The sequence below is a fragment of the Eubalaena glacialis genome, chromosome 13, assembly GCF_028564815.1.
Source record: "Eubalaena glacialis isolate mEubGla1 chromosome 13, mEubGla1.1.hap2.+ XY, whole genome shotgun sequence".
NCBI lineage: Eukaryota > Metazoa > Chordata > Mammalia > Artiodactyla > Balaenidae > Eubalaena > Eubalaena glacialis.
The window spans coordinates 74823550-74895638 of record NC_083728.1 but is presented as its reverse complement, the minus strand read 5'-3'; the positions used below and the strand labels follow the sequence as shown (position 1 = coordinate 74895638).

Below are 72089 nucleotides of genomic sequence, written 5' to 3'. Positions count from 1 at the left end.
AGGAAAAGACATTTTACATACAGAGGAAACAGAGATAAGAATGAGAACAAAATTTTTGTTGGAAAAATGCAAGTGAGAAGACAGTAACAACATCTTCAAAGTACTGAAAGGAAAAAAATCAACTTAGAATTTTATACCCCCAAAAAATCTGTCAAAAATGAAATCATATTAAAAACATTTTAATTCATATGAAAGCTGAAAGAATTCATCAACAGCAGACCCACACCATAGGAATTGTTCAAGGAAATCCTTCAGACAGAGGGAAATATTTCTAGATGGAAATCTGGATCTACATAAAGGAATGATGAGCACAAGATATAGTAACTATGCAGGTAAATATAAAGACTCTGTGTCTTATTATTTAAATCTCTTTGAAAATAATGTTTAAAGCAAAAGTAATAACAACATACCGTGGGTATACAAAATAAATAGAAGTAAAATGGATGGTGAAAATAGCATAAAGATCAGGAGGGGGAGATGGAAATATACTGTTGTAAGGTTCTTATACTAACTATATGTGAAGTGAAATATCACTTGAAAGTAGAATGTGATAAGTTAAAGATGCATACTGTAAACCCTAAGGCAACCACTAAAATAACATAATTAAGAGTCATAGCTAATAAGCTAAGAGGAGCGCAACTGCATATAGATATGGATAAATCACTAAGGAGAAACAGATAAATCCACAATTATAGGCAGATATTTCAACATCTCTCTTTTAATAATTCATAGAAAAACTAGACAGGAAATAAGTATGGGTATAAAAGACCCAATATTTTAACCAACTTGACCTAGTTGACATTTATAGAACATTCCACATAACAGGAGCAGAGTACACATTCTTTTCCAGTGTACATAAAACATTTACCAGGATAAACCATGGTCTCTGTCATAAAACAGATCTCAAGAAAATGGATTAAAATTATATGAAGTACCTTCTCTGACCAAAATGGAATTAAATTGGAAATCAATAACAGAAATAAATCTGAAAAAGCCCCCAAGAGTTGGAAACTAAAAAACACACTTCTAGGGGCAGAGTCAAGATGGCGGACTAGGAAGATGAGGAATTCGTGTCTCTGCACAACGAGGGCACCTACCAGGCACTGGTGGGGGACCATGGACACCTAAGGGGATGGGAGGAACCCCCAGAAACTGGGTAGGATGTGGGGAGTAGTGAGGGGAGAGGAGAAGTGGAGGCTGGACTGGACCAGCGCCCCTGAGGGGCAGCTGGGGGAGGGAAAGGGATCCCATGCCCGGAGGGGAAATGGGGGGGACCATTGGGAGGGCAGAGGACCAAAAGGGAGAATGGCCAGCGTTTAGCCGGTCCACTTGGGCCCCCGGGAACCTGCTGAGATCCCAGGCCTGATCCTCTGCACACTGAGGCCCCCTCCAGCCACGCGGGTCCTGAGGGAGTGGGAGGGAGGGAAGGGAGAGCAAAAGTAAAGGCCGGACCTCTGGGACCGGCACCCCTGAGGAGTGGCTGGGGGAGGGGAGGAGTTCCTACACCTGGCGGGACCCACCCACAGTTAGGGGTCCAGAGGTGATGGAGGAGATTCTGGAGGGGAGGGCGTGGAGGAACGGAAGAGACCGCAGCCAGCATTTTCCCTGTCCACTTGGGCACCAGGGAGCCTGTTGGACTCCTGGGCCTAATCCTCTGCCCTTAGAGTCTCCCTCCTCCTGTGCAGAGCCTAAGCCCCGCCCCTACACTCCCACCCAGAGCCCTACCTCTACAGGTGGCACTCTGAGACCCCCTCCAACTGCCCTGGGCCTAAACTGCAACCACAAACCCTCACCCAGGGACTTACCTCCAAACTCCGGAACTCCACACTTCAGAGGCCCCCCTCTGGACGTGCCACTTCTCCCCTTCTGCACAGGTGCTAAGCCTAGGCCCCACTCTATGCTTAAACTGCACTCCCCAGCCTAGGCCCCACCCCACCCTAAGCCCAACCCCTGCCTAAGTTCCACACCCCCATCTAGGCTCTGCCCCCCCCCCCCCCACTCAAGGCCTTTTCGGGCCTTTTTTTTTTCTTTTTTCTTCTTTTAGGTTGGGCCTCTGTATTACCTTGTTGTTGTTGATTCACTTATATTTTTATTTTTTCTAATAAATCTTTTATTTTTCTAATTTTATTTTATTCTTTATACTTTATTATCGTTCTGCTCCTTTTGACTTGTTCCTTTTTTTTTTCCTTTTTTCTGCTGTGGTTTCCTTTTACCTTGTTGCAGTTGTTTCAATTATATTTTTATTTTTCCTAATATATTTCTTATCTTTCTAGTTTTATTTTTTATTATTTGTTATTGTACTGCTTCTTTTTTTCTTTTCTTTTGCCTCGCCACACGGCTTGCAGGATCTTGATTCCCAGGCTGGGGGTCAGGCCTGAGCTCCTGCAGTGGGAGCGCCAAGTCTAAACCACTGGACTAACAGAGAACCTCAGACCCCAGGGAATATTAACTGGAGTGAGGCCTCCCAGAGGTCCTCATCTTGGCACCAATACCTGGCTCTACCCAACTGCCTGCAAACTTCAGTGCTGGATGCCTCAGGCCAAACAACCAATAAGACAGGAATTCAGTCTTGCCCATCAAGAAAAAAAAAAAAAAAAAGAAACAACAAAAAATATGTTACAGATGAAGGAGCAAGGTAAAAACCCACAAGACCAAATAAGTGAAGATGAAACAGGCAAGCTACCTGAAAAAGAATTCAGAGTGACGACAGTAAAGATGATCCAAAATCTCAGAAACAGAATGGAGAAAATACAAGAAATGTTTAACAAGGACCTAGAAGAACTAAAGAGCAAACAAACAGTGATGAACAACACAATAACTGAAATTAAAAATACTCTAGAAGGAATAAATAGCAGAATAACTGACGCAGAAGAACGAATAAGTGAGCTGGAAGATAAAATGGTGGAAATAACTGCCACAGAGCAGAATAAAGAAAAAAGAATGAAAAGAATTAAAGACAGTCTCAGACACCTCTGGGACAACATTAAACACACCAACATTCGAATTATAGGGGTCCTAGAAGAAGAAGAGAAAGAGAAAGGGTCTGAGAAAATATCTGAAGGGATTATAGATGAAAACTTCCCTAACATGGGAAAGGAAATAACCACTCAAGTTCAGGAAGTGCAGAGAGTCCCATACAGGATAAACCCTAGGAGAAACACACCAAAGCACATATTAATCAAACTAACAAAAATTAAATTCAAAGAAAAAATATTAAAAGCAGCAAGGGAAAAGCAAAAAATAACATACAAGGGAATCCCCATAAGGTTATCAGCTGATTTCTCAGCAGAAACTCTACAGGCCAGAAAGGAGTGGCAGGATATATTTAAAGTGATGAAAGGGAAAAACCTACAACCAAGATTACTCTACCCAGCAAAGATCTCATTCAGATTCGACAGACAAATCAAAAGCTCTTTACAGACAAGCAAAAGCTACGAGAATTCAGCACCACCAAACCAGCTTTACAACAAATGCTAAAGGAACTTCTCTAAGCAGCAAGCACAGGAGAAAAAAAAGACCCATAAAAACAAACTCAAATCAATTAAGAAAACGGTAATAGGAATATACATATCGATAATCACCTCGAATATAAATGGATTAAATGCTCCAACCAAAAGACACAGGCTTGCTGAATGGATACATAAACAAGACCCTTATATATGCTGTCTACAAGAAACCCACTTCAGACCTAGGGACACATACAGACTGAAAGTGAGGGGATGGAAGAAGATATTCCATGCAAATGGAAATCAAAAGAAAGCCGGAGTAGCAATACTCATAACAGACAAAATAAACTTTAAAATAAAGACTGTTACAAGAGACAAGGAAGGACACTACATAATGATCAAGGGATAAATCCAAGAAGAAAACATAACAATTATAAATATTTATGCACCCAACATAGGAGCACCTCAATACATAAAGCAAACGCTAACAGCCATAAAAGGAGAAATCAACAGTACCACAATAACAGTGGGGGACTTCAACACCCCACTTACACTAATAGATCATCCAGACAGAAAATAAATAAGGAAACACAACTTTAAATGACACAACAGACCAGATAGACTTAATTGATATTTAGAGGACACTCCACCCAAAAGCAGAAGAATACATTTTCTTCTCAAGTGCACACAGAGAATTCTCCAGAACAGATCACATCTTGGGTCACGAATCAAGCCTTGGAAAATTTAAGAAAATTGAAGTCTTATCAAGCATCTTTTCCAACCACAATGCTATGAGATGAGAAATCAATTACAGGGGAAAAAAACTGTAAAAAACACAAATACATGGAGGCTAAACAGTGTGCTGCTAAATAACCAAGAGATCATTGAAGAAATCAAAGAAGATATTTTAAAAATACCTAGAAACAAATGACAATGAAAACATGATGATCCAAAACCTATGGGACACAGCAAAAGCAGTTCTAAGAGGGAAGTTTATAGCAATTCAAGCTCACCACTTTTGACAAAATTCAACACCAATTTACGATAAAAACTCTCCAGAAACTGGGCATAGAGGGAACCTACCTCAACATAATAAAAGCCAAGTACAGCAAAGCCACAGCAAACACCATTCTCAATGGTGAAAAACTGAAAGCATTTTCTCTAAGATCAGGAATGAGACAAGGATGTCCACTCTTGCCACTATTATTCAACATAGTTTTGGAAGTCCTAGCCACAGCAATCAGAGAAGAAAAAGAAATAAATGGAATACAAATTGGAAAAGAAGAAGTAAAAATGTCACTGTTTGCAGATGACATGATACTAGACATAGAAAATCCTAAAGATGCCACCAGAAAACTACTAGACTTAATCAATGAATTTGGTAAGGTTGCAGGATACAAAATTAATCCACAGAAATCTCTTGCATTCCTATACACTAATGATGAAAAATCAGAAAGAGAAATTAAGAAAACAATCCCATTTACCATTGCAACAAAAAGAATAAAATACCTAGGCGTAAACCTACCTAAGGAAGCAAAAGACCTGTAGTCAGAAAACTATAAAACACTGATGAGAGAAATCAAAGATGACATAAACAGATGGAGAGATATACCATGCTCCTGGATTGGAAGAATCAATATTGTGAAAATGACTATACTACCCAAAGCAATCTACAGATTCAATGCAATCCCTATCAAATTACCAATGGCATTTTTCACAGAACTAGAACAAGAAATTTTACAATTTGTAGGGAAACACAAAAGACCCCGAATAGCCAAAACAATCTTGAGAAAGAAAAATGGAGCTGGAGGAATCAGGATCCCTGACTTCAGATGATACTACAAAGCTATAGTCATCAAGACAGTATGGTACTGGCACAAAAACAGAAATATAGATCAATGGAACAGGATAGAAAGCCCAAAGGTAAACCCACGCACATATGGTCACCTTATCTTTGATAAAGGAGGCAAGAATATACAATGGAGAAAAGACAGCCTTTTCAATAAGTGGTGCTGGGAAAACTGGACAGCTACATGTAAAAGAATGAAATTAGAACACCCCCTAACACCATACACTAAAATAAACTCAAAATGGATTAAAGACCTAAAGGAAGGCCAGACACTATAAAACTCTTAGAGGAAAACATAGGCAGAACACTCTATGACATAAATCACAGTAAGATCCTTTTTGACCCACCTCCTAGAGTAATGGAAATAAAAACAAAAATAAACAAATGGGACCTAATGAAACTTAAAAGCTTTTGCACAGCAAAAGAAACCATAATCAAGATGAAAAGACAACCCTCAGAATGGGAGAAAATATTTGCAAACGAAGCAACTGACAAAGGATTAATCTCCAAAATATACAAGCAGCTCATGCAGCTCAATATCAAATAAACAAACAACCCAATCCAAAAATGGGCAGAAGACCTAAAAGACATTTCTCCAAAGAAGACATACAGATGGCCAAGAAGCACATGAAAAGCTGCTCAACATCACTAATCATTAGAGAAGTGCAAATCAAAACCACAGTGACGTATCACCTCACATTGGTCAGAACGGCCACCATCAAAAAATCTAGAAACAATAAATGCTGGCTGGACTTCCCTGGTGGCGCAGTGGTTAAGAATCCACCTGCCAATGCAGGGGACACGGGTTCGATCCCTGGTCTGCAAAGATCCCACATGTCGTGGAGCAACTAAGCCCATGCGGCACAACTACTGAGCCTGAACTCTAGAGCCCACGAGCCACAACTACTGAGCCTGCAGACCACAACTACTGAAGCCCGCACACCTAGAGCCCGTGCTCAGCAACAAGGGAAGCCACCACAATGAGAAGCCAGCGCACTGCAACAAAAAGTAGCCCCCGCTCGCTGCACCAGAAAAAGCCTGCGCACAGCAATGAAGACCCCATGCAGCCAAAAATAAATTAATTAATTAAATAAATTAATTTAATTTAAAAAAAAACAATAAATGCTGGAGAGGGTGTGGAGAAAAGGGAACCCTCCTGCATTGTTGGTGGGAATGTAAATTGATATAGCCACTATGGAGAACAGTATGGAGGTTCCTTAAAAAACTAAAAATAGAATTACCATATGACCCAGCAATCCCACTACTAGGCATATACCCTGAGAAAACCATAACTCAAAAAGATACATGCACCAGAATGTTCATTGCAGCATTATTTACAATAGCCAGGACATAGAAGCAACCAAATGTCCATCAACAGATGAATGGATAAAGAAGATGTGGCACATATATACAATGGAATATTACTCAGCCATAAAAATGAATGAAATTGAGTTATTTGTAATGAGGTGGATGAACCTAGAGTCTGTCATACAGAGTGAAGTAATTCAGAAAGAGAAAAACAAATACTGTATGCTAACGCATATATGTGGAATCTAAAAAAGTGGTACTGATGAACCTAGTGGCAGGGCAGGAATAAAGATACAGACATAGAGAATGGGCTTGAGGTCACAGTGGGGGAAGGGGAAGCTGGGATGAAGTGAGAGAGTAGCATTGACATATATACACTACCAAATGTAAAATGGATGGCTAGTGGGAAGCTGCTGCATAGCACAAGGTGATCAACTCAATGCTTTGTGACGACTTAGAGGGATGGGATATGGAGCGTGGAGGGAGGCCCAAGAGGCAGGGGACATGGGGATATATGTATGCATATAGCTGATTCAATTTGTTGTACAGCAGAAACAAACACAACATTGTAAAGCAATTATACTCCAATAAAGATGTGGAAAAAAATATTTAAAAACTCACTTCCAAATAACCCATGGGTGAAAGGAGAAATCAAAAAGGAAACTAGAAAGAATTTTGAACTGAATGAAAATGAAAACACAACATATAAAAATGTGTTGAATGCAACTAATGGAATATTTAAATGGAAACTTGTAATACTAAGTGAATATTTTAGAAAAGAAAGATCACAACTAAATAACTTTAGCTATTACCTTCAGAAACTAGAGAAAAAGGAGCAAAAGAAACACACAGTAAACAAAAGAAAGGAAATAATAAAGATTAGAACAGAAATCAATGAAATAGAAAACTGAAAATACAGACAAATCAATGAAAAAAACCCTGATATTTTCAAGATCAATAAAATTAATAAATTTCTAGCCATACTGATCAGGAAAAAAGAAAGAGAAGACACAAATTACCAATATCAGGAATGAGAGAGATGGCACTCCAGATTTATGGATATTAAAAAGGATAATGGAGAATATTACGATAACTTTATGTTGATAAATTTTACAGCTTAGATAAATTAGACAAATTCCTGGAAAGACAAAAATGATCAAAGCTCACTCAAGAATACTGTACTATACGAGATCAATATATAAAAATCTATTGTAGTTCTATACACTAATAATGAACAACCAAAAATCTAATTAAGAAGGCAATTCCATTTACAATAGCATGAAAAAACATACTTAGGAATACATTTAACCAAGGATGCACAAAACTTGTAACTGAAAACCACAAAACATTGCTGAAAGAAATTAAAGAAGATATAAATAAATGGAAAGATATCCACTGTTCATGGACTGGAAGACTTAATATTATCAAGATGGCAATACTATCAAGAGAGATCTACAGATTCAATGTAATCCCTATCAAAATTCCAACTGCCTTTTTTTTGCATAAATGGACAAACTAATCCTAAAATTCATATGGAAATGTCAGGGACTCAGAATAGCCAAAAAATTGTATTTTAAAAGAACTAAGTGGGAGGACTCACACTTCCCAATTTAAAAACTTACTATAATGTGGTTTTGGCTTAAGGATAAGCATATATTATCAATAGTATAGAGTTAAGAATCCAGATATAAACCTTCACATTTATGGGCAATTGATTTGGAGAATGTGTCAAGATTCAATGGGGAAAGAGTAGTCTTTCAACAAATGGTGCTAGGACAAGTGAACATCCAGATGCAAGAGAATGAATTTGGACCCCTACCTCCTTCCATAGGCCAAAATTAACTCAAAATGCATCATAGACCTCAGTGTAAGAGGTAAAATAATAAAATTCTTGGAAGAAAATGTAGGAGTAGATCTTCATGACCTTAGATTAAGCAAGTTTTCTTTGACGTGACACAAAAATTAACAAAAGAAAAAATAAGATAAATTGGACATCATCAAAATTTTAAACTTTTGTGCTTCAAAAGACACCATAGCAGAAATAAAAAGACAACACAAAGACTGGGAGAAAATATTTGCAAACTGTATATCTGATAAGGGACTTGGATCCAGACTATATAAAGAACTCTTACAACTTAACAGAGGAAAGACAAATAGCCCAAGAAAAAGTTGGGCAGGGAATCTGAATAGATATTTCTCCCAAAAAGATATGCAAATTGCCAATAAGCACATAAAAGATGCTTAATATCATCAGGAATGAGGGAAATGCAAATCCAAACCACAATGAAATATCAGTTTACATCCACCAGGATGGCTATAAACAAGAAGATGGACAATAACAAGTGCTGAGGAGAATGTAGAGAAATTGGAATTCTCACACACTGTTGGTGAGAACATAAAATGGTACAGCTGTTTTGGAAAACAATTTGGCATGTAACCCAGCAAATACACAAGGCTGAAAATTGAAAATATACATCCACCAAAAAACTTGCACATGAATGTTCAATAGCAGCATTATTCATACTAGCCAAAAAGGAGCAATAAGTCAAATGCCCATCAATTGATGGATCAACAGAAAGTGGTATAGCCAATGGGACCTAATCAAACTTAAAAGCTTTTGCACAGCAAATAACACCATTAGCAAAATGAAAAGACAGTCTACAGACTGGGAGAAAATATTTGCCAACAATGTGAACCAACAAGGGGCTAATGTCCAAAATGAAAAACAGCTCATACAAATCAGTATTAAAAAAAACCTGATAAAAAATGGACAAAGGACCTGAATAGACATTTTTCCAAAGAAGACATACAGATGGTCAAGAGGCAAATGAAAAGGTGCTCAACATCACTAATCAAGGAAATGTAAATCAAAACCACAATGAGATACTACCTCACATCTATCAGAATGTATATTATCAAAAAGACAAGAATAACAAGTATTGGTGAGGATGTGAAGAAAAGAGAACACTCATGCACTGTTGGTGGGAATGTAAACTGGTGCAGCCACTATAGAAAACAATATGGAAGTTCCTCAAAAAATTAAAAATAGAACTACCGCACGATCTGGCAATTCCACTTCTGGGTATTTATCTAAAGAAGGCAAAAACACTAGTTCAAGAAGATATATGTACCCCTACGTGCACTGCAGCTTTATTTACAACAGCCAAGATATGGAAGCAACCTAACTGCCCATCAATAGATGAATGGATAAAGAAGATGTGGTATATATATACAATGGAATAGTACTCAGTCATAAAAAAGAATGAAATCTTGCCAGTTGTGACAATATGGGTAGACACATGGAGGGTTATTATGCTAAGTGCAATAAGTCAGACAAAGAAAAATAAATGCCTTATGATTTCGCTTACATGTGGAATCTAAAAACCAAAACAGAAACAAACAAAAAAACCAAAAACAGACTCAGATACTGAGAAAAAAAATGATGGTTGCCAGGCAGGGGATGGGGGGAATGGACAAAATAGGTGAAGGGGATTAAGAGGTACAAATTTCCAGCTATAAGATAAATAAGTCATGGGGATGTAATGTACACATAGGCAATATAGTTAATAATATTGTAACAACTTTGCATGGTGACAGATGGTAACTGGTCTTACTGCAGTGATCATTTTATAATGTATAAAAATATTGAATCACTATGTCATACACCTGAAACTAATATACTTTATTATAACTCAATAAAAATTTTTAATTAAAAAACAAGCTCATGGAAAGGTATATGGAAGACAAATCCCTTAGCTATACCCTACAAAGAATCAGAGTTACCAAAAGAATAAAAGAGGTGGAGGAAGAGAAGAAGAAATAAGGAAACAGTGGAAGAAAAAGTTCCTGACCTAAAGGAAGAACTTAGGTTGATATAGTTGACCAAGGATTCTAGGCACAAATCTAGAATGGCCTTGAAAACATGAGCAGTCCAGAAATTTATAGAATCTTGGGGGAAACTTTGACATTTTACAGGCCCACGTTTTGCTAAGCTGGAGGACTTGGCAAGCTCCCAGCTGACATTGTTTAACAATATTATTGATGATAGAGAGTCAGATTGAGGGATTCCAGCTAAACATAGTGGACTGAATATATTTCCTTCTGATTCTTCCTGAAAATTCACTATAATGATAATAAAGGGAGAAAAGGGGCACAAATGAACAAGAACAAGACAAGGAGAAGAAATAATAGCAACACATTTTTGGAAGGTGAAATTCATATGGACGAGTAGAAAATGACCAGAAAATCAGAGGTCTAAATCAGTAGCCCAAAGTGAGGCTATTCATAACACAGAAGCCCAGGAAGAATCAGAATACATAGGTGACAGATACTACTGAAAGCAGCAATGCAGGTAGGGCCAGAAGGGTGAATACACAGCAGCTCATCCTGCAGAAGAATGGAGACTAGCTCAACGAGAGCAGTGGTTCCCAACCCTTGGCTGCACATTGGAATCCTCTGGGGAGATGTATTAAATCAGAAACTCTGGAGGGTAGCGTCCACCCAGTTTTCAGTATTTTTAAAGCCCCCCAGGTAATTTCAATATGCAGCCCTGTGAGAACCACTGAACAGAAAGCCTCTGGATGTGAGGACATCAAGGGTGCTGTAACGAGAATAGGAAGATCGACTCTAAGTCTATATACTGAATGAAGCCTACCTGGCTCCCCAAAAGTTCCTGGTAGCAAGCTTTGTAATTATATCGCACCTCCTCTATCCCATTCTGAAGAGTGGAAAATTCCTCTTTGGGGAAACTAGCCCAAGAAAAATGTCTGGGAGGTACTAGCAGCTGGGGCTCCCCTAATGAAATGATCCAAAAAGAACAATAGAACCCACTTGACAAACATCACACACAGTTTTTAATGCAAGGGACAAGAACCAAAAGAAAAAAAAAAAAACCCTCAAAACCTATCATCTCTCCACAAGTCCTATTATATCCATGAAAAAAGAACAAAATGTTACAAAAAGGGAATAAAACAAGAAAGAATTCTGAGAAATTAAAAATATGCTAGCAGAAATAAAAATTGGGAAATGTTGAGGAGTCTTCACCATAAAAAACATAGATAGAAAATAAGAGAAAAGGGGTAAGAAAATTAGGTAATCAGTCCAGGAAATCTAACATCTAAATAATAAGTCCCAGGAGAAAAATGGAATGGGGGGATATTGTCCCATAAGTAATAAAAGAATGTTTTCTAGAACTGAAAGACATGAATTTCCAGATTGAAAGGGCTCATAGAGCACTCAGCAAAATAAATTAAAAAAACTCACATCAATGTACATCACTGGGCTGTTTAATGCACCCAGGATAGGAGAAAGTTCCCAAAAGTTTCCTGGGAGAGGGAAAAAAAAAAAAAAAAAAAAAAAAATATATATATATATATATATATATATATATAAAAATGGATTAGAAGTCAGAATGGATTTGAACTCCTTATCAGCAATGCCAAGCTGTATCATGAGAAAGGCCTCCAAGTACGAGTGAAAATAATTTCCAACCTAGAATTCTATGCCTTGTCAAGCCATAAATCAAATGTGGGGTGGAGTAAAAACACTTTTTAATATTATAGGAGCTCAAAAAATTTACCTCTCAGGAATTTACTAGAGCACATGCCCTCCACCCCAAATGACATGCCCTCCACCCCAAATGAGGAAACAAACCTAGAAAGAGCCACACAGGATGGAAAACACAAAGATAAAGTGCAGGTGAGAGGCTGAGGAAAATTCCCAGGATAGTAAAATAAGCTTGCGGGATCAGAGCTGTGCAGCAGGCCTAGAAGAGAACCCATTTTTAAAAATAGGAATAGATATAAAGAAGGTTCTAGAATTATCACAAGAAAAAAGAAAAAACTGAAGGAACAAGATTTATTTGAATATGCCAAGAGGTTGTTTACAATTTTGGTAATCCATAGGAAACAAAACACTTTTTAAAATGAGCCAGTTATTAATTCCAGGAAAAACAAAATGTTATAAGAAATCCTAATATACCAAATGACTTGATTCTGAATATATCATAATGTACACACCATTCGATTAGCCCAAACAGTGAAACTTTTATTTGGAGGATGGGAGAGGATGTATATGTGGTGGGGCAGGGGCAGGTGGGGACAAGGAAGAGCTAAAATAATAGTTAATACTTGAAACTGGAAAATCAAGAAATAGGATTATGCTCTATTTTTGGGTTTTGGGTTTTGCTTTTGTTTTTAAAGAAAGAACTAGCAGAGTTGAAATTGCCTCTGAAGAATTGGAGTCAGGGTGCAATGCGTTAGGGCAGGAGACTGAATGTTAAGTCTTGAGGCAATTTGTGACTTTTAAACTATGCACAACTTTGTTAAAAACAAAATTTAAAAGGCTTCCAATTGAGAATGTGTAAATCATGATCTGGGTGAACTTCATGAAAAAACTAACCATCATAGACAAATCCTGGTGGAAATGTCAAGGTGGGGGGGAGAAGGGAGAATCAGGTTGGCTTTGGCCTTGTAATTCTAAACACCTGAGGGCAATGGAACTTTGTTTTATTGGAATTTTATTATCAGTGACATCTTTTTCAGATGTTAATTGGCCATTTGTATTACTGAGTAATAGTTGAGTTTGTAATTTTTAAAAGTTGTAGAGGGAAAAAAAGTTGCTATTTTAAAGAACAAACTAGCTTCTTCTGCCCCCTAATGGCATAATTCATCACAGGAGAATTGTTTCTTGGTTCAGAAAAATAACTTAATGATTAATTTCAGTTTAAAAGATGAAGAGCCTATGGTATAGGACTGAAAAGAAGGATGATGCTGTACATAGAAAAACGAGAGGAAAATTTATTCTAGGAGAAATGTCATAAAACTTATGAAGACTGAGACCCTAGTGAGATTAGAAGAGAAAAATCAGCACCAAGAAGAGACATCAGGAAATCAAAAAGGGGTAAACCAAGATAAACCAGATCTCAACAAGTACCATCAGAAATAATGAGGAAGGACCTGGGTTTCCAATTGACTGTCTGATTTGAAAAATAAAGACCTAAACTAGTAAAGAAAAGGTGATTCTACAAGGCTGGAGGAAAACTGATCAACACTTGAGTTATGCAATAAAACAAAATTTTGGATAAAAAATATTTAATCTGTCTAGAATTTTAAGACGTGAAAAAAAGCTACTTTAAATGGCTATCCAGTTCTCTCAAACTACTTACTGAAAAATCTATCCTTCTCACATTTATTTATGCTGAAGCTGTTACTACTCTTATACTTGGATCAATTTCTGGAATTTTATTCAATTCCACTTAATTGTCTGCCCTTGCTAGTACCAATACCATAATGATTTGAAAATTATATATCTTTAAGTGTTTTTTCCCCTTACCTGTAACAGCAAGGGGAATGAGGCCTGTGTGGCCTAGTCTTCTTCCTGGCAATGAGACCAGGTATAGCAATCTATTTTTGGATAAAATTGTCCCCTTTACCAATCAACACTGTAGCCTAAGATCCAGGTTAAGGAACTCTGAAGTGCAATTTCCATCATATCAAAAGTGGACTCAAAGGGAATATTCCTCATGTGCTCCACAACCTAGCCTGTCCCTCCAACTTACAAGGTGTTCATAATGCCTGTGATGATCTATTTGTACTTCTCAAGAGGCCATCTGCTTTCTCAAGGAAAAGAATTAAAGGTGTTTATTTTACTTTTTTTTTTATAGCCAACAATACTGTATTATAAACTTCAAAGTTGCTAACAGACTACATCCTAATTGTTCTCACCACAAAAATAAATAATAATTACATGACGTGATAGAGATGTTGGCTAACACAACGCTGGCAATCATATTGCAATATATAAATCTATCAAATCAACAGATTATACACCTTAAACTTAAACAGGTTATGTCAGTTATATATAATAAAATAAGAGTTGTGCTAATTAGGTTTTTTGATATTAGAAACATTTAAAATTACAAGATAGGGACTTCCCTGGTGGCGCAGTGGTTAAGAATCCGTCTGCCAATGCAGGGGACACAGGTTCGAGCCCTAGTCTGGGAAGATCCCACATGCCGTGGAGCAACTAAGCCCGTGCACCATAACTACTAAGCCTGCGCTCTAGAGTCCGTGAGCCACAACTATGGAGTCTGCATGCCACAACTACTGAAGTCTGCACACCTAGAGCCCGTGCTCTGCAACAAAGAGAAGCCACTGCAATGAGAAGCCCATGCACCGCAACAAAGAGTAGCCCCCACTTGCCACAACTAGAGAAAGCCCACGTGCAGCAACGAAGACCCAATGCAGCCAAAATATAAATAAATAAATAAAATTAATCATCAATGTGATTTTGTAAATTGATATTTATTAAATTTATATTTCCAAAGCCAATTAATATTTAAGATAATTGTTATTTAAATATATATTATTAAATTAAGAAATACACACTCAATATAGAAAAATAACATTTCCCAGAGTAATTACAAGAGGTAATGACTGATTGCATGACGGGAAGTCTGTTCTTTAGCCTGAGATTCTGACTCGAGTAAAGCCAAGATTCTTTGGATTCTTGGATTGGATTCTTTTTGAATCTAAATTAATTTGATGAAGTCAAATTAAAATCCTTCCAAAATATCAGTTCAATTCAGGGGGTTCAAAATTTCATGAACTGTCAGTTTCAACCTTTTCTTAATAATTGCTACTAACTGATGAACTGCTATTTTTATTCTTAGCATATTTCCAACAGTAATAATCACCAGATGGCCACCCACCACTGAGTGACCAAAAAAACCTAAAAAACAAAAACAAAAAACCTTAAAAATGTGGTATTGTGGCAGAAATTACACACTTCTATGTCTGCCCCTCCTATGCTTTACCTGGTATCTAGCACTGATATAGTTTGCCTCATGTTCATTTTTCATTAAATTTGTTATTAATTTTTAGGACATGAAAAAGAATCAGTCTACCAGCTTTATTCATATATCATTAAGCCTAGGTAAAAACATTGATAAGCAATTATTATAATTTTAAGGTGCTAATGTCTCTACAAAAGAATATTTTCTTTTAAATCCTAAATGTATGTCCACTCTTGTATTAGTATCTTTTACTACTAAAGACTTTAACAATTAAATTGAGAAAGATTCATACTGGCCAAGCCAACTTCATAGCAAATTACTAAATAGCCACATTGCAAAGTGGAAAAGATTCATGTTGGTGTTGGCTTTAATAAAAGATCACTGTTCACCCTCCAGCTTTAACTGCATAATGAAATTATCAATAGCTATTTTTAAAAAGTCTTTTAAAAAAAATTTTTTTTTAAAATAAATTTATTTTTGGCTGCATTGGGTCTTCGTTGCTGCACGCGGGCTTTCTCTAGCTGAGGTGAGCGGGGGCTACTCTTCGTTGTGGTGCACAGGCTTCTCATTGTGGTGGCTTCTCTTGTTGCGGAGCACGGGCTCTAGGTGCACGGGCTCAGTAGTTGTGGCGCACGGGCTTAGTTGCTCCGCAGCATGTGGGATCTTCCCGGACCAGGACTCAAACCCTTGTCCCCTGCATTGGGGATTCTTAGCCACTATACCACCAGGGAAGCCCTAAAAAAGTCCTTTTAACATGATCTTAAAAATAACCTCAAAGGCAACAAAGAAAGACTTGATAAACTGTTTATACTTGAGGTTACTGAAAAAATTCACGTGAAATCTTTGAATATTCCTGTTAACCCCATTTCTTTCACATTGTATGCCTGTTATTCACTTATAGCAGCTCTACATTACCCTTTATCAAGGAGTTAAATGGTTTACTTTTATTCAGTTCTTTTCATGATCATTCTCAATTCTTAAAAAATGTGAAAAATGTTAATGTCAAAAGGATGTGATTATGATATATAAAAAGAAAAAGCAGGGTACACTATATACATGTATTAGTGAGGCTTTTGTTGTTGTTAAGAGACCCACTGAAGCTAGCTTAAGTAAATGGCAGTAGTGTAAAAGCACTCATAAGAAAGTTCCAAATCAGAGGTTCTGTTCTATGTAGTTCTGTACAATAAGAACAGTGCTCATTAAAGGAATTAAAGGCAGGAAAAAATGGACAAGACATAGATGAGGACACTTGCACAAATCAGGATGCATAAACCATTAACTAGCTTTCTACCTCTCTGAATCCCTGTCCTAAACATTTTGGAGGGGATTTGCTTTCTTCATTAGGCATGCTGAGACTAGCAAAGGAGTTATTTTTAGATTCCTAATTGTAAGGCTTTGGAGTTTCCCTGGCACACTGAAGCAGCCAGTCATTGGAAGGATACTATCACCCAAATCTATAGTAGCTCAAAAGTGTTTTCCTGTCTTTAAAAAGTTGACGTATTCCTGTTTTCCATGATCCAGTGAGGGAGACAACCAAACCGAGCCTGTTAGTAAGCACTTTGGTGTTACTATAGCATATTCAGTGATGCTACTGCATCTTGAGTATGTATACTGAGGAAGGCAGACAGCACTGAGAGAACTCAAAACAATCAAGCTAACTCTCAAACAATGGGTAGGAACTTGTGAAGACAGGCAGAGGAGGAAGGAAATTCCAGCCAGGTGAAACAGCCAATTGAGTTAAGATATAACGTTGTCTTTTTGGAGAGGTTTCACATGTCCAACTCCAAATGGCAGGGTGAGGTGGACAAGCTAGGCACTAGCCAGAGTACCCAAGGTTGGACTGAACCTTCATAGGCAGTGGAGTTGCCTGCTCAAAGTAGCATTAGACAACATGAGCCATCAGAATTTTTAAGGATCAAGTACTGCACCTAGCACAGTGCCTGGCAATTATTTCTTAAATTTTCTTTCAAGCCTTTTAATTTTGTTAAGCAGCATGCAGCACCTGTATCTAGATTTGGGGTTTAACCTGTTCAGACACAGCAAGATGGACAAGGGGGAGCAGGTTTTGGGAGTTAGCATGTGGTTGAAATGATGGGATATAGGCAACTATAGAAGGAAAGACAATAAAAGAATGATTACGGGATGAGTTGAAACCTCAGGCCAATAGAGAATGGAGCTGAAAAAGCAGGTTGCAGATGACATACTGGAGTTTAAATTTAAGATGGGAATGGTGACAGGTGATTAACAACTCTGGAAAATTGTCATAGGAGTGGACTGCAATTAAAGTGAAGGTGAGGGCTTCCCTGGTGGCACAGTGGTTAAGAATCCGCCTGCCAATGCAAGGGACACGGGTTCGAGCCCTGGTCCGGGAAGATCCCACATGCCACGGAGCAACTAAGCCCGTGCGCCACAGCTACTGAGGCTGCGCTCTAGAGCCCACAAGCCACAGCTACCAAGCCCACATGCCACAACTACTGAAGCCCGCACGCCTAGAGCCTGTGCTCTTCAACGAGAAGCCACCGCAATAAAAAGCCTGTGCACTGCAGCGAAGAGTAGCCCCCGCTCACCTCAGCTAGAGAAAGCCCGCACACAGCAACAAAGACCCAATGCAGCCAAAAATAAATAAATAAATTTAAAAAAAAAAGTGAAGGTGAGTTGAGCTTGAAATGAAATAACAATGCACCTAGATAATGAAACTGACTTCACATGATAGAATTTATGATAAAAAGTGAGTTCTAGATGCCAAAATCCTCGGTGAATGTGGGAGATAGTTTATAGATTTTGGGTCGAGATTAGTTAAGTATTAAGAGTGTAGTCTTGGGCTTCCCTGGTGGCACAGTGGTTAAGAATCCACCTGCCAAGGCAGGGGACACGGGTTTGAGCCCTGGTCCAGGAAGATCCCACATGCCGCGGAGCAACTAAGCCCATGCGCCTAGAGCCTGTGCTCAAGAGAAGCCACCACGACGAAAAGCCCGCGCACCACAACGAAGAGTGGCCCCCACTTGCCGTAACTAGAGAAAGCCCGCGTGCAGCAACGAAGACCCATCTCAGCCAAAAAATAAACAAATAATTAAAAAAAAAAAAGAGTGTAGTCTCGCTGGAGTATCTGAAAATACAAGTATGTGTTGTGGGTAGGGTGGGGTGAGGCTGGCAGTGGGCAGAACAGGCATCCCATCCCCGGTAATGGATATGTCTAGGAATAAAAAAATGTGACTTCAGAATCACAACAAAAGCAGAGCCCTTTAAAGTCAAGTCGGTTTCATTTAAAGGCAGCGTTTCCCAAACTTAACTCAGTCCTGAACGGCTTTCATGAGGTTAACAGCATTCTTATCACCCTTACAATTTTTCTTTAAATCATTCGTTTTTCCTTAAATATTAAATGCTGCATTACACACATTTAAGTATGTTTGAATACCATCTAAAACCGAGTACCAACAATGGTATACAGTACTATAAATATGGTACACTCTGGAAATAATGAATCAAGGCAAGAAGACAGGAAATTAATAAAAGTTGCTGCTAATGTAAACCCTTTCCTCTTCTACTACCACAGTCCAATGCCCCCTGCCAAAGTACTTTAGGATCACTACCTCACACTAGAACTGGTCTTCTCCTGCTTTCAGCCATTGTCTTCTTAATCTCCATTTATACAGCTATGTTTCTAAAGTACCATTCTTATCCTAGCTCCTGACATACTTTCAATAGCTTTTATTGCTTATAATAAACTTCCTAAACCAGAGCCATTAAGGAAATCCATTGTAGCCTTACCTAGTGCTTCTGGACCTGTTGCTGCTTGCTTCTGTCAACTGGACAGATTGGGTAGGCCACAGACTGTTGTGTTATTTAGTACTTTATCACGGAATTTAATACTCATTTATCAGGGTTTCAAGAAAAATACATAACCATAAACAAAATTCCTCATCTCTAAAATTCAAGTCCAAACTTCTAATTACTATATTTAAGACCCTTCCAGATTTATTCAACCAGATCTCCGATTAACCATGATTTCTTATTTCTGGCCACCTATTACCAGCCCACTAATGAAGTACATTTTCCATGTTAACTTCAGAATTTTATACATACAGTTCAGCTTATACTATTCAGCTTATACTAAAGTCTCAAAGGATATTTTAAATATGGAAATGGAAGGGGGAAGAGACATGACACACTTTCCTTCAAATAAGGCAAATATTCAACATTTGAAAAGTTTACTGAAAACTTTTATTGTAATCAAAAAGTGACATAACGGAGTTGTAATGAATTCAGCAAATCATTCTGCTGATATTTTAGAACTGATATCAGCTTTTGCCAGGCAATTAAAAAAATTCAAATGTGAAAATTTCACAGTACAGTAAACTCCACCCCAACTAATTAATGGTGGTTAAAAATAATAGGCCCTAGCAAAACCTCTCATGTTACATGGTCACAACTCACAATTCTGTACAAAAGTTCGTGTTATAAAGCTCTGATGTAAAAATCAAATAATCAAGCAGCAATATTTTAAGTGCAGCACAGGGTCTTCCATATCATTATTTACAAGGCTTGAATCTCTTTACATTATAACAAAATTTAATACAGATGACTTAGTAATTAAGTCAATTTTTAAAATCTGCCCTTTTACACAGTGACAGATTTCACTTTTTGGTCATCCTTCTCCTTCTCCTTTTCTTTATCTTTGCTCTTCTTTGACTTCTTTTTCTTATGTTTGTGTTTTTGGCTTTTTTCCAATTCTACTTCAGTGCCTGCATGCTTCTTATGCTTCTTATGTTTTTTATGTTTCTTGTGCTTTTTCTTTTCCTTCTTTTTCTTCTTCTTCTTGCTGTCCTGACTTTCTGCAGAGCTAGCACTGCTACTGTGGCTTCGGGTTTGGCTTCCAGAAGGGCTATGACTTCTACTTGGACTGACACTAGGGCTGCTTTGACTCTGGGTCCTGGTTACACCTACCTGGCTGACTGCTGCTATGTCCAGGCTCTCTTTTGCTTTCTCCATTACTTTATCTTTCAGTTCCTTAGAAATTTTTCCTGAAGTTTCTTCCTCTTTTACAGATACATTGCTTTCACTGTCACTTTCATTATAATCTGGTTCAAAAGCAGCTTCATCAGTTTCTCTAGTTAAGTCAGAGGACAGTCGAGAGGAATGACTTAACTGGGGTTTAGGCTTGATGGTGTTCTTATCAATTTGCCCAGTAACTTGCTCTTTCTCAATCTGTGGGTCCGGTGGGTTAAGTATATAAAGTGATTTATTGCCACTTGACTCTTTATTGTTCTTTGCCTCTAACACATGTTTCTCACGATCTTTACAGGGATTTTTATCTACAGATTTTGTCTCTTCACTTGAACGTTTAGTATCGTAAGTGGCTTTATGATCATGAGGTTTTTTGTCTCTTGAGGGACTAGAGTTACTTTTTTTGGAATCTCCTGTTCCTTTTTTAGGCAAGTCTCTCTCCTCCCTTGGCTTAGTTTTTTGTCCAGCTGCAGAGTCTTTACTGCGAGAAGGAGAGTCTTTTCTTCTTGTTAATTCATTCCTTTCATCTCTACGTTTGGAACTTGAATACTCTCTGTTGTCATAATCAGTTTTTTTGTCTCTGTTGGGAGTGAAGTCTTTATTTGAGGAACCTCGAATGGAATCATGCTTATCTTCTTTGCCAGAAGTTCTAGTCTCTTTGGAAGATTGAGACAGACTTTTAAAATTTCCTTGCTCATTCAGACGGTCCAGATTACTATCCTTCTCTGGCTGAGTGCTGTTCTTCCTCTTTTCTGGGTTTTCCTTTTCCAACACTGAATGATCTCGATCTTTGGTTTTCCCCTTTTCACTAGATGCAGAGTTTTTTGAACTTTTGACCTCATGCTGTGTAATTTCATGGCTCACTTCCTTGGTGAGTTTCTGAATTTTCTCTGATGACTCACTTTCTTTTTCAGTATATTTGACTGCATTTGATGGTTTAGTGCTAACATTTTTTATAACACTGGCAGGTTTTCCTACACTTGATATAGGCTGTGTGGTGGATTTAACATCTTCTTCTTCAGATTCAAAGTCATCTTTATCCCATTTGGATTGAGGAACCTGAATCATAATAATAACATCTTCAGCAGGAGCTGTGTTATCATTATTATATTCTTCCATTGTTTTAATGACAGTTCGCTTTGTATCTGTTTTTTCTTCAGATTTCCGCACAGGACTGCCTCCAGTGGAACTGGTACTAAAAAGAATTAAAATATTTTTTAATTAATGAAGAACTTACAGTTATTAAACATTGATAAGTATAAAAAGACCAACTTAAACATGATAAATGTCCTTTTAACTTTCAAAAGCCACTTATTTTGCTCTGAGATATAAAGATTTAAGTGTATGATTATATAAAAACAAATGTGGCTCACCCCCAAAATCTACTTATCTTTTAACAATTCAGAGTAACCAGCTAACCCCCAACATCAATACATTCTTAATTAACATATTCCACTTTTTCCACCCGCCCATTATCAAATACCTGGTATAATCCACAAGTGTTGAGCTGGATCCTTCAGTTCCAGTCACTTTTCGCCTGACCTTTCCTTTGATTTTTTCTTGTTTAATTTTGCCAGATGTTGACTCCAATTTTTCAGAGGGTTCTTTTGTATTAGATATATTTTCTGTACTTCCAATTTTTTTACCAGTTTCTCTGTTAAGCTTGATTTTTTTGGCTGGAGCAGTTGATGATGAAATTTTGTCTTTTTCAGGCGTCCTATCCAGCTTTTCAATATCAAGTTCCATTTTGCGCTTTGGTGATGGTTTCACTATTTCAGTTACTTCTAATTTAGAGATTTTCATTGAAGATGACTCAAAATCTTTATCTCCACCTTTCTCTTCAGTTTTTCTTTTCCTTTTTTCTCCCTTGCTATCAAGTGGTTTACTTTTCTCATTAGGCTTCTTGGCCTTTTCTTCCTTACTAGTTAGCTTCTCTGACTTGATGTCTTTGGAGTAGTCCTTCTTCACTTTTTCCTCTTTGACTGGTTTTGTCTCCTGGTGTTCCTTTACTGACTTAGAGTGAGCTTTTCTCGGGGTACCAATGATCTTTTCATCTTTTTGAGAGGAAGATGATGATTTCACACTGTCAGTCTTTGGAGTCTCCTCTTTGGCTTTTTTAAGTGGAGGTTCAGATCGAGGAGATTTTTCACGCTCTCCATCTAGTTTTTCTTGAGGTCCTTTAGCAGGTTTTGCAACAGTTTCTTTTTTGGACACAGCAGATCCATCATTTTTCCGTTTGGTCTTGTCACCTTTCGCTTTAGGTTTATCTTTTTCTCTCTTGTCTTTTTCAGACACTGATTTAAAAGTAATGGATTCAGCATCCATTGGTTCATCTCTAACAGGTGTAGCATCATCTCTACTTGGGAGAACAAACAATGAGTCTGTTTTATTTTCTTCACCACTTGTTGGCTCTCTTGATTTCCTAGAGGTTTCTAATAACTCTGGGTTTAGAAAGCCTTCACTTTCTTCCCCCTTTCTTCTTTTTCTGTGTTTCTTATGTTTATTTCCTTTACCATCTCCTGGAGCATTTTCACTCTCCTTCTCTTTTGACTTTGTATTATCCTTCTGATTATGACTGTCTCTTGAGGAAAGCTTTTCTGGATAGTTGCCACCTATGTTTCGACTCCTATGACTCTGTCCACCAGAGTACTCCTCTCTGCGGCCTCTTGTGAAGGGAGAATTCCTGATATTAAGTGGTAAAAATCTCTCTGGAGAAAAGTTCTCTCTATTTGCTGATGGTCTAGGCTGTGCTCCAGCAGCATAGCCTTTATAATATTTTTCATACCACTCTCTATATTTTCTCTCCCATTCTCGATAACGTTCTTTTTCAAATGGGTCTCTGAAGTCAACACTCCTCCCGTAATAAGCTTTCATGTCATAAGGTGGTGGAACTTCTCTGTACCTGTTAAAATATTCACGTTCTGTTTCTCCTTGAGGTACATTACGTTTATTAGGAGATTGTCCCCTAAATGCTTGAGGAGATCTTGATCGTGAATGATACCGTCTATATGGGGGTGACCTTGACCTAGATCGATGATACCCGTGAGATCTAGACCGTGAACGGTAATTTCGACTCTTTCCTCTGCCTCTTCTGGGGTATGGAGGTGATCGTGAATAGGAACGAGAATGTGAGCGGCTAAACGATCGAGAATAAGAACGTGATCGTGTTGAACCAGATCTTGATTTAGAATAAGTATATGAACTTCTTGAATAGGATGAACCACTATAGGGAGATTTGGACCTAAAAACAAAAATAAAACAATAGTTGATAGTTGAGAAATATATACAAAATAAAATACAGACTCTCAGATTTCAGTATGTTCTCCTCACAGTTCATTATTTCTTTATATCGTTTCATCTTAGATGATTAAAGAGGCACAGTGACCTCTATTGGAATGGAATAAAGTACACAAAGATCAGAGCAATCACTTGTTATAAAACAAAAGCGAAATCTTAACAATTAGAGTGAAGTGCATTAATGTACCGTGAGTTATATGACCTAACATTAAATAAAATGTCAATTAAATGTAAACATTACTTCCTATCTGATTATTAAGTAGGAGTAACTTTTTTTGTCCTACGTTGGCCAACAGTCTGGCTTTAAAAGGAATATCTCAAGTATAAAAAATAAGTCTTTTAAACAAACTTCCTGGGAATATTTATAATTCAGTTTTTCTATCAATAAAGCAACTTGTATTCTACTGTTAGTTCATAATCACACAGGTTAATGTTCCAGCAGAAAGCTGTAGCCTTAGGTAAAAGGGTCCTCAGAAACGTAATCTTTGGCTAGTCCCCTATTTCTTTCCTTCCACAAACATTTCCCAATTATTTCACACTATAAATAACTTCAAGGGACAAGGGCAATTTAATTCCCATAACTGCTAGTTCTACACAATAGCATTTACAGTGAGATATTTCAATAAACAGATATTGGGAAATAAGCTACATTTCCATTTTTATAAACCTAGACCGAATCAGAAAAATTCCATCACTGCAATGTTATATATATCCATAGCTAATCCCTGGATATTCAAAGTCCCATTTGTAATTCTGTTGTGAAGGCTTGCAAAACACTAACCTGGAAAATGAGCGCCTACGCTCCTTTTGAATCTTTTTGTATTCCATCAATTCCTTAGCAAAATCATTTGTAAACTCATCTAGCTTGGACTTTTTCTTTTCCCTAGTAAAATAAAGTTAAAGAGCGAAAGTTAACAAAAACCATTTAAGAAAACTAACAAGACAAATGTAATTAGATCATGAATGAAATGAATGAAATTGCCATTAGTTTTCCACTTTATAAGTAACTAGGAATCCCTGAGGAAGTTGTTTGTATGGCTTTGTTTAATTTTTAGGTGATTTTTCTTACACTAACTGGAAACACTGGAAAATGCTTCCAAAGATACCTATTTAACGTTACATTAGAAAATGAAAGTGTAGAGTAATTTCAAATTCAAACACTTACTCTTCTTTTAGTCGTCGTTGCTCTCTATAGAATTCTTCCCTGGACAAAGGTGGTGCTTGTGTTGTTGGGATGGTATTTGAATGAGCTGTCTGTACTCCTGATGATACCCAAGGTGTTGATAAATTGGCCGGAGCTGGAGGAAACCCTGGAGGGGGAACACTATACCCAGCAGGTGGTGGCTGGCCAGGAGGAAACTGAGGAGAAAACTGTGGAGGAGGAACACCTGGAGGGAGAGGAAGCGTATGGGGAGGAGGAGGATACAAGGGAGGGGGTGGGACAGGTACAAAAACTGGAGTTGCTGGTAGTGATGGGCCTTGAGTTCTCTGTGATCTTTCGCTGTGGTGTCGTCCACGGTTTATACTTCTAGAAAAATAAATTCCAAGATATTAAAGCATCTGAGACAAGTGAGCTTATCTTTTCTACTCATAATCTTTTCAATCCACAAACAATGGAAAAGAATCAACTATTCAAATAAGCACAGGGACACTGATATTGTTTATATGTAAAAGTAACATAATTTATATGTTAAAAACAACTTTTAAGGCCAGTTAGGGACTGAGATAAGTTTACAAGGCCTTCTTTATATGGAGATGCCATACTAAAAAGTTCTCTTTCCTGAAGTCCAAATTATCACTCCACAATGATCTCATTACTTCCTAAACTGTCATTTAAAGAAACTGACAGGTTAATGTCTCTGTGACCTATTTCTCCCCAAAATGCCTTCCAAGACCAAAAGTTTAAATGAAGAAAACCCACTTCCTATAATCTTTTTGAGGAAATAAAACCCTTCAAAGTAGAATAAACATGGGACTTCCCTGGTGGCATGGTGCTTAAGAATCCACCTGCCAGTGCAGGGGACACGGGTTCGATCGCTGGCCTGGGAAGATCCCACATGCTGTGGAGCGACTAAGCCCGTGCGCCACCACTACTGAAGCCTGCGCGCCTAGAGCCCGTGCTCCGCAACAAGAGAAGCCACCGCAATAAGAAGCCTGCGCACCACAACAAAGAGTAGCCCCTGCTCGCCTCAACTAGAGAAAGCCCGCGTGCAGCAAACAAAGACCCAACACAGCCAAAAACAAACAAATTTATTTAAAAACAAAGTACAATAAATACTAGTTTTAACATTTGTAATTAACAACTGAAAATCTCACTTTTTCTCTCAAAGGGTTAGGTTAAAATTAACAGTGCTGGCCAAAGTTTCTAAATTCTGCCTCATCAAAGAAACAGTGGCTTCTTTAAAAAAGTGGGCTTATTTCTGTTAAGCTAAAAGGATCTTTAAATTATAGGTAACTGGTATACAATAGCAGCAGCTGGGATTTAGATTTCAGGCCTCTTTTCAGAGAGTCTGATTTAGTAAATATTATCTTCTTATTACAATATGTGATCTAGCAACAAAACAGTAGTTATCTTTCATAAGCTTAGCAATTCTCTTTGGAGCACTAGAAGATACCCTTTAAGTATGACCCAGATAGTAAGAACTATACGGCTTACTTCTTAGATTAACACTGCTTGTGCATCTTCTGGGCAAGGGCCCCTAACAATCGGCCTCTGCTTTTGGAAGAGAAGATGGTAGAAGATGGGGATAACTGAGTCTAGGGGAGAAATAAATGCAAGTCTTCTTCGCACTTGGGAGCTGAGCTGGTTAACATCCATCTTAAATTAAATCGACACCTTAGTTTGTCTGGGCCTTACTGACCGCCCTCTACACTCAACAGAGTAAATGTAAGCCAGTATTCTGCTGTGTGCTGACAGGGAGAAAGTAGTCCTTGGGAAGGAGTAGTAAAGATGCAGCCTTAAAAAACCAACATTTAAAACACTAAATGTAGGGACTTCCCTGGTGGCACACTGGTTAAGAATCCGCCTGCCAATGCAGGGGACATGGATTCAAGCTCTGGTCCAGGAAGATCCCACATGCCGCGGAGCAACTAAGCCCGTGCGCCACAACTACTGAGCCCGCGTGCCACAACTACTGATGCCTGTGTGCCTAGAGCCTGTGCTCCGCAACAAGAGAAGCCACAGCAATGAGAAGCCCGCGCATGGCAACGAAGAGTAGCCCCTGCTCGCCGCAGCTAGAAAAAGCCTGCATGCAGCAATGAAGACCCAACGCAGACAAAAATAAATAAATTTATATATATTAAAAAAATACTAAATGGAATCTATTCTTTTATAGGTCTCTTAAGGGCAACTTCTTAAGATTTAAGCGAGGAAAGTATAAACCAAATGAACCCACTCCCCCCCTACCACTACTGTGCTTTAATTTGTGTTACATTTTTCAGTGTGTCATCAGATTACTGTTTTTCAAGATTTTTAGCGAGCCTACCTGTAGCAGCTTCTCTCCCCTCTTCTAATTTGCTGTGGTGGAGAAACCAGATATCCAAGCTTGTTGGAACTGTGTGGAAAGAAGGATAAAATAGGCTTGAGTATTATACACACCTTTTCGTATGTAGACTTTAATATACCTATTTTAACTATTCTGAAAACTTTTCCTTACTCCCTGATCCTGATTCTTAAACTTGTTTCAGATAGAGATATGAGCAAGTGTTATATTTACTTAAAATTAAATATTCTTTCTGATTAACATATTATAAACAATTAAGCTTCAATATATATTTTATGTAATATTGTATTCTAATTAGCATTCTATAAGTTACTCTATGAACTTATTGTTATAGAAAAAGAAAAGAGCCCTTTTATCTGCTGGGCACTATGCAGAGGCATTTGACATGTGAGGTAAGTAGCACCATTCAATTCTACAGATGAGGCAATGGAGGCTGAGAAGTAGAATCACACACCCATTGTCATTGTCATATAGCTAGCAAATGCAGGAGCTGGGACTCAAACCCAGGTCTGTCTCCAAATCCCGTGTTCTTTCTACTGATATATTCTGCTAGTCTCTCAACTAACATACTTTTTCTAACATACTTTTTCTATAAGAAGTTTGATTTATCTTTCAAACAAAAAGATTAAAGTTTTAGAATATAAGCCAGTTTACATAAATATATGAGCCCATTTATATGGGTTACATAAACAGAAATAATTATATAAAAACAATAAATACATCTGATTTTTAATGCCATAGAACATCTTATAGAAGATCAAAGTTCTTAGTACTTCAGGGTAGAAAATCATACCCTAAATAATTTTTTGTTTTTTCTTCTGGGAGACGGAAGGATTTATTACTTGCAGCAAGTAAGGAGAACACCAGGGATCATTCAAAAAGCAGTGTCTCCCACACCCTACAGATTTTAATATGCAATAAAATTTCATTAACATAGCTAGTCAAAATGAGAAATTCTGTGTTTGAAAGACTTTAATCTTAGTATGTGTTTATTTACTCAAATCAAAAACATCCAAATTAAAGAGGAAAAAGTTTAATCTACTAGCATAATAACTGATTCAGTATTTAAAATATTCTTTCAAGTAATTCTTATCTGTTCATTAACTGAGTTTCTGCCAAGATCACCATCTGTTAAGTCATAAAAGTAAAAAGAATTTACATGAGTTTACATCTTATTATTACAGAAAAGAATTACTCATTTTTTTAGAAAAATTCTTCATATAGTCTTGAATTTGTGACATTTTACATAAAAACTGTGTTAACATGGCATATAAAAGAGGAGTTTACAATAAAAGACACTCAGCACACACTGCTTAGACTGTAATTTCCATTATCCGGTTTGAAAGCAATCATCTGAAGATTATTTGAGACATATACTTACTGTTCCCAACCTGGTCGACCACCACCTGGACGAGCAGTGTTTATTCTTACTGGACCTTGGAAACAAAAATAAACAAAAACAATAAGTAAATATAAAATTACAGGTTAAATAAAGTTAAAATTATTTTTTAAGGAAAAAAGTTCAAACCAAAATGATTTTACTCACCAGTTGTGGGGATCAATTGTCCATGCAATAATGACTGTCCAAGCAAAGATGGGGTTCCAAGTACAGGCACCTGGTAACCCTTTAGGAAAAAAACACAAAAAGGTATAGTTAAAAAAACAAAACAAAAAACTCTACTGTAATAATAATAAAAAAAATCTCCAAATTTAAAAGCCAGTGAAACTTACCTTCTCTTCCATAAGTGCAGTAATTGCAATTGAAGAGGCTCCCTTTGAATGTTCAGATGCAAGCGCTGCAGCTGGCAGTATTTTATTATCAGAATCCCTAGATAATAATATAATTTATAATACATTAACAAGTCACCAGAAATGGAGGATTAAAGCTACAAACTTCCAGTTATATAAGATAAATAAGTACTTGGGACGTAATATACAACATGATGACTATAGCTAACACAGCTGTATGGTATATAGGAAAGCTGTTAAGAGAGCATAGATCCTGAGTTCTCATCACAAGGGAAAAAAATTTTTTTTCCTTTTTATTGTATTTACATGAGAAGATGGATGTTAGCTGAACCTACTGTGGTAATTATTTCACAATATATGTAAGTCAAATCACTATACTGTATGCCTTAAACTTATAGTGATGTATGTCAATTATTTCTCAATAAAACTGGAAAAAAATAGGCAATATTTTCCATATTTTTGAAAAAAAAATTCCATGTTACAAAGATTTGAGTCATATTTAAGAGGTCTCTATATACAATACTCACAAAGTCTGAAAAATAATAGACCTGAAGGAAATGTCTGCATTACACAAATATTCTTATTTTGGGAATACATAATCTGTGATAATAGGATTATAAAGTTTACTTTTGCATGTAATGAGTAAAAATTATCAAAGGAAAAAAAAAAGAGTAAAAATCACATCTTGTTACTAACTGTTTATCCATCACACTTGCATTAAGATGAGTTACATCAAAGATGATGAAAACTTCTGGGGAAAGTAAGAGAGAACTGGACTTTTGAAGAGTTCTTCATATGTAAGTGAAATGTAAAATGAAGGAGCCTCATTAAGAAGTACAATCTATGATAGATATGATAGAAACTGGTTCAGTTTTAAGACTAGTAAAGCTAAAAAAAAAACTTGAGAGACAAAATAAATAAATAAAGGATTAAGAGTAAATTCTACTTCCACCTCTACCACTAAATCAAAAGGGTAACCTGAGATAAGTGAATGAACTCTCTGGGCCTTATTCCCACTATTAATCAAATAAAAGGCTGAACTAGATAAGTGGGATTTAAAAAAAAATTTTATTTTATTCAAGTATAGTTGATTTATAATGTTCTGTTAATTTCTGCTGTACAGCAAAATGATTCAGTTATACATATATATACATTCTTTTTCACATTCATTTCCATTATGGTTTATTACACGATATTGAATATATAGTCCCCTGTGCTATACAGCAGGACCTTGTTTATCCATCCTATATATAATACTTTGCAGGGATTTCTTAAATATACTTGTAAAGGTCCTACTCCTAAAGATTTTGTTTCTGGGAACAAACCCCTGGCATCTATTTTTTAAAAGCTGGTTGATTTTTTAAGACTTTATGAACCATTGGATTATAAAGGTCCCTTTCATTTCAGGAGTGGTAGGATTTAAGTGAGTTTTCACTACTCTCCTACATAATTATGCTCCAAAACAATTATTTCTGACCTCTCTACTTCTACCAGTATTTCATCGCTTCTTTCTCTATTTATGCAAATTGTTCTTAGTTCTGCTCAAATCTACTGTTTTCTAATACCACCATAAGAGGTGACCATAAGTGACCTCTCCCTCTTGTGAACTGCAGAGCTGTTATGGGATATTATTCAACATTTAATATGAGTTGCTGGCAATGTGTATAGTTTTTGACCTTGGGATGCTTAATAATTTGCAAATGAATCTCCTTTATTTGTCTGTTCCTCCAGTAAAACTTAGCCATTTCTTTCTTTTTTTTTTTTAATTTGGCTGCATCGTGTGGCTTGTGGGATCTTAGCTCCCCGACCAGGGATCGAACCTGGGTCCCAGCTGTGCAAGCGCCAAGTCCTAACCACAGCCAGGGAATTCCCAAAGACTAGGTCATTTCTTACAAGTCATCCACCTTACTGAGCACAGTGGGATGCAACAGACTGAAGGTCACTAAAACAACTGTTAAAGCAATATACAATAAAAAAAACTACATCACTGATCTCACTTGTTTCCTAACAGTGAGAAATATACATAGACTTACCGAAAAGGCCCATCTGATTTTTCTGAGTGGACTGATATGGAGACTGTTGCAGTTATATCAGGTACAGGGGCTGGGGTAGAAGATGGATTTCCAGGCACAGGAGGGGCCAAGGAAGACTGATTAGAGGTTAATGAAGATATAGATGGAGCCGGGTGAGTTGATGAAGATGTCACTGGAATCATCAGAGGATCTTGTTGTCTTGATATTGGAGATCTCATCAGAGGTTGTAGGTTCCGCTGAATGAGTGGTCTTGGAGGTGGTATTGGGGGTGGGGGTGGAGGTAACTGTTTTCTTAGTCTTTTCGTATAACCAGTTTCATTTTTGAAGTTATTAACAGCCTACAGACACCAAACATAAAAATGCAGAAAAATGTAATGTAGTATTTACTCAAGTACAGTTAAATCAATTAAAAGATTTTTAAAAGATTTTCATAACAAGGGATACAAATATAGCTACCTGTCGTAAGAACTTATTGGCAATTAAAGCATCAGGAGAGACATCATTCTGATGACATGTTGGACATGTATGTTCATCTGATTCCAAGAGAGCAGTCCTTATACCTATGTGTAAGATTTTAAATATTAACAGAAGCATAGTTAGGAACCCAGTTTTTAGTGAATGAATTAAAAAGACAGTTTACATGTGTTCAGTTACATTACTGTTTTCCAAGCACGCATCACTAACCATTTCTATTCTTAGATTAAGAAATTTAAAAGTAAAATTTCTCGCCTGATAGCACTCCTCTGCTCTAACCTCTCTCTACCTTAAAAACAGAAGTAATGGATATAAGCTAAACAAACATTTAAACTGAGAGAAAAGATGCTCTTTCCCAAATACCATTCTCTTTGTTTAGCTAGTAATCGGAATATTATAGGGGAAAAAAAAAAAAGAAATAACGAGATAGTCTAGAAAGAGACAAAAACATTATATGGCTAATATAGGGCTTTTAAAAAAGCATCCCTTGGGAATTCCCTGGTGGTCCAGTGGTTAGGACTCCACACTTTCACTGCCGAGGGCCCGGGTTCAATCCCTGGTAGGGGAACTAAGATCCCACAAGGTGTGTGGTGCTAAGAAAAAAAGCATCACTAGAAAAGAGCATTATAAATAACAGAAGCATTATTCAGTCAAGGAAATCAGAGACATCTATAGCACAGCAGGTAAGAACCAATACTAAATTATAGATGCACTGACTATGCTTCAGTGTTGCAAAAAATCCAATCATAAGCGGTCTGTTAAATTCAAGACACACTCTGAAACAAGTCTTAAGTGACCTCTTCTTGACTTTGGTCTTCACTGACGAGGCCCCATAAGAAAGATTTGTATTCCAAAACTACCTTTTTTTTGTGGCCGTGCGACCAGGGATCAAACCTGTGTCCCCTGCAGTAGAAGTGTGGAGTCTTAACCACTGGACTGCCAGGGAAGTCCCCCCAAACTATCTTTAGAAATGATAAAGACCAGAGCAGGACTGAGCAATGAAATTTTCAGATGACATCACTTTCACCTGGGTAAGAAGGGACAAACTTAAGTAAGTAGCAGAAAAAAATCAAGTGCTAATAGAATATAAATGACTCGAGACAAAAGTCACAAGTAACCCCTTGGTAAATGTTGGGTAGTATCTTTACAGAGTAGTTCTCAATCACACTTAAGAATTTTAGAATAAGCTACTTTTCACATTCCTAGAAAGGGACTTAGATATCATTTAAAAGTACTTCTGGAATATCTAAAGCCCAAAAGGCTTTTAAATTTCTGTATACCATTTAAAACAGAGGAAATAAAAATCCTACATTTTATAAAACCTCAGTAAAGTCACCCTGATGAAGGTAAAGAAGTAGGTCAATTCTAATATTTAAAAGGACAAGGAGGTTTTTTTTTCTTTAAAAGTAGCAACAAAAAGTTATTAAATGCTCATTGATTAATTTATCAATAATTCATATTTTATTATTCAAATATACAATATTGCTAACAGCCTTTCCAAGGAAATACACATACTCTAAATTATGTATTGTCAAAGAGTCAACATTTCTTACATTCATCACAATAACTGTTTCCACAGCACGGAATGACAACAGCATCAGTCATAATATCTTTGCAGATGAGACACAACAATTCATCTGGGATAGGATCATCTTCTTCTGAAGATGATGATGGTTCCTCCGGTAAAAAAGGTGGTTTTTCTTTTTTCCCAATTGCATATGCTTCTCTGTAAAAGAAAGTTTTAGTGTTTTAACATTGTTAAGGCAAAGTATTTCCAAAAAAATTTATATATTCTACTATACCATAATGGGTACTTATAATTCAGTACAATGTCAAATCAGTTTACACAAGTGTGTACCTCCCAAAGTAAGGGAGCAGTTATGAACATCCTCCCCTAAACAAAAAGATATAAAACAAAATCCTAAACAAGTATAACAAAAAAGAAAAAAAATGCTATCAAAGTGGCTAGAAGGATCTTCGAATCTGTAACTCTAAGAACTGAGAGCCAGAGAAGTAAAGCGACACAATCAGTGCCGCAAAGTTATATTTATATGGGTGGCAGAGATGGGATTTGAGCTTAAGCTATGACAACACCCTAATCATTATTTTCTCTACTACCATGTTTCTTGGGGGAAAAAAACTGTTTCTTCTTCCTCCATAGTCTAACAGTCCCCAAAACCTGTGAAGGTACTAATGTGAATACCACAATATGGGAAACTAAAATTGGTACTGACATGACACAATTAAGGGGGATAATTCAAGGGAAATATGTCACTAATCACACCAGTAATTAATAGCCAGAATTAGACTTCAAAACAGTGGTCTACTTATACTTAACATTTTAAGAGAGATTAATCTATTTATAGTCAATTAAGAAATATTCATGACTTAAGTATTTAGAATATGTGTAAAAAATTTAAAGGAACACCTCAGATATTTGGAGGTCCATTTTTCGTAGAAATGTACTTTGCAGAAATGTTGGGTATTAAATATATTAAAAATAAAAAACCAAAATATTCTATTCTCAGACTTATCACCACTGCTTCCAACACCCTCATCTTCTCTGTAATCAGGCACATTTGTAAAACACAGGAGTTCCTAGAGAAATCCTTTCTGTTTCATTCCGGAACAGGGTGTGTTCATCTCAATGCTGAAAATGAAAGAATCTCATCTGGACAGAGCAGGGTACCTTAGGTGTGTTATTTGTGTTGCAGTTGCTCCATAGACATCACCACGATTCCAGAAATATGTATCAATTTGCTTATGCCCCATTGTTCCCAATTTGTGAAAGAGGAGTCTCCCACTGCCCAAAAGAGAGAAAAGAAAAGAAAAAAAAAAAAAAAGGAGAAGAGAGGATAGAAAAAGAAACAGAAGAAGAGTCTAAGTTGCTTATCAGTGGTGTCAGTGGAGAGGGTGAAAGTTTCACTTAAAATATTTGGGTTCCCATTTTCCCCAGTATTTGCTGTGTGTTTGGCACAAATGGGCTTTTGTATTTCAGTATTCAAAAGCAATGAAGTTAATTATTAGTAGGGGTTCACAGGTGATGTTAATTTTTCCAACACAGATTTCTATTTAAATACTTTTATATCTACATATTATATTAATATGTAGCCGTCTGCTCTTAAATTCTGTCTGTAAAAGTCATCAATTTCAACCTAAAGCTGTTTGGAAGCATGTATGAAATGTCTGAATTAGAAACAGCGTAACAACAAACTGCTCTAAGATGAACCACAAAAACACAGGATGGTAGACTGATAAAAAATAGATGGGAGTGAAGTTGAGAAAGTGAGCAGGGTTGGGAGTTTAGGAAAACATTAATTCTTATCTGTGAACTAAAACAATGTATTTACTCAAAAACAATGTATTTACCTACTCAAAAACACAATCTTTTTTCAGTATCATTCTGTAAGCATAGCCATTTTCATCGTCCTTACCTGCTCACCACATCTGACAATATAACATGAAGCTGAGAGAAACTGTTCTTAATATACATTTTGTCACTAAGACCATGGACATCTATTCTCTAAATTGATGTTTCTCAAGGTATGCCCTAAGGATCCCCTAAACTCATAATCTCCTCGAGGACTTGTTAAAAAATGCAGACTCAGAGTCTCATCATATAACCCCTGGGGGCGGGGCAGGGCACCCAGGTTGTTTAACACACTTTTGTAAGAGATTCTTATGCACGATTAAGTTAGCGAACCATATTCCAAAGAACACTTAATATTGTGTTTTATACTGTGAGAGTTTACAACTGTTGACGGTAATCAAAAAGGTAATTAAATGTATGAATAAAAGCAGATAAAATGGGAAGTTATCCAGTTGAACTATGCCTCTAGGTTTACTGTCTATTCATTTCATTAAAAATTGGCTCATAAAATAAAATCTGAAAACACATTAAAAATAAGCATTAAGGTATAGCTTATAGAGCTATAGCTGATCTGAACTAATGGTTTATAAAATAAACCACACTTCAGAATCTTAAGACTCACACAGTATATCCAAACTTATTCAAGATACCTCAGCATTTCCTTTAATCTTGGCACTTAAATTTGCCTTGATATCTTGCAGAACTTTTATTCTTAAGCCTCCTGTTTCTCAGAAAGTTTAAGATACTTGTCTTGTTCTTTTAAAGGATGCAAACAGCATATAAGACTATGTGGGAGTATGTATGTGAATGAGGAAGAAAGCAGGGAATGACAGAAAAAGAAAAATTAGAAGACCACAAGGGAAGTGGCACTCACTGGCAGCAAAAAACCCCAAATCCATTTTAAATTTGCTTTAAATGGAGCAGACTGCAGCCTCTCATTCTTAACACAGAAATGCAACATGTGGAGACTAAGTCTTGGTATACAACGTTCATAAGGAATCCAAGTAGCCAACTTACAAGCCCAAGATTAAATAAAACACTATCACCTGGACTGACTGTAGTCTCCATAGATCATACCTAATTTGAATACTTACGCATCTATAGTTGGTATTGCATATTTTCCAGTGTTGGTAAGCATTGCACCTTTCATGTTAGGATCTTTCACCTCCATCATAAAACTTCTGGGAATTCCAGTGCTCTTTTTAATCCTAGGACCAGATTCAAAGTTCTTATCCTGTATGTATGGGAATGGAGAGAGGAGGAAGAGAAAAAGCAGTTACCTTTATTTAATATTAGCTAACACGCAGTGCTAACATCATATATGATCTCATTTAATCCTCACAACAGCCATGTGAGGTAAGTACTATTATTACCTCCATTTCACAGAGAAGAAATAACAGGCTTGGAGAAATCACATAACTTGCTCATTCAGTGGCAGTGTCAAGATTTGAAGCCTGGCAGTTTGGCTCCAAAAGCTAAGCTCATTTGCCATTGTAATAGAGAAGGCAGTATTTACCAAGAAAAATAATATGGCTAAGAAAAAATTTTAAGAAAGATAAGGTGTATCATAGCTTCTACTTTGAACTTACCCCATTTGTTGGGCAATTCTTAATATAATGGCCAGGTTTACCGCAACGGAAACAAGTATAAGATGGAGGTGGTGGACCTAGAGGTTTCTTCATGTAACTGAAAGGGGAAAAAAAAATTACATGTACACAAAGACTTGAAAAAAATGCTTTTGATATGGGGGGGGGGAGACCCCACCCCAAAGTACCTATTAGTATAAAGTATTTATGAACTTACTTGACTGGGTCGTATTCATGGCCAGATTGCGACATCATTGCTTTAATTTTATCTTCTTCAGAAGCATTGGCTTCAGCCAGATTGGCAGTCTGTTTAACAGGTAATTATTTGACACACACATTAGAAACACATTTAAGACCACACAGCCAAAGACAACACCACTCATCCTGTAAAGAGCAGTATCTAATCTTGCATAAAAACAGTTATTTACAAGTATAACCTAGAAGAGGCACTGGGAGTTCGTTAGGTCATTACATGATGTTTGGGTGTCTACGGTGCTGAAGAAAGTCTTTCTGGGGGCACTCAAACCTTAGACCCTGTTTGTACCTTACATTTAAGATTTGCATACTACTCTTCTAAGAGTTAAAAACTGAGATTAAGCTAGGAGAGAAACACTTGATGTTTCTAAGTCTTAAAAATAGTTCAAGTGTCACAGCATTAAGCATCAAATGTCAAGCATATAACTTGGAGGTAGGGTTGGGGGTAGAACAATTGAACATATTATGCAGCAGATACTAGAAGTCAGAAGGCTCTTTAGGTAGTGGTGTCAAATTTCAAACTAAGTGCAAAGCACATGCACTGAGCATTCAAATTTTAAATCCAACTCTCCAAAGATTTATGAACTTTATCTTTAAGGTATTACATACAATAGTCTAGATATAAGCAGGGTCTAAGGGAGTGAGTCCTAATAACTTGAATCTTCAAGCATCTAGCACTCACATCAGCCATTCATTAGGTTTTAGCTTTACATTCATCCACAAAACAAGCAACCAGTTTTAACACTTTATTGTAATTTTATATACAAAGAATGCTTAACATTAACAGAGCTTAGAACAACAGCAACATTTACAGAAAACTGGATTACAGATGTTGAACAACTAATTTGTTTGAACCCAAACAGTAACTTACAAATAGTTAAAAAAAAAAAAAAAAAAAATCCCCCAAACCTCCAAAACTCCACAACTGCTTCCCACAAAGAAACAATGGTAGGAATAGACCAAAACTCAAATATGGTCCTTACAGTACACATGAATTAAAACAGTGAACTATAAGTTGCTAAAGATGTTAACTCTATGCTAAACCACTTTGCATTAAAAAATTATAGAGATTGGTTTTAGCCCACTTCATGTTTTAGAATCATCAACTTTAATGTTTACTTTTCCCACAACAGGAGTTTAAAAAGCTGTATTTGTTACTAGGACATTTTGGGGGATACATTCTAGGGGATAAGGACAAAACCTATAACAAAGCCAAAGACAAGATAGGGACAGCACTAATGGAAAACTCATCTAACTCATTAACCTTGGTTGCTAAATTTGGTTTTACATTTCTGATAGCAGGGAAAAAATGATTTTCGGAAAACTGGAGAACTTCCTTCTTGGCCCTCAAAAATCTGCCTGATCTGTAATATTTGCCTTTTTTCCCCTAAAGGCACAATTTGCAAACTAAGTCTATTGTTTTAAAAATTAATCCATCACTAGTGCTTTCCCAAACAAAAGGTACACATTGTTGAGCAGAAAATTGCAAGCAATCTTATCGCAAAACATGGCATATACAATGATTTCAGGAGGTAACAATTTTCCCCTCTGCCAAACATACACATTGGTATATTCCTGCAAACAACTTTATACATTTACACAATTCATGTAGTCTGTGTTCAAACAAATTAGGTTGTTTAAATAAAACTTTTTCTAATGCAGACAGACTACAAGTCTATAGCATAAAGAAACAATTGTATCACATTTAAAATGTTGACCTTCAAGGGATCAATTCAAATATTCAAGAAATAACCACACAATCGTCCATGTAAAGGAAAGCTTCTATTTTGGCTGCATAAAGTCCACATAATTTACAGCCAAAACCAGGGAATTCCTCCAGAAATTTGTTAGTTTCCAATGTATAATTAAACAAAATGTATGAGGGAAAAAAGCGAGTAAGTGTAGCTTCATATGTTTCTTCTGTCTTGAAGATGAACAATACTCCAACATTATGGTGAAGCTGATTTCAAAATACTCCCCCTATCTTCTCAAAACAGCAACTACTCTTTACAGGATAGTAATAGTATGTACAATGTGTCTGCAAAATATCTCCTCCCCCAACCCCTCTTAAACCATTGTTCCACATTAAACAAAAAAAAAAATACGATGTTAGAAAAAGATTTATATTTTCAAGAATATATATATATATACCTTCGTAAGCTGGGCCAGAGAAATAGACGCAGAAGAGTCATCAATCTGTTCACAAAAAATTAAACACACATTCAAGTTCCACACTGAAAACATCTGAAAGTGATCATTTAGTCCCTACTGCCACTAATGTTCAAATACTGGGCATTTTTCTTAGACGTTTTCTAAAGAATGTTATCTTGTTTTAAAGCTGAAATGTAACTCACCCCACTTATCCTTCTCCACACATCCCACATACAGTAAATAAAGGCTAACCGTTGATAGGGACTCAATTACAATGAGAAAACAGGGTAAAGAAAACTGTATCACATAGGAAATCTGTTCAGAGTGGTAGTTTAATACTAAGTAAGAGTCCCATGTCTATCAATGGTCTCTAAATTTGATAATGCTCAAGACAATGTACACTAGAAGAGAGAATAAGAAATCTTTCGAACTTTCCTGTAATGCCATTATATAACACTGTAAAAATAAGCAGCTCTTTAAAGGCTCAAATAATTGCTTTAATAAAACAGGTCCCAGATAATTGCTACTTTTTTCTTCTTTGAGTATGTACTGCTCAGTCTGAATAAGTTCATTTATTCTCCCATACAAAGAGTAACAATAGCTAATCTTGCCAAAGAAACCACAGCTTTATCAGGGCAAAGATGTTAAGCCAAATAAAGGGAAACAAAAGGTACCCCGGGGCAGGGCAAACAGAGCAGTTACAGAATGGACTTTAATATGCAGAGAAAAGAAAGTTAATTTAATCAAACAGAGCAAGTATTAAACATGGATATAAAAGGGCTTTAAAAAAAAAAAATTTCAAATGTGACATTTAAAACTTCTTATTGTTCCCCTGAATATGTTAATATCAGTTTTAAAAAAATGTTTATGTATGTGTGTACGCACACACCTTCGGCATGTAAGTCTAAAGATATGATTTCCCTACAAGTGTACCAAAATGAAAACATTATTAGCTTCCTATGGAGTAAGTGGGCTGCTTATTCAACATGTTACAAATTTCTCATGCATTATTGGTCAGAACTCTTCTTTAAAATGGAGAGAATGTAACAAGATGTCTGCATCAAAGAAAAAAAAGTGAGTCTTCATCATGTATTTTTCAAGTATTCCAGAGAACTAAGAGTATTAAAATAAAAGCAGCATGACTTAGAGCCCCAAACAGAAATGTAATCAGTTTCGATATGAAGTTCTTAGCCCAATGCCCACCACAGCAGTAATTCAATAAATGTAAACAAAACTGACGTTGGCTAAATTTAAAATACATCTTATAAATATCTTAAGAGTTTTAAAAGTTAGTTTGATGGATATTATTACTGGGATGTTTATTTAAACAAAAGGTTCTTAGCTCCACATTGAGGGACTACAGAGTCCATAATGCACTAATCCCACATACATTCCTAGCCATATAACCCACCAGTGGGTTCTCACTCTTGTGCAGCTTTGAAGTGTTCTTTCCTTAAAGAACGAGTATCTCAGGAGGTAAATTTAAAAAAGAAAAATTGAAAGAACACATAAATAGACTATTTTTCTCCAGAACAAATTCTGACCTATTCAATCTATTTTGAAGAGGGTAACATTTTATTGATATATCAACCAGGAATTACCTGAATTTTAAGAAACAAGGACTGAACAAACTGCTGTCAATCAATGAAATTAATAGTCTTTAAAAATAGCCTATTACTGTCTAGAATATGCATACTGATCATTTCCTTCGAAAGAAAGCAATCAGTTGTATCACCCTTTTTTATTGCTGGAACTAAAAAACTAACATTTTTTTGTTCTTCCCACTCCTAAGATATAGCTGTCTTTTTGTTACTATGCTGGGCTTTCCTATCCTTCCTTTTGGATTTCTGCCAACTTGTTATTAGTAGTGTATATTTATCTGGTTAAAAGCGGTTTCAGATATTCAACAGCATCTAAATCACTTTTTTCCACCAAATAATCCCTATAACACTTTAATACCTTATAATACACAAGTCAAATTTACCACAAATTTAGAAAGGCATCCAATTGTTTTCTACATATAGCAAGGTACTAAGAAATAAGTGTAAAATGCTGACAAGAAATGCTTTAGAAACTAGGAATTTATACGTACTAAACATCAATAAATACAGTAACTTTCAGATTTAAAAAAAACCGCTACTTAAAAAAAGTAGTCTCCAAAAACACTGATTAATGCACACCGTAGACATCAAAATTAACCCACATTCTCACATCTAATTTGTGGTCTTGCATCTGAAAGCAAGAATCTGAAATCTTTTATGCCAACTATATTTGCTTGAAATTAAAGGATCTTACAAAATGTAAGCAGGAAGAACCCGCAGCTTTGGAGTACCAACATAGAAGGATGACTACAAACAAAAGTTGTGGAATATAGATAGAAACAGTCATCCTTGATTAGAGCTGGCTTAAATTATCAAAAGTGTACATACATTTACTTTTACTAATTAGAATTTTAAAATCTGGTTTAGTGATTCTGTCTTAATTGGCTTTTGTGAATTTGCACAATACACGTAAGTCTCCTAAGATGGGCACTAATTACACTTTATGAATATATTCTCTCAAATCTTAAATGTCAGCAAATGTACCCCAAGCAAATAAATGATGGGGATATTAAGTTACCTAATATCTCCAATTAAAATTATTCTACCTAAAAATCAAAGCCACTTTTAAAGTTATTTTTTAAAAAAAGAAGAAAGAAAAGAGAAACCTAAATAAGCATAAAATAAACTGCTTCTTGTAAGTGTAATACAGACATGCCAGGGAACACACAAGGCTAAAAGAACGTTAACTTTATTTATGAACATGTGATCTGTGTTTATACACATGCTAATAAACAAAAAGGAAATAATTGTTTTCAAGAAATAAAACTTCATCTGAATTAGTTTAAATACTATATAAAATGTACTTTATACAAAATGTGTTACATTAACTACTACAGTCACCAGTATAGTCAATCTGATTTGTGCTAGCATTTGGATACATAAAAATCAGTTTTAAACCAATCACCAGCAAAACAGAAACTGTGGACAGTCTTTACAGCATTACGCTTTAAAAAAAAAAAAACAAAAACCACCCCCCCAAAAAACCCCATATACCCCAAAGAGGGGGAAAAAAAAACCCCCAAAACACTAAGAGTTGTGATTTTTGAATCACTATATTTAGTCCCATGAGAACTAAAGGCCATATACTTTAGAGAACAAGTCCAAAGTTCAGATATTCTACGTTATCATGTTTAAGATCCAATGATCCAAGGTTAGTGAAATGCCTGATACACAATTAAAAGATCAGTAGCATTTTAAAAGGATAAAGTTGAAACAGCAAGCAATACCCTTAAATTCTACGTGAAGATTTCAGACATCTTGTATTGTGTACAAATCAAGCCTGAGCAGTCAAATGTTTAGAGAACCATCAAGTTTTACAGAACCCAATTACTACAGATCTCTGTTCTGAAATGGATGTTTCACCCCACAACTTAGGAATGCTGCTACCTTTTACTTAAAAGCTCAAAGTCAAAATGGTGTCATACTTAAGGTTATTAAGATGTTACCCTGGTTAAAGGGAGTTACCTTTGATAAGCTACAGCTTTCAGCTGGCTTACAATTAATGCAGCATTTTAATATCTTATGAGAAAGAGGAAATATTTTAATTTGGACAACTGAGCAGACTAGAGAAGTAGAAGACCTCTGTTAAAACTTGAGAACGATGTACTCAACTGTATAAAAATCATCAAAATCATCGACAAGACACTGATATACTTGTAGGGGGCCCAATTCCAGGTTTCACTTTATAGTACAGATATAATCAAAGAATAGGAGCTCAAAATTGCCAAATAAAGCAAAACTAAATAATAAAAGCTGCATCAATGGTCTCTGGAAAGCTCTTTTCTATGACGTGTCTGAAATTGGAGAAAGCATCAAACCTTAAATATATGCTTTGGATGTTGCTAATGCATTTTTCAAAGCCATCAATCAGGCAGAAAAAAAAACAAAAACCAAAAAAAAAAACAAAAACCAAAAAAAAAAAAAACTAAGTGATACAACGTGAAAATGGCAAAATATACACTCCAAACATTTTTTATTGCAAGAAACAAAAAGCACACAACAGCCTGTACATACATACAAAATACTAACTATAGACAGACAGATGTAGAACATGTTACCATGTTCATTAGTGTAAAACCTACATGATCTAAAAAAAGATCATACATTAACTGTACAACACAGCGTCATACAGGAAGAATGCTATCATATTTAATATGAAACAGTGTTTTTTGGGCACAAACTACCCATTTCTACAAATAAAGTGTGCAAATTATGCCACATATATCCATATTCAACTGAGCTGTCATCAAATACATTTTATTTACAATATGTACTATGATCAGTTGGATATTAAGTTCTAAAATGATTTACTTCATTGCTACATTATAAAGGTAAAAGCAATGTGTAGAAAAAGTGTGAGATTGTGTTTTTACATACTGCTTTTGAAGTTCCCATCACTGGTTCAGTTCGACTTCTAAAACGACAAAAAGAAAAACAGCATTAGCTCTCTGTGAGTAGCTTAATTAATGAATTTTTGTGATAAAAACATCTCTCTAATCACACATTTTTAGGAACACAATTTTTCCTTGGCATAAAGATTTAAAATCAGCCAATTTCAGAAGTAATAAACACACTATCTTGATTAATCTTTACTACCTTTGAACAGTTTAAGATGCATTTCTGGTTTAAAAAAAAAAAAAATCCATACTGGGGAATTCTAGAATAGGTCTGTATCTTGCCACTTATACAATAAATGTTTTCTGAAAGGTAGTATGAGGATTTTGTTATTTAAGAAACTTTGTCGTTATTCCTGAATAGATTGAACAATAATATTATTCCTCAGTTTCTTAATAGGTACAGACATGAATTTTCATACATCGGATTTCCTTAAAGCAAGACCACTGTTGTTAACATTTTTTAATTTGGATCCCTGAGAAATTGCTGTGTTCCAAAAACTAAATTTCAAATCCAGAAAGACAGGTTGGCAGTTTAATTTTTTAAAAAAGTCTCAAGACAATGACCAAAGACTAAATAAGAATTCTAAGTTCCAAAAAAATCAACAGTCTGACAGAGTATTTTGGTTAAAAGAATAAGTTAAATAAGTTGGTTATGGAGAACTGAACAAATTGATTTTTAAAATACATAGACAAATAAGCTCAAGGAGAAACTCCTTTAAAAGTCCACACAGAAAAGGGGACAAGGGTCAAGTTGCTAAAATACAGCCTTTAAAGGCTTAGTTTTAGTTTTAAGTTTATGCTATCCTGACTACAAAGAAATGTCAGACAGCGTATGAATGGAGTTTCTAAATTTGTGCATGATTTGGAAATCCTGAGATAAAAATGAAGTTTTCATTTACTAATATTTGCTCAACAAATTCAAAGGCACTTCACGAGGCAAGTATATTACAAGGGAAATCATATACATAGTGAATTCACATTTAATTCTTTAAGGGGCAACTATTTTCCCTAGTATTGATACTTTGAACTATTCTCTCCCCAAAGTCTCTGAATATCAAAACAATCTACTGAAATCAAACGTTTGCTATTTTTAAAAAGCACTTGGTAAATTAAGGAATAACTTCACACTGGATTCTAGGAATTAATTCTTCTCCTACAATGTCTCAAAATTATGTAAAGTTAAAGGCACATAGTTCACTTGGTATTTACAGGAAAAAAAAAAGTATTCAGCTTTCTAAGTTGTTGCTATACAGAAGATATTACACAAAAGAACCTCCAAACGTTAACATATGGAATATAACTTTACACTAAACTAATGAGAATATTCTTAGAAAACTTGTCCACATGAAGTAAAGCTCCAGGAAATGACTATTTTCCCTCAATTCCAAGAACACATTCCATTTCCTAGGACTGGCAAATTCCAGAATGTTTCATTGACCAAAACCAGAAATTGCCAGAATTTCAAGTAAGGCTACCTCACCTTTAAGTAAAAATCTCTACACTTTAAATAGCTCAAGTTGCTACCCTTTTCACATATTATAATTGTTATCACCATTGAAATTTCAAGAAAGCAGAGAAAGTTAGATATAAAGTTTTAATCCTGCCCCTTTAGTGAATTTCTTAAGCTCTAGACCACTCCTAAGATATTACCGCATTCTTACTCCAATAAAGGGCATTTACCATGTGCCAGGCACTATTTAATTCCTACAACTCCCTGGAGTTAAATACTCATATCCCTATTTTATTTTGAGGAATCTGAGTCACAGACTTTAGGTAACTTACCCAAATACAGTAAATGGAGTAAATGGAGTCAAACCTAAGCCTGATTCCAGTGTCTGTGGTCGTAAATCCTAAGCGCTACAGCTTCCCAACAAAAGCCCCGTACTGATTAGGAACAAATGTTAGCATTACTGAATACTCTTGATGCTGACAAAATATTTAGGACAGATCTCTTAAGACACTTAACGTACATTTCTGTAGTGAAAAAATGGTAGGGGGAAAAAGTGTACAGGCAAATAAAAACCAAAGGAGGGTTCAGTAATATTTATTCACTAATTTGAACATCGTTTTCTTGTCTTTGTAAATATTACCTATACAGAGCAAAAAATCTTTCTAATAGCTCTTACTCCTAACTAGAAGTTAAGTTAGCTGGGGGAAGAAATCAGGAAAAAACAAACTCATCCTCATAATTTTAAGGATTAAGAAGACATACTCATTATGGTAAAGTAATGAGTTCAGTTCTAAAATATACTTGTTCTTTCTCACAAAAAACGTCTATTTTGAGAACTTAAACATGGGATTTAATAAATACTTACATAACATATGTCTTGCTTGTAGATTTAACACCTCCAATAGGAATTCTTCTAACAATTACAGATGAATTCTTAGGAATTAGAGCAATATCATCAGTATATTCTGTAAATAAAAGATAAAGATTTGAATTTCTATTTGGGATTTGGATAAGTCATAGTCCTCAAGAATTAGAAAACTTCAACCAGACATAAATGTTACGGGAAATAATCTTAAATATAAAGGAGCATTAATAACTACATGCTCCTTGCATCTAGATTACTGAAACTGTCAGAACAAATATCCAAAGCCATAAGGGGTTTCTCTTAAAAGGACACCCAATAGTGTCAGCAGGTTCTTGGCTCTGGCACCTCCAGTTTTGTGGATCCCCAAATCTCAGTAAGACTAAGTCATTCTCTATTTAGCCAGTAATGCAGAACATCTGAACTATATGAGAAAAAGCTGTTATTTAGAATGCAAACATTCTCTCTCCTAGGCCCTAAATACAGTATTACTGGGGAAGACACAGTAAAAATTAAAATATGACACATTTCAAATACAGAATAAAGGGCTTTGTAATAAAGAATTAAAAGTGGATGCAACTTTGGATAGTATGTTGATTCAAGGAAGGCCCCTCTGAGGAACTGACATGTGAGACTAAGAAGCCAGCAAGATATGCAAAAACACCGGACAAAGAATGTTTCAGATAGAGGGAAAAGCATGTGAAAAAATGACACAAAAAGGCCAGAAGAGCTGATGAAAATGAAAGAATGACTTGAAATACAGGTAGAAAGGTACAGATTATATATACTGATTCATATTTTGTTTCTAAGTACAACAGGAAGTCACCGAAGGATTTTAAATAAAAATGATGACAATTTTAAAAACAATATTAACAACAAAGATAACTCTGGTATCTAAGTGGAGAATGAACCTGCATGGGAACAAAAATAGAAACAGGGTGACTAATAAGGAGATTGCTGCGTAGTTTAGGTAAGAAAGAATAATGATCTGTTCTGGAGTGTGACAGAGAAATCAAGAGTCAGTGTTTTGAGGTAGAACGAAGGCTTTCGGATGGATGTGGGGGCAGAGATGAAGGTGAAAGAGCAATCAGGTATGAATTCCTGGGTTCCTGGCTTAAGCAGCTGGATGAACAAGGATGTCACTTTCTCAGAAGACAAACAGGGAGGAAGAATTTTTCTACTCTTTGGACTATTGCTTGCAATACTGTTCTAAGAATGAAATTAAAAAAGAAGCTGGACCAATGAATTCAACTATGGTTAAAAAAAAAGATTTGCTATGAAAGGAATTTGTAAAATTACCAAAAAGAAAAATAATCCACTACAGGGAGACAGATGTAAAAATGTACCCATCTCCCTTAATCACACAATCAGGTATCAGGGTTCACTCTTTTAAGATCACTGAGTTTACCTGATTCACTAACGTTACTCAGCACCTAGGGGCTGACTACCACTGTTCTAATTATTTTAAGTTTATCACATATGTAAGCATTTTAAGCTTTTATATATGTATCAGCTCTATTATTTTTAATCACACTATTACTATTTCCTGTTATAAACTGAATTGTTCAGGGAAGGGCTCTTTTCAATATATTTCAGGTAGTAAGCTGTATCTTCACAAGTATCCAATTAGAGTGATGCAATTTCCTAGATTTCGCATACCAATGTTAAGACTACCATCATTATCTTTTGGATAGTTCAGGATAGTCCCAAATTCCAAGCAAGCTCTGAGTAAGAAAAACTGGGAGCAGGGGAGATGGGGTATCTTTTAAAAATTCTGGAACCAAAACTTGGTGTCAAACACAGGACAGTTAAGCTTCTGCCTATGTAACAACCCTCAAAAGAGTTCACTGTGGGAACAAATAGCAAATATGTTCATGAGCTCTCCAAGAAAACTTATTCATTTGATCAACACAGTGCTCTGTCAAGCTTAAAGTCTGGTGCCCTGATGCCACATGCTTTCTAATTGACCTTTTAAAGTACCTGAATTACATTGATGATTTCTTACCCTTTAAATACCTCCTTAATAAGTAGCCTGTTAGCTTCAAAAGACCCTTTCTATGCAACACTGTCATTTCGGATCCAAAAACATGAAGACTATGGATGAAATTAAAAACAAGATGAATTTAAGAAATGGAGAAACAGTCTTGAAAATACTTCATCCTCAGCTTCCAAATCTTTCACACTAAGTTCAGGATAAAGGTTGTTTTGTTGTGTGTGTTTTTTTTTTTTTTTGGAGGGGGATTGCAAATAAGCAGAAAATTAGGAAAACAAGTTTATTCAGGAAAAACATTAAAAAAGATAATTTGAGATTCATTTTGAAATACAGTCTAGAAATAAAGAAGAATTCTTAAATCTAAAACATGAAATTCTGATCCAAGCATTTTAGTCTAATTAAGATGTAAGAGTCCTAAACATGGACAGATTTCCAAAACTGTAAGTAATGTTTTATAGAAACATGACAGAAATATTAATTCAAACAAACGAAAGTGATCCAGTTTGGCATTCTTTCCTAGGGAATCTCCTAACTACGAAGCTATAAATATTTATTCCATCCTCTTTAATTCACTGGAGGGTGCTAAAACCAAGTGGCATTCTTACTCAGCTGCCTTGTGACACTGGATGCTATTTCTCATAAAACTCATTAAGTGCCTAGATATCTTTTTCTCTCCTAATTTGAGGACTGCATAAGATGCAAATTTTCTCTTCTCTTAACCAATCTAATAGCAAAGCTTTCTCCAATAATGACAGTTCACAAATACATAAAAAATATGCTGCTAGGCAAAGCACTTCCCTGCTTTCAGCGTTTGTAAAAATAATGTATCATATAATTTCCTGGCTTAGAAAAAAAAACCAACACATGACAAAACTCTTAAATTCATGGACAAGAATTCCATCAACAATAATTTACTCCAGTTTAACAAAGTTGTTATCAATTATTAGGTGGAAAAGATGGACAAAGTCTAGCCTTAAATGATTAAATCCTGTTATACTCCAATAAAATATGAAATTGCATAGTATGTGATTAAAATTGCCTTAATATTCTCTAATTTCATTTATATTTTCTTTCCTCTCATTCATTAAATATCACATATCAAGATGGCCTAAAATTCGTATAAATCCATCTGTTCTGTTAAGCGTGACTATAATGCTTAAGGGATGCTTTTGTGGCCTTAAAGAATGTCTTCTTTAAGGTATTTTCTTGAATAATATTTTTAAAAGCTGTTTCTCAACTGTTCATGATCACCAATAATTTTCCCACATAATTACAATTACCAAAGCCTCACATGAAGTGTCCCTTAGGTCTGATACACTGAAAAAAGGGGGGGAAAGTGGAGACTATTCTTTCATGTGTTATCAAGTGAGTACATAAAGTTCTTCCTTATTGAGTATTTTTGAGTTGTGATATGCCAGTAGTACTGTTTCTTAACATAACACAATTATAGTTATGTCTGGATGTACTGATAAATGGAAAACAGTTCTTGTACATGACAAGAGTTACTCTACCTATCAAACTATATGCTAGACGTGGAGGCCCCCCCAAATTTCAACTAAAAGAACCCATGTTCCACCTTAAGCCAAATTTAGTGATCAATGAAATACTCTAACTAGCACTTCACTTTACTTCTTCTCATCCGATCAGTAAAACTCAAAAGACTGACCTACTAAAAACTACACATCAGCATTACAGTAATGCGAAAAAGAAACCAAAACAAGTTCAAAGCCACAGTCTGAAAGGGCCATTTTGTCTCATTCTCATACCTATGCTACATTCTCAATATCATATAAAATGCTTTTAAAAAGGAGAAAGAACTTAAAGATTCCAATGAGTGGCTTCTATAAATAAGCTATTCATATGGTAGCAGCCGACTATTTTTCAGGATCCTAGCTAGTATCAACATAATCATGTAAAGTCTAGCAATTACTATTTAAAAAAAAAAGAAAAACCTGTACTTTTGATCTTTACGAAATTGCTAAAGTTTAAGAGTAATGTGATGAACTAAGAGTTCAACTACCTAATTACTGCATTACTAATTCTGGAATTTACACACATGACAAAAGTGGTCACACCGGAATATACCAAGTTCCAAAAGCAATTCCAACATTAAAGACTGGCTGGATTAAATCCTCTAAAACATTAAAGTGAGGATCTTTCGCCACAACGCAGGCAACTCCAAAAATTAAAACTAACTAAATAAATCAGGGGAGGGAGAAGAGAACACAGAATTTGCCATTAAACCCCCAAACGTGGTTAGGTTAGAAAGTTAGAAAAGTATCTCTAGTGCTGCTTTAACAAACAAGCAGCCTGGCTTATGCGCTCCTCCCCTCCTTCTGATGAAAAACAGGTTAGAAAACGCCCCAGGGCAAGCACTCAGAGAACCTGGACGACACCCCCATCCTGTGCCACGGAAATCCTCGTTTTAAAAAATCATTTGGGAGGAATCATCAGACTCGCACGATTGGGGATCAGCCTGTTCCAGATGATCCAAGTACGCAGAAATCAAATAAGTCAAACTCCAGGGCCGACTGCTGCAACCCTTGGCTATCAATGAAAGTCGTCCCCAAAGTGTTTGAACGAACAGTCTCACAAGAGACATCATGGCGGTTAGTCTCCTGCCAGGCACCTCGCCACCAGCATCTCTCTTCCACCAGCGAGGATCTGGAGCCCCTGTGGCTCTTACCTTCTTTCGTCTGCGCGTTGGTGATCTGCAGGTCGCAGTCGGCAGCTTTCAGCTTCTCTCTCCCCATAATCTGCTTCTTTAAGTCGCAGAGGGAGATGTGGAGCCCATCAAAGGTGACGGTATCATAGTTGAGTTTAGAGGAAAATTTATAATGCACACAAGACATGGTGCCAAAGGATTCCTAAGGTTCAGCGAGGAGACGTGGACACGCTCAATATATGTATATTTATAAACTTAAGAGCAAAATATGTACACACACAGAACACTCAGAGACACCGAAGGACCCTAAGGCCTCAGATTAAATAACCCCCCCAACCACAAGCGGGGGTTCGTAAAAACAATAATCCAGAAACACCCCCCCCCCCGGATATTCAGAATCGCTTCATGTGGGAGGAGGCGGACGAGGACGGGGCAGGGGGCAAGCGAGAATCCGCCAACGGGCACAATGTCACCCCGCTGGGTCCCCCTCGCTCATGCTAAGGGCCGGCAGGAGACGGGGGCAGGCGGTGCAGTCAGTAGCGGTCAGTCCACACGTTAAAGTCCGAACGACCCCGCGGGGTCAGGGGTCCATAGCGCGGCCGCACCTCCCGGTTGGTCTCTCTCTCCGTGGACGGGGGTGACCCAGGCCCCGGGAGAAGGTTGAGGGGAGAGGGCCTAGGCCCGGAGTCCACGAGCGGCCTCTCGCCTCCTCCTGGCTTCCGGACGACCGGCGTCGACTGCCCCAGGCCCAGGCCCCCACCACACACAGACCCCTTTCGCCTGCTCCCCGGAGGCCACGGGCGGCCCCGCGGCCTAGGCCGAAACGCGCGGTCGGCGGAGGAGAGGCCTTCCCGCAGGCCGCCCCCAGCTCCGCCTCCCCCCCGCCGCCGCCGCCGCCAACGCCGCCTCAGACACAAAGCCGGTACTAGGCCTCGGCTAGGCCTCGCAGCGCCTCCTCACCACCCCGGGCCCCAGCCAGCGGCCGGGGGGCTTCGGCTGACCCTGGCGACGCCGCCGAGGCTCCCTGACGCTTCCTCTTGCCGAGTGCTCCGCGCTTCTCTCGCCTTTCGCTCCCGTCGCCTTTCGGCCCAGTACCGCAAGATTAGGCCCGGAAACCGCCGGGCAACAGTGATGGCTCCGCCGGCTCCCTTTTTGTTTCGCCCCCCTGCCGCTCTCGGGCCCTCGCCAGGCGCCGGCGACACCTCCAAGCCAGGCACTATGGCGGACGCGGCCTGGCTTCGGGCGAGCGCCCCACTCCGGGGTCTCTTAAGCAGGGATTGCACGGGCGGCGCGCGCGGGGCGTGCCTGGCGTGCGCGCATAGGCGGGCCGAAGGGCGGGGCCTGCGGCGTCACAAAGCGCACCGGCCCGCCCACGTGACCCCGCGCTTTGTGACTCCTGAGCGCGGAACCTAAACCATCCGGGAGAACGGAAGAAACCATCTGCGTCAAAGGTGGGGGGGAACCACCGATTCCTCTCCCCAATTTAAAAAAACATTATGGTTGAAATGCAGTAAACTATGGTTGCTATGCAAGCACCCCCTAGCTTCCTCTTACAACAAACTGGTTACCTAAAGCTCTTCCTAAGGAGAAATTCTGGAGTAGCCCCGGGCTCGAACTGATACCAACCACTACTGTAAAGATATATTGAGCTCTTACTATTGGGCTAAGCATGGGGGTAAGCGCTTTACAGTATTTCCACGCTCGGGAGCCTAGTTGTCTGGGTTGGAATCCTAGCTGTGGGGACTCTAGATTTTACTCCTCTGTGCCTCAGTTTCCTCGGTTATATTATAAAATGTCGTTTAAAAAATCGTATTTGGCTTACTGGGTTGTTAGAGATTAAATTAATGAATACATTTCCATTGTTTAGGACCGTCCCTGGCACATGGTTCAGTGTGGCTCAATAAATGTTAGTTTAACAACATCAACAAAAAACCCGAGGTGGTCAGCACTACCGTTTTCTCCAATTTATAGATAAGGGAACTGAAGCTAGCGAGCGATCATGCACTTTCTGAATTCGCAGAATCAGGGGAATGTCTGCTCAGTGGCGGGGTCCGAAATTCCATCGCTAATTATACATGCCGGGAACTGTACCAAGAACCCCCTCAGTAGATTGGAATATTTTTTCCTTGGTGCATGGGGAAGTTATTATTACATCCATAAAATTCATAGTGTAATAAAATTGTGTTCATAAACTGCAATGATCACTATTATTTACAAATGCGTTTTCCGCATCCTCTCTGAATTTTACAGGCTGGGCTCAGAGAAGTTAGTCACTGGGAGCAAGGTCACACAGCCAAGACGTGGCAAAGTTTGCCAGGGACTTCCTAAATACACACTCCAAATTCTTACTGAACTCGGTTTAAATCAATTATCTTATTGTAAAAGTCTCCTGAGGCCACCTTATCTAAATAGCACCGTCATCATTCTCCATTCCTTTACTCTTAATTTTCTTCCAAGCACTCACTCATCATTACTTACAGGGTGTATGTTTACTTTTAAATCGTCTGTCTCCCCTTCAGCTGAGAAAAGGGATTTTTGTCTCTTTTGCTTATACTGTATACCCAGCTCTTAGAACACTGCTTGGACATAGTAGGCACTCAAGAAATATCTGTTGAATAACTAAATACATTTTTATGTGACCTATAGAAATACCATGGCGATAAGATTTTGGCAAATCAAGGGCAGTCCCAGAGACACAAATACAATTTAATTCAACCACATCATCATCAGTGCTTTTCACATGTAACAAATTTTTCTCTCCTTTATCTTTGGTAACTCACTAAAATTTTCTTGCTCTTGGGTCCACTGTAGAACAGCTGCTTTTCTTGAAAAAAATCTCTGTGTGAATGAAGGGGGGAAAATCACATCTAATGAAAGAAAAACTGGACAAGAGTATGGCGAATCGTCTTGGTATCCCTGCCTCCAAAGTGGTCTTTGGTTAATTCCTCCACACCCAATTTAATTAATCAACCTGATGGGATTCAAAGGAGGTCACACCCTTAGGGTAGGGTAGATCAGACCCCTGCCAGAAGAGGAGTAAGTGTACTTTGAAAGAATACAGTCAGTGGTATGACTTGGTCCAACCATTCTCCTCAGCCAAGAGCCCTTTACAAAGCTTTGTTCACCCTCGGCACTCATTTATGGAGAGCTCACGCCTTATCACATCAAACAGGTCAAAATGTACCCACAACCCACATTAAATATACTTTTGATTAGATTTTTAAAAATTAATTATTTATTTTTGGCTGCGTTGGGTCTTTGTTGCTGTGCGCGGGCTTTCTCTAGTTGCGGCGAGCGGGGGCAACTCTTCCTTGCGGTGCGTGGGCTTCTCATTGCAGTGGCTTCTCTTGTTGAGGAGCAGCCAGGCTCTAGGCAGGCAGGCTTCAGTAGTTGTGGCGCACGAGCTTAGTTGCTCCAAGGCATGTGGAATCTTCCCGGACCAGGGATCGAACCCGCATTGGCAGGCTGATTCTTAACCACTGCACCACCAGGGAAGTCCCTGATGAGATTTAACTGAGCTGCTTAACTGACAAAATGTTACATTTGGTCCATTTCATTAAATTCCTTTACTAATATCAATTTTGTAAATTTCTTTTGGTTATATGGAACTATATTCCCTGCCACTGCTGTACCCACCTCCCCAATATTTTTGTAAGCCCTTGAAAAGCCTTTTGTGCTATACCTATGGTGAATGAAGCATCCCTTTCCAAGCTCCTCCCCTGTAGCAATTTTGGGGCTCTCACATCTAGGATTTTTACCTTTGTCATTCTCAAACCCACCGTACCCTCACACCTCCACCAAACACATACATTTAGTAGATCTCCTACCTTATTTCCTTTTGCTAAAATTTCCTAATTGGGAGACTGAAGAAGCTCTGCCTGTCCACTGCAGGGGACTTGGACTACTACCCAGGCTCCAGAAGTTAGAGTGAGGCCTGCCCCCACGGAGACTGTATTTATATACATTTATAATCCAATCCCCCAAGTGCCCCAGTAGCAGTGACATCACCAGATTCTTACTCTGGCCTGCACACTCTCAGGCCAAATTCATCAAAGGTAGATACATATATCCCCATACCACCAATGTACCTTCCCCAGATGGTTGATTGATTGCCCTTATATTACCTTTATATTTATTTAATATTGGGGCCTACAAAAATTTTTGCATTTTTAATAGAATCCATCAGTCTTTTTCTCTTCACTTTTTTTTTTGGCCGAACCACTCAGCTTACAGGAACTTAGTTCCCTAACCAGGGACTGAACCCGCGCTCTCGACAATGAAAGTGCCAAGTCCTAACCACTAGACCGCCAGGGAATTCCCTCTTTCATGGTTTTTACCTTTACTCGTATACTTAAAAAAGTAGTTCCTGGCCATTCAGCACCCACTTCGGATAGTTATTTGCTTATGTGTCCTTCTAGTTTATGTATGAGCTTCCTGAGTTTAAGTTAAACTCTGTAATCTATTTGAATATTTTAGTGTATAGGATACACAGAGCAAAGATCATTTTATCCCTTTTAAAATTGCGGGGCTTCCCTGGTAGCGCAGTGGTTGAGAATCCGCCTGCCAGTGCAGGGGACACGGGTTCGATCCCTGGTCCGGGAAGATCCCATATGCTGGAGCAACTAAGCCCGTGCGCCACAACTACTGAGCCTGTGATCTAGAGCCCATGAGCCACAACTACTGAGCCCGCATGCTGCAACTACTGAAGCCCACGTGCCTAGAGCCCGTGCTCCGCAATGAGAAGCCACCGCAGTGAGAAGCCTGCGTACCGCAACGAAGAGTAGCCCCCGCGCTCTCTGCAACTAGGGAAAGCCCGCGCACAGCAACGAAGACCCAATGCAGCCGAAAATAAATAAATAAATAAATAAATAACTTGTTTTTAAAAAAAAAACACCCATTTCTAAAAAAATAAATAAATAAAATAAAATAATAAAATAAAATAAAATTGTGAAATATATTGTTAACAAAGAAAAAAAGCATAAATATAGATACTATGGTTTGATGCAAACTACAATATGATCTATAAAGGGACTTTGTTTTTAAACTATTTTTATCTTATGTCTATTTATAATAGATAGATCATTTTAGTTTTTAGAATTTTTTTTTTTTTTTTAGAATATTTTTGCAACCTTATTTTCTACTCCCTTCCATTTTGCCTTCTTAGCAGCATTTAAAGGCACATTTAATTTGCTGAAAGCTAAAGGTCATTGATTATTTAAATCCTCATATGAACTGAGTTTTCAAAAACTGATATGAGCAACCTATTTTCCCTCCACTGTTAATTCATGTATTCACTCAACACTCATTCAATTGGCAAAATTAAGAAGTTTGACTGGGAATTCCCTGGCAGTCCAGTGGTTAGGACTTGGTGCTTTCACTGCTGAGGGCGAAGGTTCAATCCCTGGTCCCAGACCTAAGATCCCCGTAAGTCATGTGGTGTGGCAAAAAAAAAAAAAAATTATGATAATACCATGTGTGGGAGATGGGGAACAGTGGGATCCCCTGTGATCATTGGGGGGTATGCATTGGAACAGTCATGTGGAGAAACAGTTTGGGATTCTCTTGCAAAATTGAGCATTCCTATACCCCATGAATCAGTAATTCCACTCCTTGAGTTGTGAAACAGAGTTAAAATGCTACTTTCCTAGAAACAGAAAGTAGGGGTTGGGGGAGGGGGAAAATGAGGAGGAGATGTTCAATGTGTATAGACTTTCAGTTTTGCAGGACGAAAAAATTCTAATTCTAGTTACACAAAAAAGTGAATATATCTAACACTACTAAAGCATACAGTTAAAAATGTTTAAGATGATAAATTTTGTGTTACATGAAAAAAAAAAAAGACCAGAAATATAGTATCTCGGAAATTCCCTGGCAGTCCAGTGGTTAGGACGCTGTGCTTTCACTGCTGAGGGCCGGGGTTCAATCCCTGGTTGGGGAACTAAGATCCCACAAGCCACGCAACACTCCCCCCGCCCCAAAAAAATATATATATATATAGTATCTTTCTCATATTATATTGGTTATATACCCAAGGCAAAATTTAACTTGTGTACTTGCACAAGAATTTCATGGAGGCTCTCTTTTTAATAACAAAAAGCTGAAACAACCCAAATGCCCATGCCATGAGAATAGATTCATTAAAATCCATCCAGACACTAGAATATTGTACAGCAGTGAAAATAAGTAAGATACAGCTACATGTAACAATATTGTGATGGGAATCTTTTTAGCTGTTCTTGAATCAAAAAAGTAAGTCTCAGAAGATGGTGTATTATATAATACCCTTTCTGTGAATTTCAAAAAACTAGTAAAACTAAACAATGCGTTATTTAGTCATATGGATATAACACATCTGCAAAAAGACAACTGGAAAACACAAAATTCAGGAGACTCATTACTTCTTAGAAGGAAGGATGAGATACAGAAGAGGAACCCAGAGTTGTTGGTAATGATCTTGGTCTTGGGTAGGTTCACAGGTATTCATTATTTTAATGAAAAGAAAGGAGGAAAGAACAATTAAACTACAAGGGAGCCATGCACAGAGCAATGATGACAAGAGGTCGTGAGATCAGGGTTATGATTAATCCACTGATGTCCTCCTGAAGTTCCAGCCCTCCCTTCTTCCCACTACCAGCAAAGAATCTCACAAACAGACAGAAAAATGAAGTCCCTTTCAAAGAAACCAAAATTAGGCTAGCTCCCTAAACTCTTGTAGCACTTAATGCCATAACTGTAAAAAACAAAACAAAACAAAAAAACCCTCATGTTTTGCTTATACTTGTATACTTCTGTTCTAGTTTTCTTGTGTTCAGATCAGAGGGGCAACTTGACCCTCAGACTCTGGGTGACCTAGGGACCTGGAGCCAGAACGTGCCACCAGGGACCTCATATTGTCCTGTGTCTTCTAACTTCACCTCATAAAAGTGGGACTCAAAACCAGGAATGTTCTGCAGAGGTGTGGCCTCATAAAAGTGCCAGGGGACATTATGTAGAGACAGACACACGCCACGCTTGCTTCTCCTAGGAATGCGAGGGCTCTAGGTAAACGCAAAAGATGAGTAGTTCCGTGCTTTGTGACCACCTAGAGAGGTGGGATAGGGAGGATTGGAGAGTGACGCAAGATGGAGGGGATATGGGGATATATGTATACATATAGCTGATTCACTTTGTTGTACAGCAGAAACTAACACACCATTGTAAAGAAATTATACTCCAATAAAGATGTTAAGAAAAAAAAAAGACGAGTAGGAATGGGAATGTTATTGTGCCAGGGCTGAGGTAGAGCTCAGAAACTTGGAGAAGCCTCTTCTCTCTAGGATGAATGTGACCTATTCATTCATTCCCCCAGATATGAACTTTGTAACGAGTGCCAGCGTGTGGCAGGCATTGTGCTGGCTGCTGGGCAATCCGGGGTGAACATATCAAAGCCCCTGCCTGCAGGGCATTTACAATAAGTAAGGGAAATCGTGTAATTTTAGAGGCTCCCAAACTTGCTGTGTGACCTTGGGAAAGTACTTTAACTTCTCTGGACCTTGGTTTCCTCTGGGGCCTGTTTCATGGGCCCTGTGTGACTGCACTCAGAAGGGTCCTGTGCTTGGTTTAATGCTCTGATATTGCGGTCTAGACATTCCTCTTAAGTTTCATTTTCATTTGGCCCTGAGTCCCACAAAGTACGTAGCTGGTCTTGGTTTTCTTGATTTGTGAAACAGAGTTAAAATAGTGTTTTCCTAGAAACAGAAAGTAGGGGTTGGCGGAGGGGGAAATGGGAAGCGTTTCAGTTTTGCTAGATGAAAAAGTTCTAGAGATCTGTTGCACAACAAAGTAAATACGCTTAACACTACTAAGCTGTATGCTTAAAAATGGTTAAGATGATACATTTTATGTTATGCGTAAAAAAAAAAAAGATGAAAAAAATAGTATCTTCCTCATATGTTTGTCAAGACAATTCCCTGACATTGTCTGGCACCCAAGCACCATGTAAATAAATTCAAGTGGCAGACGCTAGAGATGTTTCTTTGACGCGTTGCCCATTTGGATAAACATAACAACAACACCACAACTCTGGCTGGCATTTGCCACCTGTTTCCTATTCACCACGCCCCGTGCCAAGTATTTTTAATGCAAAGCTCCTTAAATTCTCCCAAGAACCTTGCAAATAGGTCCTAATATTATCCCCATTTTATAAACGAGGCGATGAGGTTCAGAGAGATGAAGTCATGTGCTTGAGGTCACACAGGATCCATGATTTATAAAGGTAATTTTTTTTTTTTAAGATATGGCAATTTATTATTTATCTTTATTTATTTATGGCTGTGTTGGGTCTTCGTTTCTGTGTGACGGCTTTCTCTAGTTGTGGCAAGCGGGGGCTACTCTTCATCGCGGTGCGCGGGCCTCTCACTATCGCGGCCTCTCTTGTTGCGGAGCACAGGCTCCAGACACGCAGGCTCAGCAATTGTGGCACACGGGCCCAGTTGCTCCGCAGCATGTGGGATCCTCCCAGACCAGGGCTCGAACCCGTGTCCCCTGCATTGGCAGGCACACTCTCAACCACTGCGCCACCAGGGAAGCCCAGGATCCACGATTTAAAACGGGGTGTGCCTGGCTGGGGAGGACAGTCTCCTAACCATGACTCTATTTGACAGCAGAGGCGTCCTATGGAGGGGCCCACGGGGAGGGGCATCCTATCTTCGTGTACCAGGAGCAAAGCTGATCCACTGCCAACAGACTGTCCCCGGCCTTCTTCCGTCTCACAGTTACCCTCTGTTATCTTTGATCCTGTGTTTTATCTTGTCTCTGCTCCTAGATTAAGTTCTCAGAGGGCACAGACCTCATCTGCTTCATCTGTCTTCCCTCAGGCACCTGGCAGGTGCCCCAAATAATTATTTGTGGAGCCCCAAAAGGACCCTTGATAAGTGGCTCTGTCTGGCTTCTCCAGCAGTTAACAAGCTTGGTAGATTAACACAGGGCAGTGGCCTTGAATCTACCTTTTAAGGAAGTGCAAACAGGGGCGCCTTTAGGTACACAGGTCATCTCTCAGGCTTTGTGCGTGCCCCTACCCCACTCTGCATCCAGGATTGTTGATCCAATGGGCCTGGCTCTGTGCTGCATGTTGAAAGTGTAGTATCTCCTTTACCTTTACTGTGACACTGTGAGGTAGGTCTGATTCTTTTCCCGGTTTTATGCAGGAGGAAAACCGAGGATCAGAGAAGGAAGCCCAAGGTTACATCCCCCAGAGGTGAGACCAAGGTCACAGCTAGTAGTGATGCAGCCAGGATTCAAACCCAGTGGGTGAGCTGACTTACCCTGTGTGGGGTTCCTCACCGTGTCTGTCCCCTGTGCCTGCCTCCGGTGTCTACCTGTCTTCAGTTTGCTGCTGATGATAAAGGTATCATTCTCTCACGGATGCTTATTGAGTGACAGCTTGTTCCTGGCATTGCTCGAGGCATGCAGGATACAGCAGTGAACACGAAGCGCAAGTCTTTTGCTATCCTGGAGCTTCCGATCTAGTGGGGGAGAGCTACAATAAGCAACTAGACAAGCAGAGAGGGGATAACAGTAGAATGTGTTAAGTGCTATGAAGAAAATTAAACCGGGTTAGGGAGATGGAGAGTGACAGGGCGGTGGGTGAGGGTGACTTAACACTGGATGGTCAGGAAGGGCCTCTGTGAGGAGGTGACATTTGAGTGTGAGGTTCTAAGGGAAGAAGTTTCTAGCTGGGGTGAGTGGCATGTGCAAGAGTCCTGAGGTGTGATCTAGGGACAGTCAAAAGGCTGGGACGGCTGAGGTATGGATAACGATGGGGAGTGACAGGGCTTAGGCCAGAGGCATACACAGGGGCCCAATCACGTAGGACCATAAAAGCCATTTGAACAAATTTTGACTTAGAGAGGAATGTCCTAGAGGGGTATGAGAACTCCCTCCCATGTTAACATTCAGGGCAATTTGAGTATGGCTGGTACCACAGCTGAACTATAATTACCTTCAGAAGCATCTGGGAGGTTCCAGGAACTTGAAGGGGCCCAGGATAGCATGGGGCTGTCAGGTGTGGTTTATTTAAAGGCAGAGATTGGGTGGCACATACACCATGGCTCATAGCATCCTTCCCAGCAGTCATGTAATCAGGGTTATGGCTTCTGACAGGTGGAGAAGGATGATCCAAAGGATAGCTGTTTCTTCCTGCAGCTCCTGGAGCCTGTTCCACCTGTTGTGCAGGCTGGTGACATAGATCTGGCAGGAACGGGTCAAAGGTAACCCTAATTATCTAGGTCTGAGACTTGGTAGAGGAAGAGGCTGGCAGTAGAAATCTTCCCCAGGGAGGCAGAAAAAGGGAGACGGGAGGGGAAAGCCATGCCCATATTTGAGCCCTGACTCTGTGTTGAGGCATGGAGTGTCTTTCCAAAGCAGAGCCCAAAGAGTCTGATTCAGCACGGCTTGGCAGGATATGCAGGTGGTTCTGATGCACAGCCAGGATTAAGAACCACCACATTCTAGGTTGCACGTGGTTAAGTGCATAGATGCCAAAATAAAAAGACAAAACAAAGCAAAAAACCACGCTCGCAATCCCTATCAAATTACCAATGACATTTTTCACAGAACTAGAAAAAGTTTTTTAATTTGTATGGAAACACAAAAGACCCCAAATAGCCAAAACAATCTTGGGAAAGAAAAACGGAGCTGGAGGAATCAGGTGCCCTGTCTTCAGACTATACTACAAAGCTACAGTAATCAAAACAGTATGGTCTGGCACAAAAGCAAACATATAGATCAATGGAACAGGATAGAAAGCCCAGAAATAAACCCACACACTTATGGTCAATTAATCTACAATAAAGGAGGCAAGAATACACAATGGAGAAAAGAGTCTCTTCAATAAGTGGTGCTGGGAAAACTGGACAGCTGCACATAAAAGAATGAAATTAGAACATTCTCTAACACCATATACAAAAACAAACTCAAAATGGTTTAGAGACTAAATGTCATACCAGATACTATAAAACTCCAAGAGGAAAACATACGCAGAACACTCTGACGTAAATCATGGCCATTTAGCATCCATCTTCTAGAATAATGGAAATAAAAGCAAAAATAAACAAATGGGACCTAAGTAAACTTAAAAGCTTTTGTTTTAAAGCTGATCATTCCAAACTGATCTACAGATTCAGTGCAATTCTGATCCAAAATCCCTGCAGGACTTTTGTAGAAATTGGCAAGCTGATTCTAAAAGTTATTTACAGAAGTCAAGGAATTAGAATTGCCAAAACAATTCTGAAGTTGAAGAACAATGTGGGAAGATTCACATTACCTGATTTTCTGACCTACTATAAAAGCTAAAAAGTCCAGACATATACCCCCAGGTATATGTATAGCTGATTCACTTTGTTATACAGCAGAAACTAACACACCATTGTAAAGCAATTATACTCCAATAAAGATGTTTAAAAAAAAAACAGTCCAGACAGCATTGTACTAGAGATAGTATAGATATCTAGATCAATAAAACAGAATAGAGAGTCAAGAAATATATATATTTATATGTATATATATATATATACATATATATATATATGACATTCTTACAAAGCAAAACTATAGGGACAAAAAAAAATCAGTGCTTTCCAAAAGCTGAGGTTTGAAGAGGGGGTGACTACGAAGAGGCACGGGGTAACTTTTGTGGGTGATGACACTGTTCTATACACTGATCATGGTGGTGGTTACAGACTGTATATCAAAACTCTAAGAGCTGTATGCTATGAATCATACCAATGTTTTTGTAGGTCAGTCTCCCTAGGCAATAGAAATAAAAGCAAAAATAAACAAACGGGACCTAATCAAACTTACAAGCTTTTGTACAGCAAAGGAAACCATAAACAAAACGAAAAGACAACCTACAGACTGGAAGGAAATATTTGCAAATGATGTGACCAACAAGGGCTTAATTTCCAAAATATGCAAACAGCTCATACAACCCAACAACAAAAAAACAAACAATTCAATAGAAAAATGGGCAGAAGGCCTAAATAGACATTTCTCCAAAGAAGACATACAGATGGCCAACAGGCACATGAAAAGGTGCTCAACATCACTAATTGTTAGAGAATGCAAATCAAACCTACAATAAGGTACCACCTCACACTGGTCAGAATGGCCATCATTATAAAATCTACAAATAACAAATGCTGAAGAGAGTATGGAGAAAAGGGAAACCTCCTACACTGTTGGTGGGAATATAAGTTGGTGAAGCCACTGTGGAAAACAGTATGGAGGTTCCTCAAAAAACTAAAAATAGGGTGGGATCCAGCAATCCCACTCCTGGGCATATATCCAGACAAAACTATAATTCAAAAAGATGTATGCACCCCTATGTTCACAGCAGCACTATTCACAATAGCCAAGGCATGGAAACAACCTAAATGTCCATCGACAGATGAATGGATAAAGAAAATGTGGTACATATACACAATGGAATACTACTCAGCCATAAAAAAGGATGAAATAATGCCATTTGCAGCAACATGGATGGACATAGACTATCATACTAAGTGAAGTAAGTCAAAGAGAAAGACAAATACCATGTGATATCACTTATATGTGGAATCTAAAATATGACACAAATGAACCTATCTATGAAACAGAAACAGACTTACAGACACAGAGAACAGACTTGTGGTTGCCAAGGGGAAGGGGGAGTGGGGGAGGGATGGAATGGGAGTTTGGGATTAGCAGATGCAAACTAGTATATATAGAATGGATAAACAACATGGTCCTACTGTATAGCACAGGGAACTATATTCAATATCTTGTGATAAACCATAATGGAAAAAAATGTAAAAAAGAATGTATATATATATGTATAACTGAATCACTTTGCGGTACAACAGAAATAAACAAAACATTGTCAATCAAAAAAAAAAAAAAAAAGCTTTTGCACAGCAAAGGAAACTATAAACAAAATGAAAAAACCTATGGACTGGGAGAAAATATTTGCAAACAATGCAACTGACAAGGGATTAATTTCCAAAATATACAAACAGCTAGCTGATTCAGCTCACTATCAAAAAAACAACCTAATCAAAAAATGGGCAGAAGCCCTAAATAGACATTTCTCCAAAGAAGACATACAGATGGCCAACGAGCACATGAAAAGATGCTCAACATTGCTAATTATTAGAGAAATGCAAATCAAAACTACAATGAGGTACCAGGACTTCCGTGGTGGTCCAGTGGTTAGGACTCTGTGCTTTCACTGCAAAGGGGCCAGGTTCAATCCCTGGTCGGGGAACTAAGGTCCCAGAAGCCGCGTAGCATGGGCAAAAAAAAAAACAAAAAAACCACAAAGAACTACAACAAGGTGTCACCTCACACTGGTCAGAACGGCCATCATCAAAATGTCTACAAATAAAAATTGCTGGAGAGGATTTGGAGAAAAGGGAACCCTGGTACACTGTTGGTGGGAGTGTAAATTGGTGCAGCCACTATGGAGAACAATATGGAGGTTCCTTAAAAAACTAAAAATAGAGTTACCATATGATCCTGCAATCCCACGCTTGGGCGTATATCTGGAAAAGACAAAAACTCTAATTAGAAAAGATACACGCACCCAAATGTTCATAGTAGCACTATTTACAATAGCCAAGACACAACCTAAGTGTCCAGCAACAGATGAATGGATAAAGAAGATGTGGTATATATACACAATGGAATATTAGCCATAAAAAAATGAAATAATGCCATTTCCAGCACATGGATGGACCTAGAGATTATCATACTAAGTGAAGTAAGTCAGACGGAGAAAGACAAATATAATATGATAACACATATGTGGAATCTAAAAAAAAATGATATAAATGAACTGATTTACAAAACAGAAATAGACTCACAGACATAGAAAACAATCTTGTGGTTACCAAAGGGGAAAGGGGGAAGAGGGGTAAACTGGGAATTTGGGATTAACAGATACACACTACTATATAGAAAATAAATAAACAACAAGGACCTACTGTATAGCACAGGGGACTATATTCAATATCTTGTAATGACCTATAATGGAAAAGAATCTGAAAAAGAATGTATATATGACTGAATCACTTTGCTGTGCACTTGAAACTAACGCAACATTGTAAATTAACTCTACTTCAATTTTAAAAGATGGTTAAAAAATAAAATAAAATCTTTGGGAAAAAAATCACACTCGATCCCAAAATGCTCAAAGGATCTGGGGTCTGATGGGCCCATATGACCCACTGCTCTGCAGAAAGGGGGCAATAATATTACCTTTCCTTCAGGGTTGTCCTGAAGGTGCAATGTGGCCATTAGCAAGAGTGAGGCAAAATCCTTCTCCCAGTCATGGCTGAGCACCTCCCTAGATCAATCCTATGCAGTTAACAGCTGTAAATGCTGGATAAAATGTAAAAAAATTAACTACCTGAGGGCACTGGAGAATGACCAAAAACAGACTGTTGCTGAAGGGGTGTCATCGCGTGGAAGAAAGGGACAGGACCCGGGTGCATGTCCCGTTTTCAAAGGCAGGGCAAAGGGGGTGGGGGGGGGTGGCTGCATCTCTGTCAGAATGCCTGGTTTACTGGCTTGAAGAATCAGAGAGCTAAGTGTGCGTGAACACGGCCTCTGGAAATTGAGGGGGCAATCCTGGAAAGGGAGATCCAGAGAAGAGGAACCCCCCATTCTATACATGAGTCCTGCTCCAGTCTCTAGCAGAACCCTTGTATACAGGGCAACTCCAGCTGCAGTTAAACAAAGTGAACGGATACACTTCAGCTAAGACCTGGGGTGGGGCGGGGGGCAGCCTGCAGCTTGAGTTCAGCCAAGTTATCTGCCTGCTTCAAAAAAAAAGAAAGACTTGCCTGGTGGCGCAGTGGTTAAGACTCTGCGCTCCCAGCGCAGGGGACCCAGGTTCAATCCCTGGTGAGGGAACTAGATCCCACATGCCGCTCGCGTGCCCCAACTAAGTGTTCGCATGCCACAACTAAGGAGCCTGCCCACAGCTAAGACCCGGCACAACCAAATAAAAATAAATTAATTAATTAAAAAATAAATAAATAAAGGAATGAGAAAGCCTGCTCTGTACTGATATGGAAGGATATTCAAAATATATAAAGTGCAAAGCACAGTAAAAACCAGTGTATAGGGCTTCCCTGGTGGCGCAGTGGTTGAAAATCTGCCTGCCAATGCAGGGGACACGGGTTCAAGCCCTGGTCTGGGAAGATCCCACATGCCGCAGAGCAACTAGGCCCGTGAGCCACAACTACTGAGCCTGCGCGTCTGGAGCCTGTGCTCCGCAACGAGAGGCCGCGATAGTGAGAGGCCCGCGCACCGCGATGAAGAGTGGCCCCCGCTTGCCACAACTAGAGAAAGCCCTCGCACAGAAACGAAGACCCAACACAGCCAAAATAAATAAATAAATAAATAAATAAAATTTAAAAAAAAACCCCAGTGTATAATAGCCTTCTAAAATTGTATGTACACATATCTGTGCGTGTATATATATATGTATACATGCATATATACATATGCACTTGTGTATATCTAGAGTATTTCTGAGAGGATACACAAACTGGTAACAGTGATGGCTTTCTGGGAAGGGAAAATGGAATTAGATTTGTCCAACCATATGAGGGGAAGAACCACTTTCTTTCCCCCTTTGGTTTTGTTTTTTTTTCTAAGTCAGAATCACTGAAGTATAATTTTCATACAGAAAAATTCACTTTTTAGTTTACAGTTTTCCAATTGTTGACAGACACATACAATCACGTACCAGCCACCACAGTCAAGATGTAGGCTATTTCCATCGCCTCCAAAATTCCCGTGTGCTCCTCTGCAGTCAACCCCTCTCTCTGTTTCCAGCCCCTGACAACCATCGACCTGTCTCCTGTTCCTACAGTTTTACCTTTTCCAGCTCATCCTATAAATGGACTCATACTGTATGTTGCCTTCTGAGGCTGGCTTCTTTCATTTAACCTATTTAATTTGACGTTCATCCACGTCGTTATAGCCACAGTTCATTCCTTTCTGTTGCGGACTCCTCTTGCATTGTATGGATGCACCATGGTTGGTTACTCATCAGTTGAATATTTGGGTCATCCCTTTCTTTCTTTCTTTCTTTCCTTTCTTCCTTCCTTCCTTCCTTTCTTTTTTTGGCTGTGCTGTGCAGTATGTGGGATCTTAGTTCCCTGACCAGGGATCAAACCCACGCCCCCTGCCTTGGAAACACAGAGTCTTAACCACTGGACCGCCAGGGAAGTCCTTGGGTTTTCTTGTTCTGGTAATGACACTGCTATAAAATTCATGTTTAGGTTTTTGTATGAACATGTGTTCATTTCTCTTTGGTAAACACCTAGGAATAGGTTATTGAGCCATATGGTACGTGTATGTGTAACTTTACAAAAAAACTGCCAAACCGTTTTCCAAAGTGGCTCCATCTTGCATTCCCACCAGCAATGTATGAGATTTCCAGTGTGTCCACAGCCTTGTCAGTTCTTGATATTGTCCGTCTTTTTCCTTTTTTTGGCCATTCTAACAGATATGTGGGAGTATCTCATATATATGTCCCTAATAGTTAATAATGAGGAACATCTTTTCACATGCTTGTTTGTCACCATATATCTTTATAACAGCATTATTGAGATATAATCCACATACCATAAGATTTACCTTTTAAACATATAAATTCAGTGGCTTTAAGTATATTCACAGAGTTACGCAGCCATCACCACTAATTTTAGAACATTTTCTGTCACCTCCACAAGAAACCCATTAGCAGTCACTCCCCGTTCATGCCTGCCTGACCCCGCCTCCGCTCCCCCAGCCCTGCCCCAAACCATAGTTTGTCTTCAAGGATTTGCCTATTTTGGACGTTTCATATAGATGAAATCATGCAATACATGCTCTTTGGTGTCTGGCATCTTTCACTTAGCTCATGTTTTCAAGGTTCATCATGTTGTAGCATGTATTAGTACTTTTTGCCAAATAATTGTCCAGCTTTTTTTTTTTTTTTTAATAAATTTATTTATTTATTTATTTTTGGCTGCGTTGGGTCTTCGTTGTTGCGCGCGGGCTTTCTCTAGTTGCAGCAAGCGGGGGCTACCCTTCGTTGCAGTGCGTGGGCTTCTCTTTGCAGTGGCTTCTCTCTTTTTTGTTTTTTAATACAAGTTTTACATTTAATTTTACTTGGACTTACTAACAAAGAAAAACTGAAAGGAATTAATATACTTTAATAAAAATATTTCTGACACAGAAGCTAATCATTCTTAAAAGAAGTCTCTAAGACAATGTGTCATAAAAATTGAGGCTGGAGTAATTTCTGTAACTTTTTAAAAAATAAATTTATTTGTTTATTTTTGGCGGCCTTGGGTCTTCGTTGCTGCGCGCGGGCTTTCTCTAGTTGTGGTGAGCGGGGGCTACTCTTCGTTGCGGTGCGTGGGCTTCCCATTGCGGTGGCTTCTCTTGTTGCGGAGCACGGGCTCTAGGCATGAGGGCTTCAGTAGTTGTGGCACGCGGGCTCAGTAGTTGTGGCTCGCGGGCTCTAGAGTGCAGGCTCGGGGCTTCCCCGGTGGCGCAGTGGTTGAGAATCCGCCTGCCAATGCAGGGGACATGGGTTCGATCCCTGGTCCCGGAAGATCCCACATGCCGCGGAGCAACTAAGCTCGTGAGCCACAACTACTGAGCCCGCGTGCCGCAACTACTGAAGCCCGCGCGCCTAGAGCCCGTGCTCCACAATGAGAGAAGCCACTGCAATGAGAAGCCCGTGCACCGCAACGAAGAGTAGCCCCCGCTCACCACAACTAGAGAGAGCCCGCGCACAGCAACGAAGACCCAACACAGCCAAAAATAAATAAATTAAAAAAAAAAAAAAGGAAAAAAAAATCATTTTAGAGTGCAGGCTCAGTAGTTGTGGCACGTGATGGGCTTAGTTGCTCTGCAGCATGTGGGATCTTCCTGGATCAGGGCTTGAACCCGTGTCCCCTGCATTGGCAGGCGGATTCTTAACCACTGCACCACCAGGGAAGTCCCCTGTCCAGCTTTTTTATGGCTGAATAGTACACCATTGTATAGTTTTGTTTATCCATTCATCAACTGATGAACATTTGGATTGCTTCCACTTTGGGGCTATTATGAATAATGCTGTATGAATGTTCATGCACAAGTGTTTGTGTGGCCAGATCTTTCCATTCTCCTGAGTATAGGAATGGAATTGCAGGGTCATATGGTAATTCTATGTTTAACTTCTTGAGGAACCACCAAAATATTTTCCATAGCAACTATTCCATTTTATTTATTTTTATTTATTTATTTTTTTAATTAAAAAAAATATTTTTGGCCACGCCACATGGCATGTGGGATCTTAGTTCCCCGCCCAGGGATTGAACCCACGCCCCCTGCATTGGAAGTGCGAAGTCTTAATCACTGGACCACCAAAGAAGTCCCTATTTTTATTTTTTTAATTTTTTTAAAAATTGAAGTATAGTTGATAGCTATTCCATTTTACATTCCCATGAACAATGTATGAGGGTCCCTGTTTCTCCACATCCTCACCAAGGCTTGTTATTGCCTCTTTTTTTATTACAGCCATCAAGTGGATATAAAGTGGTATCTTATTGTGGTTTTGATTTGTATTTTCTTTTTTTAAAATATTTATTTATTTATTTGGCTGCGCCAGGTCTTAGTTGTGGCACACGGGATCTTTGTTGCCATGTGCAGGATCTTTAGTTGCAGCATGTGGGCTCTTAGTTGTGGCACGTGGGATCTGGTTCCCTGACCAGGGATCAAACCCACGCCCCCTGCATTGGGAGCACAGAGTCTTATCCACTGGACTACCAGGGAAGTCCCTGTATTTTCTGAATGACTAATGATGTTGAGCATCTTTTCATGTGCTTATTGGCCATATGTATATCTTCTTTGGAGAAATGTGTATTCAAGTCCTTGAACATTTAAAAATTGGGTTATTTGTCTTTTTGTTGTTGAGTTTTAAGAGTTCTTTATGTAGTCTGGATATAGTTCCCTTATCAGATATATAATTTTAAAACATTTTCTCCCATTATATGGTTTGCCTTTTCCCTTTATTGATGATGTCCTTTGAAGCAGCAAAGTTTATAATTTTGATAAAGTGCAATGTATCTATTTTTTCTTTTGGTGTCATATCTAAGGAACCATTTAACTGGGGGGAAAACAGCATGTAACATAAAATTCACCATCTTAACCAGCTTTGAGTGTATATTTCACTGATATTAAGTGCATCCACAATATTGTGCAACCATCACCGCCACTCATCTCTAGAACCTTTTTACTCTTGCAAAACTGAAAACTGAAACTCTGTACCCACTAAACACTAACTCCCCATTCTCCCCCCTTCCCCTGAGCGTATTCTTTTGTATCTTGCTTCTTTTGTTCAATATGATGTTTGTGAGAACTCTCTATGATAAGGCAAATAATGATGTAGCTCATTCATTTTCATCGCTATATAGTGGTGCTTCTCAAAATCAGACCATCCAAGAGGTCAAAACTGTTTTCATAGTGCCAAGTATACACACATAGTATATAAATACTAAGAAGAGATTTGCCTTTTTTATCTTTATTCTCTCATGAGTACTGTGTAGCTTTCTAGAAAAAATGTACCGTGGAGCTTTCTAGAAAAAATGTACTGTGGCGCTTTCTAGGAACTACATGATGTGAGATATTGCAACAAATGAATGCAGAAGTAGGTATGAGAATGCAGTTGCCTTCTATTCAGGCAGACATTAAAGAGATTTGCAAATATGTAATGTCGCCATTTTTGCTAGGCTTTAAAAAAAGGTATTTTTCATAACAATATTAGTTATGTTATGGTATATATTTATTATTTTTAAATGAATTAACAAACATTTAAAAAGTTTCTCAGTTCAAACTTCCCACATGGTACATACGTATAGGTATAAATGTAAACAAAAGCTCTTTGGGGTGGTTAGTAGTTTTTAAGAGTGTAAAGGAGTCCTGAGATCAAAAAGATAATCACTTCTGTATAGTATCAATTGCATGAATATACCATAATTTATTTATGCATTCTACCATAGGTGGACATATGGGACGTTCCCAACAGCATTATGAACAATGATCTTATGAATGTTCTCAGATGTATATATGTATTGCATATATACACGAGGAGAGGAATTACACATATTTAATAACGTCGTACTGTTTTCCGAAGTGGTTGTACCCACTCATATTTCCACCAGCAGTAAAGGAGTGTCTATGAATCTCCATTCATACCAACAGATAGAATCATAGTAGTGTGTATATGTCAATCCCAATCTCCCAATTTATCCCTCCCCCGCCTTTACCCCTTGGTAACCATAGGTTTGTTTTCTACATCTGTGACTCTATTTCTGTTTTGTAAATCAGTTCATTTATATCATTTTTTTAGATTCCACATATAAGTGATATCATATGATATTTGTCTTTCTCTGACTGACTTACTTCACTTAATATGATAATCTCTAGGTCCATCCATGTTGTTGCAAATGGCATTACTTCATTCTTTTTATGGCCGAGTAATATTCCATTGTGTATATGTACCACATCTTCTTCATCCATTCATCTGTCAATGGACATTTAGATTCCTTCCATGTCTTGGCTATTGTAAACAGTGCTGCTATGAACATTGAGGTGCATGTATCTTTTTGAATTAGAGTTTTTGTCTTTTCTGGATATATGCCCAGGAGTGGGATTGCTGGATCACATGGTAGTTCTAGTTTTGGTTTTTTAAGAAATCTCTGTACTGTTCTCCATAATGGTTGTACCAATTTACATTCCCACCAACACTGTAGGAGGGTTTCCTTTTCTCCACACCCTCTCCAGCATTTATTATTTTTGATGATGGCCATTCTGACCGGTGTGAGGTAATACCTCATTGTAGTTTTGATTTGCATTTCTCTGATAATTAGTGATGTTGAGCATCTTTTCATGTGCTTTTTGACCATCTGTATGTCTTCTTTGAAGAAATGTCTATTTAGGTCTTCTACCCATTTTTTTTGATTGGGTTGTTTTTTCGATGTAGAGGTGCATGAGCTGTTTTTATATTTTGGAGATTAACCCCTTGTTGGTTGCTTCGTTTGCAAATATTTTCTCCCATTCTATGGGCCGTCTTTTCATTTTGTTTATGGTTTCCTTTGCTGTGCAGAAGCTTTTAAGTTTAATTAGGTCCCATTTGTTTATTTTTGTTTTTATTTTCATTACTCTAGGAAGTGGATCAAAAAGACATTGCTGCAATTTATGTCAAAAAGTGTTCTGCCTAGCTTTTCCTCTAAGAGTTTATAGTGTCCAGCCTTACATTTAGGTCTTTGATCCATTTCAAATTTATTCTTGACAACACTCTTAATTTTTTGCCAATTTAATGATATGGCATAAAATAAAAAGCATGATAGAGATCTACTTTCCGTTGTGTATTCTTTTGCACATTTTGACTTTTGTTCCATGTCTATGTTCAATTATAAAAGTTACACTAGGGCTTCCCTGGTGGTGCAGTGGTTGAGAATCTGCCTGCCAATGCAGGGGACACGGGTTCAAGCCCTGGTCTGGGAAGATCCCACATGCCGCGGAGCAACTAGACCCGTGAGCCACAACTACTGAGCCTGCGCGTCTGGAGCCTGTGCTCTGCAACAAGGGAGGCCACGATAGTGAGAGGCCCACGCACCGCGACGAAGAGTGGCCCCCGCTTGCCGCAGCTAGAGGAAGCCCTCGCACAGAAACGAAGATCCAACACAGCCAAAATAATAATAATAATAATAATAATTAAAAAGGTGCTAATAATAAAAAA

At 38.1% G+C, this 72089-nt stretch overlaps 1 protein-coding gene across 2 annotated transcripts; it reads right to left on the bottom strand.

Moving 5' to 3' along the window:
• Positions 1–19709: 19709 nt before the first annotated feature.
• Positions 19710–51594, bottom strand: RBBP6 (RB binding protein 6, ubiquitin ligase). Of its 2 annotated transcripts, XM_061208279.1 has the most exons (18): positions 50309–51594; positions 45633–45732; positions 43298–43334; positions 38820–38864; positions 36631–36719; positions 36417–36513; positions 35922–36061; positions 33011–33183; positions 31440–31543; positions 30984–31321; positions 28933–29029; positions 28748–28826; positions 28583–28637; positions 27184–27252; positions 24864–25226; positions 24480–24581; positions 21885–23642; positions 19710–21596 (listed from the first exon to the last, which is right to left on the bottom strand). In XM_061208279.1, exons 1-18 carry the CDS (start codon positions 50472–50474, stop codon positions 20015–20017), a joined length of 5394 nt encoding a protein of 1797 aa, XP_061064262.1. In that variant the 5' UTR covers positions 50475–51594; the 3' UTR covers positions 19710–20014. The 2 variants fall into 2 exon arrangements, with proteins under 2 accessions (XP_061064262.1, XP_061064263.1); XM_061208280.1 differs by lacking the exon at positions 24480–24581 and having other exon boundaries at positions 50309–51593.
• Positions 51595–72089: the final 20495 nt, after the last annotated feature.

Coding starts and splice junctions, on each gene's coding strand:
- RBBP6 (XM_061208279.1), bottom strand. CDS start 50,474: ATGTCTTGTGTGCATTATAAATTTTCCTCTAAACTCAACTATGATACC. Junction 36,514..36,630: donor CATGAATACGACCCAGTCAA/GTAAGTTCATAA, acceptor TTCCCCTTTCAG/TTACATGAAGAAACCTCTAG. Junction 25,227..27,183: donor GGGGAGAGAAGCTGCTACAG/GTAGGCTCGCTA, acceptor TTATTTTTCTAG/AAGTATAAACCGTGGACGAC.